Genomic DNA, 68,425 nt, shown 5'->3' on the forward strand with positions numbered 1-68,425 from the left:
TGATGTTGGGAGAATCAGCCTGTAGCAGGAGCTAAGTAGCTATAGCCTGGAAGGAAACAACCACCATGACACCAAAGGCCAGCACAGAGCAGTAGGAGCCCCAGTACGGCGTCATGCTCAAGGACTGGGACCTCTCCATGCTGGCCATCTTCCAGAGCTGCACCAATGAGGCAGAGAGACGTACGTATGCTCCTGGACTGCAATCCATCCTTCCAGAAAATGTCTAAGCTCCCTCAACCGCACTAGGGGCCCAGGGAACCCAGACATTCTGGCTCCTGGAATCCCCTTCCCCCAATACACACACACACACTCCCCACATAATTCTACTGAGCAGTGAGGCTGGCCAATTGGCAGGGAGAGTGAAGAACAGTTTAGTCAGCTTTCCTTGGAGCACCTGATGGGGTAGGTCACTGAACAATGCAAACAGACTGGGTGGCTGAAAGACAGGCCCAGGAAGCTGGACGGATGCGTGCTCTGTTCCACCGTTACCGTCCAGCCTGCCAGCAGCATTTCTTGAGGGAAATAAGCACCAATAGTCGCCTATTGCTGACTGCTGAAGGCTAGAGAACTAACTCAATAGAAGACTTGTCTTCCTTGTGGGGTCACAGGTCAGAAGAGCCTCTGGATTCAGGCATTTCCAGTTTTCCCCTCTCCTGCTGCACCCTAGCCACGCACACCTGCCAAGACCACCACTCCATTCAGACCCAGTCCCACCACCCCACTCCTGCCCTCCCCATCGTCCCAGACTGTCCTGCCAACTCATGCAGCATTTCCCACCAGGAAGATCTCCAGCAGAGGGTGCCCAGCAGAAGCCATCTCAGGCCCAAGAGTCGTTCAGGGCTGAGCACGGGGCTACTCCCCGCCCCCCTCAGGCCCCGCCCCTCCTCAGGCCCCGCCCCCTTGCCCAGCGGAACGTGGAGAAGGGGCGGGAGAGTGGGGCGCAGCTGGGTCAGCTGAGTGACAGTCACGGGACTGCTACCAGCTCCGTCTGGCTTCCTGGAGGAGAGAGTGATGAGCGGGGGTCTCCGAGTGCAACAGGCTAGTGGTGGGACTGATGGGGAGGTGCTGTCCTAGAGGGCCCCAGCGGAGGTGGGGTCAGAAGTTCAGCACAGAGGTAGTGGTGGGGAAGCCCTGAGGCTGTGTCCTGAGCTTCGCCTTCTATGGGGGGATGGGTCAGGGAGCTCTGGGGTCCACTGATGTCCTCGGAGGAAACTGAGACCCAGGGGGATTGGGAAATCCTCCTGGGTCGCTGTGCCTTCAACCCCTGAGTCCCCCTTCAGGACATGGAAAAGGAGTGGGAGACTCTGCGAGCCTGGAAGGAGCGTATGGGGCAGGAGCTGGACCGAGTAGTAGCTTTCTGGATGGAGCATTCCCATGACCAGGAGCATGGGTGCGTGGCCCTCCCGGTGTCCTCAGCAGGGTGTTTGCCCCTCCCAAGCCTCTACCTCACTCAAATGCGACTCACAGATCCAATGGCCCCAGCCTGGCCTGCATCTGTGTGTAGAGGTGTGGGATTCCTCCCCACTCTCTAACCCTTTGTGTCCCACAGGGGCTTCTTCACATGCCTGGGCCGAGATGGGCAGGTGTATGACAACCTGAAATATGTCTGGCTGCAGGGGAGACAGGTAGGGGTGTTCCCAGCCTTATGGCTCACACTGTGCCCCTGGGCCCCTCCTGATAGTCCACACAGGCCTGTCATTTCAACAGTCTTCTTCCCACAATAGGAAAATCTAGGCCTCCCCCTCACCCAAGCCACTCCCTACTTGCCCTGTTCCCCCACAGGTATGGATGTATTGTCGTTTGTACCGCAAGTTCCAGCGCTTCCGCCGTTCTGAACTTCTGGACTCAGCCAAAGCAGGTGCCTCCTCTTATCCCCATCTTCCCAGGGGCCTCATCCATGTTTACTCAATAAGGCTCATGGGGGCATTACTAGAGCCATCTACAAGCAGTGAAGGTTCTAGGGAAGGTCCTCATCTGAGTCCTCCCCTGCCAACTCCCTAACTACCAGGTGGCGAGTTTTTGCTGCGTTATGCGCGGGTGGCACCTCCTGACAAGAAGTGTGCCTTTGTGCTGACTCAGAGCGGCCTCCCTGTCAAGGTGCAGAGGACCATCTTCAGCGAGTGTTTCTACACCATGGCCATGAATGAGCTGTGGAGGGTGACAGGGGAAGAGCGTTACCAGGTCTGTGGGAGGATGGATCTAAGGGTGCACCTTGAAGAGGTGCCCTAGAACTCTGCTATATGTGTCCCATGCAATCCTATCCTGCCCTGGGCCTGCCCCAGCCCTGTATTATTGCATGTATTTTCATCATATCTAAGGGTTTTTCTCTCCACCCAAGTCTTCTTCACCTCTGAGCCCCACCTCCGAGCCCCACCTCCTGTATCACCACAGGGCCCTGGGGCAGAGAGGGCTTGATCCACACCCTGGGTGCAGCTGGGAGGGGTCCTTCACCTCCTCCCCAGGCCCCTAGGCTAGTACTAAAGCAGAGCTGTAGAAGGTGTCCTTGGAGTGCAGAAGAGAACACAACCTTCCCACCAGGGGGCTGAATCCTCAGGACCCTGCAGGTTCCTATGGGACAGGACAGCTGAGTCAAAGGCAATACAGCCTTCACCTGGGCCTTCCTTTTCTCACCTCCATTTCCTGCAGAATGAAGCAGTGGAAATGATGGATCAGATCGTCCACTGGGTACGAGAGGACTCATCGGGGCTTGGTCGGCCCCAGTTGCCAGGGGCTCCGGCTGCAGAGTCCATGGCAGTGCCCATGATGCTACTCAACCTGGTAGAGCAGCTTGGGGAGGCAGATGAGGAGCTGGCAGGCAAATATGCAGAGCTGGGAGACTGGTGTGCCCAGAGGATTCTGCAGCATGTCCAGGTGTGTGTGTGAAGGGCAGTATGACACACTTTCTCCCACTACCTGGGGTGATTCTTCTGCCTTAAAGACAGCTAGACAAGAGGGACAGGGTTGGGCTGGGGATGTGGCTCAAGTGGTAGCGCGCTCGCCTGGCATGCGTGCGGCCCGGGTTCGATCCTCAGCACCACATACAAAGATGTTGTGTCCGCCAAAAACTAAAAAATAAACATTAAAAATTCTCTCTCCCGGGGCTGGGGATGTGGCTCAGCGGTAGCGCGCTCGCCTGGCATGCGTGCGGCCCGGGTTCGATCCTCAGCACCACATACCAACAAAGATGTTGTGTCCGCCGAGAACTAAAAAATAAACATTAAAAAAAATTCTCTCTCTCTCTCTCTCTCTCTCTCTCTCCTCTTAAAAAAAAAAAAATTCTCTCTCCCTCTCTCTCTCTCACTCTCTCTTTAAAAAAAAAAAAAAGAGGGACAGGGTTTTGATTCAAGGGCTAAAAGGGAGCCTGTCCTTCCACTTGTCCTTTTAAGGGGTTTCTTGGGGTATATCCCAGTTAGAGGGGCCATTCTGAGCCTCCCAGAGATATCTCAATTAAACTCCAAATGTCAGACCTGGGGAGGCTTATTTGGGGAAGTGCAGCCCAGAACCCTTGGGAAGGTAGAGCCCAAGCATGTCACTTGGCAGAGAACTGGGTGTGGCCAAGGGCTGAAGGGAGGGAGCCAGAGCCCCTGAGCTGGAAACCCAGTCTTAACCCTTGTCCCACCCCATCCTCTGCTGGCATCCATGCTTGCCCTGTCAGTCCCCTTCAATGTTTTACACTTCCCCTTCAAGAGGCCCAGGCCTGTGGCCAGGATTAGAACCTGGAGGCCTATGGGGGTGAATCTAGGCTGGTGGGAGGGAGGGGTTACTTGGGAGCTAAATGATAGAGTTGGCTTCTCCTGCCCCTTCCCCTGCAGAGGGATGGACAAGCTGTGCTGGAGAACGTGTCAGAGGATGGCAAAGAACTCTCTGGTTGTTTGGGGAGACACCAGAACCCAGGTGAGGGGGCAGAATAGACTGAGCCTGAGGAAGGGACCACCTCAGGCTTGAGGCTTCAGGTAAGGGGAGTTGCCTTCTGCCACCCTCTACAGAGGAGCAGAGAGAGAACTGGTCTTCTGGTGCTGGGACATTGGCCACAGCAGCAGCATAAGTCAGGGGAGCTTGTTGCCAGGTTGCAGGGTTCAGGCAGGCCTGAAAGGCTGAAAAGCAGACTATCCCTTGGGGGCAGAACACAAGGCTCTAAGGGTTAGGGAGGGAGGAAGGGAAGTGCCAGGGGGGCTTGACCTCCCCCACGCCTGAGGAGGCTCTGGTGCTGCTTTCCTCCACCCCTCCCCAGGCCATGCATTGGAAGCTGGCTGGTTCCTGCTTCGTCATGCCTTCAGGACAGGCAATCCTGAACTTCGTGCTCATGTCATAGAGAAGTTCCTGTTGTTGTCTTTCCACTCTGGGTGGGACCCTGAGCATGGAGGCCTCTTCTACTTCCAGGATGCTGACAACCTCTGCCCTACCCAGGTTGGCGCTCCCAGGGACACGATTAGCCTCCTTTCTAAGGCTTTCTTGAATTGCTCCCTGTGCTGTGGCCTTCTGACTGCTGAGGGTGGCTGTGCTGACCATGGGTGGGAACAGTGTCCAAGGGGCTTAAAGACACCTAGACAGGAGGGACAGGGCTAAAAGGGAGCCTGTCCTTCCACTTGTCCTTTTAAGGGGTCTCTTGGGGTATGTCCCTGTCAGAGGGGCCATTCTGAGCCTCCCAGAGATATCTCACAACTAAACTCCAAGTGTCAGATGGAAACTGAGCTGGGACCAGAGGATGAGTGATGAGTCCCCTACTGAGAGGGATGCAGGTGACCAGGGCTCTCAGCCACCTGCCTCTGCTCTACTTTTAGCTGGAGTGGGATATGAAGCTCTGGTGGCCACACAGTGAGGCCATGATTGCCTTCCTCATGGGTTATAGTGACAGTGGGGACCCTGCCTTGCTACACCTCTTCTATCAGGTGGCTGAGTACACCTTCCGCCAGGTGAGTGCTGCCCCCTTGTCCCTTGAAAGCCCCTGGTAGGTGGCAAAGATGGCAGGTAGCAGAATGGGGAGTGCCTAAGTTTCCAGGGACAGGAATCTGAGACTAGAGCAGGGCAGGGTGTGTATGAGGAAAGAGGGTCTAGGCAGGGCTCAACCTGGATAAGAAGCCTGGCAGGACCATGAACGACCTGCTCAGCCTTGAGACAAGGAGGCTGGTGGAGCTGTGTTTGGATTTCTGAGTCTGTAATTCAGAGGGAGAGGTCTGGGCTGGCTACAGATATTTATTTATTTTTATTTTTTTTAAAGAGAGAGAGAGAGAGAATTTTTTAATATTTATTTTTTAGTTTTCGGCAGACACAACATCTTTGTTTGTATGTGGTGCTGAGGATCGAACCCGGGCCGCATGCATACCAGGCGAACCCGCTACTGCTTGAGCCACATCCCCAGCCCATGGCTACAGATATTTAATACTGAGAGCTATGAGGCAACAAAACAAAGAAACAAAAGTCACTCATGAAGTAGTAAGGAAACCAAGTCAGGGGTCCCCCAGAGGCCCAAGTGGTGGGGAAAGAATGAAGATTGGTTATGCATTTCCAAAGGCATGATCACTTTGATGATAAACCTGGAACCATAGCAGAGGCTCTTATCCTGGGGTCTATGGGCTGTGGAAGCTAGGAGAAAAATTATTTTATGTGCACTGATCTAGCACTGAGCTACACCCTCTAATTCCTAAAGGGACATTTTGATAGTAGAGTTTAATGTCATTGTTTTGCTCTATGATCCTCTGAGAAGGGCCTCCACTTATCAGGAAAAATAAATGGACCTAGGCTAGGGCCTTGTAGTATATCTATCCTGGAGAGTATGTAAGGAACTGACAAACCTCCTTGAGACAGATGCTGGATGAGGTGCAGGCAGGACAGGAGTGGGGGAATGGGTTAGCTTAGCTAGCTGAGCTGCTGTTCCCTGTATGGAAAGTAGTGGAGTACTGGACAGGGGCAGAGGAAGAAAAAGGATGAGTTGCATTTGGAACCCATCATACAAGGACAGGAGTCTGATCTCTGTGTAGGATTGCATAGTCATCTACTGGACCACAGACCTGTGAATCCGGGAACAGGAGAATTACTTGTTAACCAGTTTCCTGTCAGGTCAAGCGTCCATGAAGTTTCTTTCCCTTTTTGGTACTGGGGATTGAACTCAGGGTCACTCAACCACTGAGCCACATCCCCAGCCCTATTTTGTATTTCATTTAGACACAGGGTTTCCCTGAGTTGCTTAGGGCCTCGCCACTGCTGAGGCTGGGTTTGAACTCGGGATCCTCCTGTCTCAGCCTCCTGAGCCACTGGGATGACGGGTGTGCATCACCACAACGGGCTCAAGTTTCTTTAAGTGGGTTGACCGGAAGTACAATTCACATACATAAAATGTATCAACTTTAAGGATTCAGTTCAAGGAGTTATAACAATGTAATAAACCTGTGTAACCACCACTGCAATCAAGCTATGGAGTGTAGACTGTAGTTCCAGAGTAGGGTTCTTTTTATTCCATCTCATAGTTTCAGCGCCTCGCCTGCAGACCCTTCTCTAGCCAGTTACACGGGCAGACGGCCTGCTGCCTTTCACTCCCCGGCTTTCATCTTTGTCCAGGACGCCTTGTAGCGGTTAAAAACACTAATTCTGGAGGCATGATACCTGGGGTCTACCGGGGCTCCGACCCCCCCCCCCCCGCAGCGGTGCAGCCGGTACGATGAGCATTCCGAGCACTCAGACCGGGGCATCCAGGCAGGTTCGGCCGGCTCTAGCTGTCATTGTCTCATTGTTATTCCAGTTTCGAGATCCCGAGTATGGGGAGTGGTTTGGCTATCTAAATCGAGAGGGGCAGGTCGCCCTCACCATTAAGGGGGGTCCTTTCAAAGGTGAGTGTGGGACAGCGGGGCCGCTGGGGCTCGTGGACTCGGCTCCCCCTGCCCTCCCAACCCACCCGCCTTTCCCCACAGGCTGCTTCCACGTGCCGCGGTGCCTAGCCATGTGCGAAGAGATGCTGGGCGCTCTGCTGAGCCGCCTGGCCTCAGCCCCCGCCCCCGCCCCCACCTGCTCCCCGCCCGCTGACCCCGCCCTCTGACGCGCGGAATAAAGCTGAGCCTGTTCTACCTGCCGGTGTGCGCGAATCTATGGGTGCGCGGGAGGGGGCGGCCACTGCGTGTAGCCAGCGTCCAGCAGCCCACAGGTACCGCCTCGCCGGGTTGGCGCCTCGCCCCACCCACACTCCCGCCCTGCGCTTTGGTCTGTTCAGTTCATTGGCTTGTGCGCGCACTAGCCCGCCCCGAGGACTGGCCCACCCTGCGCGCTGGACCACCCCACACATTGGCCTAGCGGCCAGGAGGGCGGGTCCGGCAGCAGCGCACTTCCGGCCGGTGGCCGGTCGGAAGCGCACCGCCTCTTCCGCCGCCGCCCCCGCGAGCCCTTCCCCAGCTCCAGCCCCAGCCCCGGTCCCGGCCCCGGCCCCATCCTCATCCTCCTCTGCATCGCTTCAGAGCGCGGTGGCAGCTGACTGCGCGTTCACAACCCGCTGGGACCCGCGAGCCCCGCCGCCGTTATGAACATCCGCAATGCGAGGGTGAGGAGCCGGGGCGGGCGACTGTCCGCGCCGCGTGGGCGCCGGACCGGGTGGCCGCGTGCGCATGCTCCCGAGGGACCTGGCCCTGTGGCCCTGCGCGCCGGCAGCCGCGGGAACCGTGAAGCTGGACCAGCCTGCAGTGGTGGTCAGGGACGCAGGGCTTAGGGCTGTGAATCGCCTGTTTGCGTGATGTCAGGACCCGGTAGGGTGGGCTCCTGGAACCTCCAGGCTCTCACTCTTTCCTGAAACTGACGCATTTTGCACCAGCGGCTGTGGACCAGGCCCTGTGCAGTCAGATAGTCACAGCCTTTCCCAGCCCCGGTGGAGGGAGGCCGAGAACACCGACAGGGAGCTGGATTCTCACCTGACGGAGGCCTACTTAGTCACCCCAGCCCTAAACTGATCGCGTCCCGCTGTCCTCCCCTGCAGCCTGAGGACCTGATGAACATGCAGCACTGCAACCTCCTCTGCCTGCCTGAGAACTATCAGATGAAATACTACTTCTACCATGGCCTCTCCTGGCCCCAGGTGTGAAGAGTTTGAATTTGGGAGTAGGACACCTTAGGCCGAGGAAATTGCAGCCCCAGTGGGCAAGGCCATAAGAGCCCCGAGGGCTTTGTGGTCCGTAGGGGTGTTCTCAGCTGGAGGGGGCAGGGGCAGACAAAAAGGAGGTGCCTGAAGGGAGCGTAGAATAGGGGCAGGGGGGGGGGGGACAGGATTCCTACCTTCTGTCTCGTCTCTTGTGGGTCAAAGATAGGACACTCTGTGGTGTGGTGAAAACTGTCCGACTTGGCCCAAAGGTCAAAAGCTGTCACAGAACTCACCACTTGAGCAACTTCCAGCTGTCAGGCACATAGTAGGAGGTGGGCTGTGGGTTCTTTGGGCTTCTACATGAAGTTGTGTACTGACTTCCTTTTCCTCTCTGTCACCAGCTCTCTTACATTGCTGAGGATGAGAATGGGAAGATTGTGGGGTATGTCCTGGCCAAAATGTGAGTCACCAAGGAGGAAGAGAAGTCTAGTGCTGGGACTGTGGGAGACAAACTTTGGAGGGGAAGGCCAACAGTCCCTATGTCTCATGGATGCTCATGGGTGTAGGTTTTAAAAAAGAAAATAGGCTGCTTTTTAGGACCGTAAATTTACAGAAGAATTAAGCAGATCAGTACAGATTTCCCATACCATCCCTTACTCTCCATTTCCTCTATTATTAACATGTTGCATTAGGTACATTTGTTGTAAGTAAGGAACCAACAATGATACTTTGTTAACTAAGTGCCCAAAGTTTACATTCTTGAAGTTCTTTCTGTGCAGTGAGCTCCCAGCCTTATACATATGGCTAGGACTTGTTTTACTGTGCTCTGTAACTCCCCCCTTCCCCCCCCCCACTAACCCCTGACAGCCACTGATCTTTTTACCAGCTCCACAGTTTTGCCATTTCCAGAATGTCATGTAGTTGAAATCATACAGTCTGTAGACTCTTCAGACTGGGTTTTTATCACTTAGTGATATGCAGTTAAGGTTCCTTCCTGTCCTTTTTTGTGGCTTGTCAGCCCTTTATTTATATATTTTTATCATGGTACAATATTGTATTGACACTGCACATATCTGGTCAATGTGGGGTAGAGGGAGCACTACTGGCTGCTCTTCCCCAGCCTGGATCTTGGAGTGCTAGAAGACCAGCCTCAAGTAGTTTGAACATCCACTGTGCACAGGTGCTTGGGGGTGGCTGTGCCTGCACCAGGCTCCTTTCTAGCTCTTTCCTTTTTCCTGTAGGGAAGAGGACCCAGATGATGTGCCTCATGGACATATCACCTCACTGGTAAGTGGGGCCCACCAAGGAAGCAGGGGGTAGTTGGGGTAGCCCTTACATTAAGATCTTACTAAGATCCCACCCCCACCCACCCTCTTCTCACCAGGCTGTGAAACGTTCCCACAGGCGCCTTGGCCTGGCTCAGAAGCTGATGGATCAGGCCTCCCGAGCCATGATAGAGAACTTCAATGCCAAATACGTCTCCCTGCATGTCAGGAAGAGGTGGAAGCTAAGCTGAGGGATGGGGGGAGGGGGAAGAAGAGACAACATTTTGATGCAGGTTCTAGGGTGCTCTGCCTTTTGGAGGAAATCTGGGAAGTAGGATCAGTGGGAAGGAGGAGCCAGGGGGAGGGGTAGGACCTGGACATGGCCTACCTGGCCGAGTTCAGCAGTGCCTTATTCCCCTGCAGTAACCGGGCCGCCCTGCACCTCTATTCCAACACCCTCAACTTTCAGTAAGTAGATCTAGATTTTTCTAAGGGGATGGGGCTGGTCCCAGGTCTGGCCCATCCAGTTGGTTGAAGTGGGCTGAGCTGCCTTTCAGGCACAATGTGGGAGGGACCAAGAGGGGGAGGCAGGCAGCTATGGACTCCAGACATTGCTAGGAGTCCTTCTCCATACTCTGTGCTGCTGATATGGAGACAGCACCTGCCTGTTCATATCTGTTCACTGCATGTTGTGATGGGGGGGGGTGATCTGGCATGTCTTGCTGATGGAGGAGGGATAGCTTGCTACTGGCCAAGGTTGGTGAAGGTCACTGTGGCAAAGAACATGTGAGGCTTCTTTGTTCAAATTTGGAAGTAGATAGATATGGTCCCCAGGTGTGAACAGAGACAAAGAAGCAGGACTCCAAGTGACTAGGAACCATCTTTGAGAGGAGAAGGAAGGATGACGCAGGAAGGAAGGGCCACCAGCTAGAGCACCAAGAGACCTAGAGCTGTGAGCATCCTGGTGGATGAGGGCAGGTTGGCTCAGGATGTGGGAATCTTCATGTACCCAACATGGGCAAGAGAACCTGGACGTGTTCAGTAGACAGTGGCAGAAAGTACTTGAAAGTGAGGCTGGGGTCAGGCCAATGAGTGCAGCTTTCTTTCCAGTGGCAGGGCTACCAGAGTGTGCATACACACCTCCCAATGTAGGCACTCCCCTTAAGCTGCTTGGGCAGGGGCCACAATATGTGGGAAGAGTACTCACAGAGGCCACAGCACCCCTCGCCCCCAGTTCCCATTGTTCTTGCTAGGCAGAGGAATTGGCTATGTGCTCAGTAAGTGACAGGGAGCAGAGCAGGTAGGGAAGGAGAGGGCTAACCCAGGTTTAACCTCATGAGGAACCACAGACAGATCTTGGTAGCTGGACTGGGCTTGGCAGTGGCAGGACTGTGGTGAATGATGTCAAGGCAGTGGGTGCTGCCTGCTCTGGACTTTGCTGGAGACAGCACAGGGAAGGCCATGTTGGAAATTGGGCTACTGAAAAAGAGTTCCTTTCTGCTGGGATTTCTGCTTCCAAAAGGATTCTTCAGGGGGAAATGACACCTATCCATTAGCCTATGATACCAGGAGACCAAGATAATTTGCCCCCAGGTTTGGGTTTTCTTACTATCTCCAGGATCAGCGAAGTGGAGCCCAAATACTATGCAGATGGGGAAGATGCATATGCAATGAAGCGGGACCTCACCCAGATGGCTGATGAGGTAAGAGTCCACCTTGGCCACAGCAGCATTCCTGGAGGTGAAGGGTGGCGGGTCCTGCTGGGGGAAGGTGGCTTATCAGGACGCCTGAAACAGAGGAGGCTGGAAGCAAGACCAACTTTTGTTGCCAGTCCTTGCAGCTGTAGTGCTGGGGGTTGGAGCCCCTCTTTTACCTTCATTTCCTAAGTGGTCAAGTGGGGACCTTGGCCTTGGCTGGCTCTAGAAGAGGCCATCCATCCAAGATTCTGTTTTCTGGGAAACAAGCCTGTAGGAGGGATATGAAGTGCAGAGGGAGACTTTCCAGAGGGGGATTGGGATGACCAGGGAATACCTGTGACTTGCCTGCTCAGAGGTAAAACCAAACTGGGCTGTGGAGAAAGTTGGGGTCCTGGTCATGCCTCCTTAGAGGACAGGGCTCTTAAAGGGCACTGTTATCTTGGGGGTTTCCCAGTGGCTGGTTTGAGGGAGGCACAGTCACTCTCATTTTATGGGTGAGAAAACAGGCCTAGAGAAGGGCAGAGTCAGAACTCAAGCAAGGTCTTCCCCACCGGTTGGGCTTCCTGCTCTGGCCCTGCTCTGGCCTCTCATTATGCCCCTGCCATAGTGACTGAACCTGGCTTCCCTTGCCCTGTTGACTACAGACTTATGTCTTTTCTCTTTCTACATGCTTCTCCCTGGGCTCCTGGTGGCAGCTGAGGCGGCATCTGGAGCTGAAAGAAAAGGGCAGGCACGTGGTCCTGGGTGCCATTGAGAACAAGGTGGAGAGCAAAGGCAATTTGCTTCCCAGCTCAGGAGAGGTCTGTCGTGAGGAGAAAGGCCTGGCTGCTGAGGATAGTGGCGGGGACAGCAAAGACCTCAGTGAGGTCAGCGAGACCACAGAGAGCACGGATGTCAAGGACAGCTCAGAGGCCTCTGACTCAGCCTCCTAGAGCCTGCCCCAGCCCATCCTCACCTACAGGTTTTCACAATAAACCTCAGCCCGTGGTCCTTGGGGATTTGTTTCTTGAGTGTGGCATACTTCATGAGTTTGCATGTCATCCTTGCACAGGCCCATGCTAATACTCTATTGTTCCTGTTTGTGTATGTGCTGCTGAAGCCTTGGGAAGTGTGTGTGTGTGTCTGTGTGGTGTGTTTTGCAGAGTTTGGTGTGTGTGTGGGGGGTGCCTCTCCAGCTTCTGCCCAGGGGATAAAAACTTTACAACCTTTGAACCTAGAGCAACCTGCCAAGTCCAAGTAAAAGGGAAGGGTTTCTTCAGGGGTGTGGAGATGGGACTCCCAAGATCCATGGCTTTCAGCAGCTTTGGGTCAGGGGAGGAGGATCCCCACTGAGGAAGCAGACACTCTGCCTTTGGAGCCCTGCTCTGCTGCTGCCTTGCTAGGCCTCTGTGTCCTCATTAACATTCCAGGGCTGAGGTAGATGATCTGTCAGGGCCTTTCTAGTTTTCCCACATTCAATGTTTGGAGGGACAAGCCTAGACTAGCCAACCTTAAGCTTCAAAGGCATCTCCCCCTCATTCTTAGTATGCAGTACTACTTCTGCCACCCCTTTCTCTCCCGAGTCACATTTCCTTCCAGCTACTGCAGCTCAGCTCCAATTCATACCTGGTAGATGCCAGTTGCCTGTGTCCAACTGATCATTGGGCTTATCTACACCTATCCTATCTGAGTCGTGTCCCAACCTGCCATCCAGTTGTTTCAAGCCTTGTCAACTATTTCAATGACTTCTTCCCCTGCCATGTGAAAGTATAGCAAGCCCTGTGTACCCAACCACCATGATACCTCTTTTCTTTTCTTTTTTTTTTTTAAAGAGAGAGGAGAGAGACAGAGAGAGAGAGAGACAGAATTTTCAATATTTATTTTTTAGTTCTCGGCAGACACAACATCTTTGTTGGTATGTGGTGCTGAGGATCGAACCCGGGCCGCACGCATGCCAGGCAAGCGCACTACCGCTTGAGCCACATCCCCAGCCCCACCATGATACCTCTTGAATCTACTCCCTAACATGAGCTTACATTTGAAAACAATTAAGAGACCTCAGTATAGTTTTTTTTTTGGGGGGGGGGTATTGGAGATTGAATTTAGGGGCGCTTAACCACTGAACCACATCCTCAGCAACTTAAAAAAAAATATTTTATTAGAGGTGCTGGGGATATAGTTCAGTTGGTAGAGTGCTTGCCTCACATACACAAGGCCCTGGGTTCAATCCCCAGTACCTCCCCCCCCCAAAAAAAATTTAATTTTATTAGAGAGGGTCAAGTTCCTAAGGGTGGCTTTGAACCCTGGATCCTCCTGCCCCAGCCTCCTAAGCTGGAGCTGCTGGGATTACAGGCGTGCGCCACTGTAGTTTTTACAGAAAAACCGATCAGATAGTACCTATCCCCTTTTCCCCTGTTTCCCTATTAACATTTTCTAGTAGGTGGCATATTTGTTACAAGTCATGAGCCAATTCATGGCCTCACTCTAACCTTAATTTTAGCTCCCACATCTTTCCTCCCTGCCCCTCCTGGCTGCAACGCCAGCGTTTGATGCTCCTAGTCCCTGAGCCGGCTCTGCCTGGGCCACCAGCATCCCAGCGGAGCTCCGCACCCCTGAGCTGTCACTATGCTTAATGGTCCCGCTATTGCGGGTGGCACGCTGCTTCCCTGTCAGGCTGAATAATTCACCACCCAGACCAGAACTTCCTCTTTGGCTAGCGCCTGGCGCGTGACCAACTGCAGAAACCGTGAGTAAAGCGCAGCTGGGCAGGGCCTAGGCATTAAGGGCGCCTGCGCGCGGCGGCCTCTCCCTAGCTCGCTGGCTCGGGTGAGGCTGCGTTAATTGGCTGAAGTTTCAAGGCTTCTCTTTGTATGGGTCGAAGTGGCCCCTGGTCCCGCCCACCGTGCCTGAGTCAGTCTCTTCGTAAGCAGGCGGTGGGCTAAGTTCCCAGGCTCTGATTGGTCCGGCGGCGCCGGCCCAATTACGAACTAGAGGGCGAGCATGCGCATTGTCACGGCCGCGCCCCAGCGCTAGAGGGAGGGAGCTGCTAGTAGCTCCTACGGCGCCGTGGGGAACTTTCCTTTCACTACGCCTTAGCCCTGGGTCCTCTGCGTCTCTAGCGGCCCAGAGACGCGCGGCCGCCCCCTCCGCCCCCAGGCGGTTAGGTTTCCTGGGCGGAGGTGGGACCTATAAAGCGGGGCAGAAAAAGAGAGGACGGAAACCACAGGCCCGCTTGGCCCTAGAGGCCCGATACTTCTCCTGCCTCTGCAGTATCTGCCTCCTGGGAGCGGCCGCTTCTAAGCCAATGAGTAGAGGCTGGAAGACAGGGTGGGAAAGCAGGTCCCCCGCCTCCTCACTGTGTGGCTGGGGTTGGACTCCATGGAAGCTTCTCCAGGAGATGAACCCATACACATTCAAGATGCACAACCTTGACCTCTGAATCCCCATTATTAAACTTTTGGAAAACCGACACAGAGGAATGGGAAGCGGGGGCTCATTGCCTAATTCATGTTCTCATTTCCATGTGGATATATGGTGACAATTTCACCATTGGTTTAATCTCCCTCTGGTCCACCTTCACATCTTACCTAACTACATCAGTTCTGCGATCACCCCTCAGTACCAAATGTACATGCAACGGGTTTAGAAAGGTCCTGCAGTCCTGGCCCTCACCTTATGTGATATAATTTGGCTTTTGGATTCTTTGTAGAGGAACAGTACAGTTAAAGATAGAGCCATCATTAGGGTGCAGTTTCATTCAGGGCTTTAAATGCTAAACAAGTGTCTTGGACTCAAGGGGTTGGCTGGTTGGGTTTTGCTTTCAATTCAAGGATTCAAAGCAGGGGCTGAAGCCAGGAGTGGTAGTGCCCCTCTGTAATCCCAAGAACTCAGGAGGCTGAAACAGGAGGATTACAAGGTCGGGGCCAGTCTGAAATAATTTTCTTGTGTAAATATGTAAATATATCATAGTCCATCCCACCATCCATCATGTACATCCATAAGAATAGGGTCCTGGGCTGGGGATGTGGCTCAAGCGGTTGCGCGCTCGCCTAGCGTGCGTGCGGCCCGGGTTCGATCCTCAGCACCACATACAAACGAAGATGTTGTGCCTGCTGAGAACTAAGAAAAAATAATTCTCTCTCTCTCTGTCCCCCTCTCTCACTCTCTCTTTAAAAAAAAAAAGAATTAGCATTATAAAAAAAAAAGAATAGGGTCCTAACTAGAATAAGATATATTCATGTTTGTATAATTATATCAAAATGGATTCTACTGTCATGTATAACTAAAAAGAATTTTTAAAAAGTTGGAGACCAGCCTCAGCAACTTAGCAAGATCCTGTCTCAAAATTAAAAGAAATAATAATAAAAAGGGCTGGGGTTGTACCTCGGTGGTAAAGTGTCCCTGGGTTCAATCTCCAATGAAAGAGAGAGAAAGAAGGGGAGAGGAAGCAGGGACTGAAAGGGGCACCAATGTGATATTTCTGGAGTCCAAAAAGGACTAAGGAGAGCATTTGAAAGCAAGGGCTGAGGCCAGTTTAGCAGCCATGTGGTTGAGTTCTGTGCCTGGCTCTGCTGAATGGATGAGGGACCTTTAGGGACCAATCAGGGCCCAGAGGCATAGAAACCAGGCAAGATGTGTTGGGTAGCTAATGAGGGGAATGGGTGCCTGGTTCCTTCAGCATGAGGCAATGGTGGGGTGTGTGGGTCTCTCATAACACAGGAGCAGGTTCAGGTGTGCATGTGCGTGTGTGTGTGGTGGGAAGAGATTCAAGCTCACCAGCTTTGCTGGAAGACTCCAACATTCGCACTTAAGAGACCAGCTGGGGCTTGGAGTTGTAGGTCAGTGGTAGAGCACTTGCCCAGCATGTGTGAGGCACTGGGTTAGATCCTCAGCACCACATAAACATAAATAAATAAATAAAGGTCCTGTCAACAACTAAAAAAAAAAAAAAAAACACAAAACAAAACAACAACAACAACAAAAGAAACCAGCTACTAGAAGTTCAGGTCCTGGACCTACCGGAGTCTGGCTAGCTCCCATGTCTTTCTTCAAGGTCCTGTGGGCACATGGCAGCATCTTAGAGAAAGGCTTTGGTACTAGGGGTGTGTGTGTTGGGGGGGTCACAGCTGAGGGGATGTATTTTCCCCCTCTGGGCAAGAGAATTTATTGCTTAAAGCTGAAAGACAGTACCTGAATGGCCTCTCCTTCCCTCAGATCTGCAGGTCAAGGTTATATGTATCCACAAGTACATTTTTCCCCCTAGTACTGGGAGTGAAGCACTCTACCCCCAGTCATTTTTTTTAGAAAATGTGAGGCAGGGTCTTGCTTGTCTAGACTGGGCTTGAATTTGCAGTCCTTTTTGCCTCAGCTTCCTCAATAGCTGAGATTGCAGATGTATCACTGTACCAGACCCATACCTGCATTTTGACATCCATGCACACATGTCTGGACCCCTTGCTCTAATGCCTGCAGGCCTTCCTGTCTGGAGACAATCACTGCCTAACTGCTTTGCCTCTCTCCCACGGCCTATACCCCAGGGATTTATCTCCCACTAAAGAGAGACAGTAGTCTAGTCTGGCTTGTCACTACCTGCCACCTGCCTTCCCAATTTACTGGAGAAAAGCTGCTGCCCTATGGCACAGAGTTGTTACAGAGGAATGGAGGGAAACCCCATCATCCCTGGATGACGGAGGCCCCAGGACTTGTCTCCAGGCTGGCTAAAACCTAGCTCTGAGGGGGTTACCCGCCAGGCCTTGGTTAGGGCAGGTGCAAGCTGCTGGGGAAAGGAGGCAGGAGAGTGTCTTCCGGCAGCAGGAAGTGGTAACCACCTATGGGGAAATGAGGGTTGTTCCTCCCTACGGGGTTGAGCAGAAGGGGAACCACAGTTGAACCCTGCTCCCTCCCCCAGCAAGGGACCTGCCTGGAGGGAAGGAAGGCCTAAGGCTGGCTGCAGAACTTCCCACTCCAGTTTTCCAAGCTCCTTAAGCCTCTCTCTGGGTTGGGACTTAGAAGGGGAAGGACTTCACGGGATGTCCAGGGAGGCTGGGGGAACAGGCAACTCAGGGGGAGGCTCAGCCCAGAGCAGCTATGGTGTACTGTCCACTGCTGTTGAGGGCCAGTGGCGACCAAAGACTGCCTTTTGGGGGCGGAGACGGCAGGGGGTGCCAGTTTGCTTGGCATCTGGTAGCTGCTTGGCGGCGGCGGGGCGCGAGCTCAGAAGGAGGGAGCCCCCGGCGCAAAGTCCGGCCAGGAGCGCCCCGCCCCGCCCCGCCGGGGACCGCGCAGGGGGCGGGGCGGGGCGGGGCGGGGCTGGCGCAGGGTGCTGGCTGTGGCGCCCCAGGTCGCAGCGCCCGGCCGCTTGCCGCCGCGTGGGAGCAGCGGGCTCGACGGCGCGGCAGCCCAGCCGCCATGGCGGCGCACGGGAAGCTTCGGCGGGAACGGGGGCTGCAGGCCGAGTACGAGGCGCAAGTGAAAGGTGAGAGGGGCGGAGGCCCCCAGTTCGTGGTGGAGCCCGAAGCGTCCTCAGGAGAGAGGTGGAGGGAGCCCGAGCTCCTGCCCGTGTAGTGGGTCCCTTCGCCCTGAGCACCCGCCTGTGTCAGTCAGTCTGCCCGAAATGGGTCTCCCTGCGCCTCACCCAGGGAGCAGTGAAATCCCTGGTGCCTGAGGGAGGAGAGACTGGAAAGGTGGCATCCCCGCTAGAGTGTTTCTGGCCACCTTGACTGCTGGAGGGTGCTGCGGGTAAGAGCGTCGCGTGAGTAGCTTGATTGGGTTGGTGGTCACGTCTCCCTAACACCATCCCAGGTCCCAACACTTTTGCCTCCCTTTGGCATCGAGTGAGCTCAGGTGGGGGCGGCTGCCTCTGGGTCAGGCTGGTGCTGTGAATCTTGGCTTGGGAGAGTCAACAGGGCTGGTTTTACAAATGAAACCTCTTCTGATAAACACTCTGTGCAAATCACGTGCAAATCAGCTTTGCAAACTCTCAGCGACAGTTTCTATTAATTCAGGGCATGGTAGTTCTTGCAAAGGAAAGAAGACAGCATGTAAGGGCCAGCAGTTCCCTGCTGCTTTCCAGTGCCTGATCCTCATATCACTCTCTGTCACCCCAGTTTACCTATTGTGGTAACAGCCCTGAGAGGTACTGTGACTTTCCATGGGCACACAGCACAATAGCTCTCAAGAGGTAGATTGAATGACCCTTGAAGTGTCTTCCAACCTGATTGTGGTGGTTCCAGTATAATTATTCAATGCAAGCAATATATACCAATGTGTGCCCTAGTCCTTCCACTCTGGGAGAGGCCACCTGGTGTCTAGCATCAGCTAGAGGTGATTTCTGAGTGGGTGAGCCTTCACCACCTCTCAGTAATCCTCATCCTACTCCCTCAAAATGTCATGAAACTGAAGAACTTTGAAAACTCTTCAATATGGGTCAGTTATTCACACTGAAAAAGTGGAGTTTTGAGCCAGACTCTCCCCCCCCCCAAGTCCCTCCAACCATGGTAGACAAACAGGGTCCCTGTCTTGACACCCTAAATTCTGAAAGATCAGCATAACCGTGGTTTGGGAGGCCATCTTTTCTTCTACTTCTCTTGTCAGCAGAAGTGAGAGCGAAGGCCTTGCTTACAGGAAGTGCTGATGGGGCCCAGGCTCAGCTTTGTATTTCAAACATATGTGATTCTGGATTCAGTCCCTCCTTTTGCCAGATGTTTTGTATACATCTGTTTTGAGTCAGACACTAGGAATATGATGCTGTACAAGAAAGAACCAGTTCCTGCCTGCACATGTTTCATGGGTCCAGTAGAGGAGACAAATAGTAAACAAGCCAGTGCATAATTATTTTCAATATGATAATAACTATAGCAAAACGGGATGGGATGGGGCCAAACCTTGCTTGCAGGAAGGTCAGGACAAGGTCCTCTGAGTTGCAAGCTGCATGCTCTGATAGCACAGCCTAGAGCCTGGGGGCTAGGCACTAGTTCCTTGTACTCTTGTGGACTTCAGATGCAGTTGGCTTGCCATTTGTGGCTACTTGACACCAGCCAGTGTGCATGTCTGGATCCTGATGGGGTGTGATTTTCTGATCAGTTTTTGCTGGTGGCAGCAAAGAATAAATGCAGTGCTGTGGTCGGCTGGTCCATTCAGCACTGTTCAGTTGTGATAGGTCCCCAGGGAACATAGTCCTCCCAGAGGGCAGGACAGGTGCTGGAGGGAAGGCGAGGCCAGCTGGGTCATTGAAAACCTTGCTTGGAATGCAATTAAATTTACTTCTATTCAAAAATGTTATCCTGATTAAATGAAAACTCTCCTGGTTGAGCTCATGGCATTAGTGCCTACATAGTGCACATCAGCCATGGAGGTTGGCTGAGATGGTTAAGCAGGAGGTTTCTTAACCATTGCCACTAAATTACATGGCATCATGCTGTGAGCTCTGGCCTATTCTGTACTGGCTTCACTGTTGGGAAGTCCTCCCCACTCCAGGCTTCCACTTGCCCAGCTTGACCCCTTGGTAGAAAGAGAGTGCTCCTGCTCAGTAATTTCAGTGAAATAAATGGTCAGGGTTATGACCCCTGGGCCCTTCCCCAAGTCAGGCCAGTGGGAGTGGTGTGAAGGACTGAGGGATACTGACACATGCAGTTGATCTGGGGCTCCAGGGAGAGAGAGGTTGATCCTGCCCAAACCTGGGGGCTGAGGACTGGGATGAGACATTTTGCAAGAGGAAATTGGAGGAGATAAAGATGCCTGGGCAGGTGAAACCCACCAAGGCCGCTTGCTCCACAGTCCCTGGGAAGTCACTAGAAGCACAGAAACCCACCTGTACCAACCTGTTAATAATGGAGTCTTGTTGGACAGCCACTTGAGGCCTGCCATTTTTTGCCTGGGCTAGTGCAGTAGCTACCAGCTAGGCTCCACATGGCGGCCAGAGAGGGCACTAAAAATGAAACTCCCCTCTCCTTCAGGTCCAGCTGGAAATCCTCCCTGGACCATGGGCTCTGGGAATCTGCCCACCCCACCCCCACTCCTGCTTCTCAGACTTGCCCTCTGACCCTGCCTTGTGTGCTTTTCTTCTCATCACCTGTTGTTCCTGGACATTCTAGGATGAATGTGTCCTTTTGCTCTCTGTCCCCCTGCTCTAATCCCAGCTCCAGGAGGGCTGGCACTCAGTCAGTCCTCTTCACCATTGTATCTAAGATGTGTCTGCCACAGAATGGGTGGGAAATCACATTCTTCTGAGTGAAGAGATGAATTAGTGTCCTGCCCCTGGGAGCACGAACAGACACTGGTGCAATGGCAGCCAAGACAGTGACTTTTTTTGCTCAGGATCCCTAGTGTCCACCTGTACATTCCGTGGGGGCAGAAGTACAGCCAGTGAGTTGCTTAAGCTTTCTGTCTGTGTGGGGGAAGCAGCATTGCCCAATTGAGCCAGCGATAAGCTGTCCGGAGGCCAGCAAGGGGGCCCCCGGGGTGTGTTTCTCCTCTTTGCAGGGGTAGGGAGAAGCCCTGGGGTGGGTGATCCAGAGTAGGATCTGTCCCATCACTTATCAGCCTGGATCAGCTAACCATTTTCTATGAGACTGCCCTTTCCCCTGGGGCTCAAGGACAGGGCTCCCTGGCCACTGAGGCCATGAGTTCATTGGAGGCTTGACAGAGTGCCACAGCGGTCTCACCCCTGAGCAGCTCCATGTATCTGTGTGTATCTGTTCAAGAGAAGCTGTAGCGCTGGAATCCTGGGTGCCTGAGGGGAAGGAAGTGGCAGGGGAAACCATTGGGGGCTTTCCAGCAACCAAACAGGGATAAGAAGCCAAATTGAAAGGCGCCTGGCTGGCAATGGGGCAAGACAGAGCTGAAGTGGCCCTGTATTCTGCCAGTCATAGATGGCTTCAACCTTCCTGGAGCTGCCACGCTTGCCTTCACCCCTGGGCCTTTGCATGGCTCTCCCCGCTTGCTGGGACACACGTTAGCACAGAGCTCCCTGCCCACGGGAGGCTTCCTTGAGCCCAGCTTCTTCAGGGCTACCCCTTCCCTCCTCTCAGCTTTAGTCTTAGCCTAGCCCGGACATGCAGGAGGTTTCTGGGCAGATGAGGTGGCCACACTTGCTGGCCAGGCCTGAGCCATGGTCCCCTGCAGAGATGCGCTGGCAGCTGAGCGAGCAGCTGCGCTGCCTGGAGCTGCAGGGCGAGCTGCGGAGAGAGCTGCTGCAGGAACTGGCCGAGTTCATGCGACGGCGCGCCGAGGTGGAGCTGGAGTACTCCCGAGGCCTGGACAAGCTGGCCGAACGCTTTGCCAGCCGTGGAGGCCGCCTGGGGGGCAACAGCCGGGAGCAGCAAAGCTTCCGGTAGGTGCTGCACTGGACGAGATGCCATAACAGGACCCTGGAGCCAGGCACCCTGGTCTGAGTGCTTCTCTACCCCCAGGAAGGAGCCGTCCCTACTGTCCTCCTTGCATTGCTGGGCTGTGTTGCTGCAGCAAACACGGCAGCAGAGCCGGGACAGTGCGGCCCTCAGCGAAGTGCTGGCCGGGCCTCTGGCTCAGCGTCTGAGTCACATCGCAGAGGATGTGGGGCGCATTGTCAGGAAGGTAGGGTTCATGCCCTGGGCTATGTGAGGTTTGGGGGCCATCAGGATCTAGCAGGGGCAGCCTGTGGGGGCTTGATCTGGTGGCACTGTGGCTGGAAGCACAGGAGGCCTGGTGGGTATTGGGCAGGGGGACCTGTGTCTCAAGCCAGGCTTGTGCCCAGCTGAGCTGGGGCGGTTCATCCAGGACTGTGGTGGGTGCTATGGTTACTCCCCCCTCCACCTATAGAGCAAGGACTTGGTGCAACAGCTGCAGGATGAGTTGCTGGAAGTGGTCTCAGAGCTGCAGACGGTAAAGGATGGGGCAGGGGCGAGGCCCACCCCAGTGGCCCAGGGAGAGACACCAGTTGAAGGCGAGAACACCCCCAAGCTGTCGCATCTCCCAAAATCAGGCTAAAGGAGAATGTGGTGCCCAGGGGAGACTTGAATTTGGGGGACTGTGGGCAAGGCCCCTTCTCAGCTCTGGGGATAGGGTGGTTAGACTAAGTGCTCATGTGGAACTGCCCAGATCCCAGGTCCAAGTCCCAGATGGGCTGGGATGGGGAAGGAGCTGGCTGTGGCCAGGCCCTTCAGCAGGGCTGCCTTGCCTGGGGCCTCCCTGCAGGCCAAGAAGACGTACCAGGTGTATCATGTAGACAGCATGAATGCCGAGGCGAAGCTCCGGGAAGCTGAGCGGCAAGAGGAGAAGCGGGCAGGCCGGAGTGCCCCTGCTGCCACCACCACCAGCACCACCTCTGAGGCAGGGCCACTCCGCAAGAGCTCCCTCAAGAAGGGGGGAAAGCTGGTGGAGAAGGTGGGCCTGGAGGGTTCCTGGCCTTCATCCCTGCAAACCTTTGGCTCTTCCTGGGATCTGCTGGGGGGAGGGGGAGCTGCAGGCCTCCAGCAAGAGTCTTACCTCCTGTAAAGGATGGATTCTGGCCCAGTCACCTGTCCCTGGTTCTGAGGGGTTCCCCAAGCTAGGGGCAGAAGTGGCAGGACAAAGCCATAGGGATCACATACAGAAAGCTCCATGGGCCTGAGACACAGAGGGGGAAGGACAGTCACAGGACCCAGGATAGCCCAATGCAGTTCCCCCATGCTCCAAGCTGCCCCCGCCTCCACATCCCTGCCAGAGTACAGAGAGCTTTGGTGTTGCCAGGGCTGGGGATCTCTCCTCCCAGCCATCCCATGAGATGTCAGGGGGGTCAAAAGACTCAGGATGAGTGATTAAAGTGACGTGCAAGGAGAAAGGATATTCGAGGTGATCTCAAAGAGAGAATGGGGAGGGTGTGAAATGCCAGGAAGGAGGCCCCATGCTGGCTGGGACTGAGTGTACTGGTCTAGTCCCTTCTACACAGTGTGTGCCTTTTCCTCTTTTCAGTCCCCCTGTTGGGTCCAAGTGGAATTTCCTGTGTATCCTCCAGGTCCTCCCACCCTAGCTCCCACCTCCATTATGGAGGGTGGATGTTTGGGCCTTTTATTTATTAGATATCTGGTGTGTTGTCCTCCCCCTTGGCTGTGAGAAATGACAGTGAAGCAGGTCAGGGCCTAAATAGAGGTGACAGGCAGATTCACAGAGAGCTAGTGGGGTGGACTAGAAGTAGCTGGTAAAGAACTGGGAAGTCAAGTCAGGCTCAGCTGGGCAGCCCAAGGTTGGTGGGTCCAAGCACTGATCCCTGAGAGTTAAGGTGTTGCAAGGTAAGGAGGGAAAGACAACTTGCTAAGGGACTTGCCCGTGGGACACAATGGGAGGTGAGTCAAGGGGGCTATATGGAAGACTAGAGATGGGGGTGGGCTGGGGAATGTATCACCCCTGTGTACCCCATTGCCTTGAGCAGCGTCAGGCCAAATTCTTGGAACACAAACTCAAGTGCACCAAGGCACGCAATGAGTACCTGCTCAGCCTGGCCAGTGTCAATGCCGCCGTCAGCAACTACTACTTGCATGATGTCTTGGACCTCATGGATGTGAGTCCTGGGCAGGTGCATGGGTGGGAGGAGTCCCACACACTGGGGCTCAAGGGCCATGGCTCTAGGCCCACCTGAGTGTCCGCTTGCTTCTCCACAGTGCTGTGATACAGGCTTCCACTTGGCCCTGGGACAGGTGCTCCGGAGCTACACAGCTGCAGAGAGCCGCACCCAAGCCTCCCAGATGCAGGGCCTGGGCAGCCTGGAAGAAGCTCTGGAGGCCCTGGATCCTTCAGGGGACAAAGCCAAGGTGCTTGAGGTGCACTCAATGGCTTTCTGTCCCCCACTGCGTTTTGACTACCAGCCACATGAGGGTGATGAGGTGAGGCTCATGTGACCCTGCCATTAATGCCCCAAGTATGGTTGCTAAGGGCTTTGAGTTCTCTGGTCTTCATTTTAACAGGCCAGTTGCAGGATTTGCAGGATTTGCACTTTGCCAAAGAATGGAAGCTTGGGCTGGGGATATAGCTCAGTTGGTAGAGTGCTTGCCTTGCATGCACAAGGCCCTGGATTCAATCCCCAGCACCACCTGGTCCTGATGGCTCAATTCCTTGTTCCATGGCCTCAGGGTACATGCACCTTACTCAGGGGGCACCCACAAACCAATGCACACCACTTGGGCGAAGGCATGTTAACTTTGCCACTGGGTGCTAGGTAGCTTTCCATGTACTCTATGTAGAAAAATTTTCATAAAATTTTTTTTTGGGGGGGCTGGGGATGTGGCTCAAGCGGTAGCGCGCTCGCCTGGCATGTGTGTGGCCCGGGTTCGATCCTCAGCACCACCTACAAACAAAGATGTTGTGTCTGCCAAAAACTAAAAAATAAGTATTAAAAAAATTAAAAAAAAATTTTTTGGGGGGGTACTAGGGATGGAACCCAGCAGCATTCCCAGCCCTTTTTATTTTTATTTTTTTATTTTTTGAATTTTTTAATATTTATTTTTTAGTTTTTGGTGGACACAACATCTTGATTTTATTTTTATGTGGTGCTGAGGATCGAACCCAGCGCCCCACGCATGCCAAGTGAGCGCGTTACCGCTTGAGCCACATCCCCAGCCCTTTTTATTTTTATTTTGAGACAGAGTCTTGCTAAGTTATTGAGGCTGACCTTGAACGTTTGATCCTCCTACCTCAGCCTCCAGAGTCACTGGGATTACAGGCATGTGTCACTGCACTCAGCGTAAAATAATGCTTTATTCTTGTTTTGTAGATATGTTATCTTCTTGAATGTCTGTAAACTAGTTATTAATGGTTTCTCAACATTATTCTCTGTTCCCTGGATTTCCTCTGTTTTCTTGAAGTTTTTTAAAAAGCTTGCTTTGGTCATTGTCTTCCATTTTACAGCTTCCTACAGATACCCGGCCATTCTTAACTGTCAGTTCATAGTAAGAGGAGGCACTGAGGGCTAGAGCCCATATTTCGCATGTATGAGCAGAGCTTCTCAATAGTGATTGTTCCCCTCTGGTGACTGGATAAGGACTCATTTTGTTGTGGGAAATCCCTAAGTAGTGGGGATCTGTGGACTTTTCTTCCTGGACTGGCCAATTCCCCTGAGCAGGAGTTTTTCTGGCCACTGTGCTCTGGGGACCTCACTTGAAGGAACCCAGATGTAGCTGCATGCCCCCAGCCAAAGCCCACCAGGAATATCTCTGTAGTGGCCACTTTGGGCTTCTTGCTTCTTGCTGTGAGGAGACTTACTCCATGGAAAATCAGGGGGTAGGCATCTCAGGGAGAGGTGTGGAAAGGACCAGTGGCATTGGGGCATGCGTTAAGGGACTTGGGAAGCCTCTGAGGAAGCAGCACTTGGCTGTGCATTGAGTGCTGTCAGAGAGCAGGGCTAACTACGTGATCTAGTGACTTGATAAATTTTATCAGGAAGGAGGCAGTAAAAGGAGGATATGGCTGCTATTGTGAGGAAGCAGCAGTCACTTATGTCGGCAAGCACTGAGGGAGATTTTCTGGCATGGACAAAGTCCTTGCTTTTGTCTTGTCTGCCACATGGAATTCCAGGGTGGGCTTATTTGTGTCTTCACTAAGTTATCAGGATGCAGTTTCATCCTTCCTCATCAGCTGTGATTAGTGTCCCTGAGTCCAGAGAGGAAATGTCTAGTTTTCTGCTAATTGTGTGGGTTTGGGGAAGGAGCCAATGTCAATGTTTCCTAGGACCTAAGTAGACTTTTTTTTAAAATTGTGGCTGCTGAGGCAGGAGGATCACAAGTTGGAAGCCAGCCTGGGCAACTTAGTGAGATCCTGTCTCAAAAACAAGAGAGGTGGTGTTGGGGATGTAGTTCAGTGGTAAAGCACCTCTGGGTTCAATCCATAGTACTAGGAGAATAAAAGTAAAAGGTACAACTTAGTGGTAGGGCACCCCTGGTTTCAATACCTAGTACCACAAAAAAGTTGTGGTAAAATATCCACAAGATCAAATTTTACCATATCAACCATTTTTTTTTACCTTTTGTAAAAAAAAAATTTTAATTAATTAATTAATTTATTTATTTATTTATTTATGTGGGGCTGAGAATCAAACCCAGTGCCTCACATATGCAAGGCAAGTGCTCTACCACTGAGCCACAAGTCCAGCCCCTTTTATTTTACCTTTATCTTATCTTAGTTTTCATTCTAATCTGTTATATATGACAGCAGAATGCATTACAATTCATATTATACATATAGAGCACAACTTTTCATGTCTCTGGTTGTACACAAAGTAGAGTCACACCATTCATGTCTTCATAGGACATGTACTTAGGGTAATGATGTCCATCTCATTCCACCACCATGTCAACCATTCTTTAAGTACACAGGTCAGTGGCATCGAGCATGTCCACAGTGTAGTATAACCATCATCACCACCATCCATCTCCAGACCTGTTCATCTTCACACACTAAAACTTTGGTGCCATTAAACAAGTTCCAATTCTCCTCCCCGCCAGACTTTTCTGGATGCATACATGTTTATTTTATGTGTTTCTAAAGGGTTTTGGGGGGTTGGACCCAGGGCCTTGTGTGTGCAAAGCATGTGTTCCACTTCCCTTTCAAGGGAATTCCTCACTTCCTAAAGCTTTCTCCTCCTATCCCCCCACATGCCCAGGAAGCAGGCTGCTCTTATACTGTCCAATTACAGTGAGTGATTTTTCTGTCCTCTCTTTTCCCCAGGAGAGATCTGGCTGGGCCTTCTCCTTCTGTCTCAGGCTCCAGTCCTCCTCACTACTCTTAGTTTTAAATCAGCAGCTAATTGAGGTATAGCATTTAGTCATTCAAAGTGTATCTTCACAGACTGCACAGCTATCTTTACCATCTAATTCTACAACAATTTCATCACCCAAACAGAAATCTTACCTGTACAGTCACTTCCCACCTGGGCCCCACCCCCAGCACCCCCTATGTGCTTCTTGTCTCTCTGGATTTGCCTGCCCAGACGTTTTAGGTAAATATATTTATATGATATATGCCCCCCCCCCTTTTTTTTTTTAGTTTTCGACGGACACAACATCTTTGTATGTGGTGCATGCCAGGCGAGTGCGCTACCGCTTGAGCCACATCCCCAGCCCTATGTGGCCCTTTTTGTCTGGCTTCTTTCACTCAGATAATGGTTGTAGCACAGATCAATACTTTATTCTTTCTTTTTTTTTTCTTTTTTTTTCTTTTTTTTGATACTGGGGATTGAACCCAGGGGTGTTTTACCACTGAGCCACATCCCCAGCACTTTAGAAAAAAATTATTTAGAGACAGGGTCTCACTGAGTTGCTTAGCATCTCGCTTTTGCTGAATCTGGCTTTGAACTCACGATCCTCCTGCCTCAGCCTCCCAAGCCACTGAGATTACAGGCATGCACCACTGCACCCAGCTTCATTCTTTATTGTGGCTGAATGATATCCCTTTTCTTCATTTGCCAGTTGATAGAAGCTTGCATTGTTTCCAGCTTTGGACTATTATGAACAATGTTGCCACAAACCTTTGTAGACAAGTCTTGGTGTGGATGGATGCATTCCTTTATCTTGGGGGAGATACCTCAACATTCTTTAGTTTAAGTGTCAAGGGCTGCTGGTCCCATAGTCAGCCACCAGGCAGCAGAAGTGTGCCTGGTTCTCCTAGGCCCTAGAGATCCTGGCACCTGCTGCCTGTTCCTACTGCTACTCCCGAGCTTCGTCCCCAGGCTCAGCCCTCAGCCTCTGGCACTGCCCTCTGCAGGTGGCTGAGATCCGGGTTGAGATGGAGCTGCGGGACGAGATTCTGCCCAGAGCCCAGAATATCCAGAGTCGTCTGGACCGACAGACCATTGAGACAGAGGAGGTATGAGTGGCTCATCCTGGGTGGGTACAGGGGTCTGGAGACTCTAGAGTCCTCTTGTGGGGTCAGCTGCTCTGCCACCAACCTCCCGACTGGCAGTGTTCTTCATCTGTCCTTCCTGCTAACTTGGACTTCCTGTCCTTCAGCTTATTCTCCCTGACTTCTTACTGTCCTGGTACTGTCTCTGCCTCAGGTGAACAAGACATTGAAGGCAACGCTGCAGGCTCTGCTAGAGGTGGTAGCATCAGATGATGGGGACATGCTCGATTCTTTCCAGGCTAGTCCTTCCACCGAGTCCCTCAAGTCCACCAGCTCAGACCCAGGCACTCGGCAGGCAGGCCGGAGACGGGGACAGCAACAGGAGACAGAGACCTTCTATATGACGGTGGGGCTGGGTGGGCAGGGGAGAGGCATGCAGGGCTGGGTACAGTTATGGAGACAGTTCTTAAACTTTGAGCTCTTCTTGGGGCTTCCAGAAGCTCCAGGAATATCTAAGTGGACGGAGTGTCCTTGCCAAGCTTCAGGCCAAGCATGAGAAGCTGCAGGAGGCCTTACAACGAGGTGGGCTCTGGTGCAGGCCCCTGCCCATTCTTCCCCACCCCTGGGCTAGGAGCCACCCCTGCTCTCCTCTGCCCTGTCTGGACCCCCATCTAGCCCATATTACTCCCTGCCCAGAGGAGCTAACCCAATAAGGGTCCTGGCCTCTCTCCTACCCCTGGCCCTTTGAGCACCTGAGCTTCAGGCCATGCCTCCTTTCTCTGGGGCTCATTCAAGACTTCCTGGTCTGAGAGGCAGACCAGCATTTTCTTTTCCTCAGGTGACAAGGAAGAGCGGGAGATGTCTTGGTGAGTCCTTCATGAGATGCTGGCTTCTTCTAAGGTTTCCCATCACCTCTCTCCTTGGGGTCTAGCTCTGTTGCCCAGTCCCCTGTGGCCTAAATGTCTCAGTGGTTTCTGGAATAACTTGGGAGTTTCAGGGTCTGGTTGGGCTGGGCTGCAGCATCCTATTCCCCATGCCTATGCCCCTTACTTGACTCCCATTCACCACAGGAGTCAATACACACAGAGAAAATTCCAGAAGAACCGCCACCCCCGTCCTACCTCCCAGTATAACCAGAGACTCTTTGGAGGAGACATGGAGAAGTTTATCCAGGTACTTGCTTTGCCCCATACGCTATCTGATTGAAGGAAGCCTGTCTGTGTTGGTCTTTCTTCAACTCTGGATCATCTTTGTGGCCAAGCAGCTGCTTGATCCCTGCATACCTATTCCTGACCTTCCCTGGGGGAAGTCAATTGTCCCTTTCTGGGTCAGCCTTTTCTAGGCCTCTCTGCTGGGCTCACCCATGGCCTTTACTGCTTGATGTGAATGTCCTCAACAGTCATAGGAATACAGAAACCTGGGACTATGGCACTTTTAAGGAGGAGATGTTGACAGATCCCCCACCCATGACTGGTATCAGTGTAGGATGCCCACAGGTCCCACTGTTGGCCCCTTGGCTATGGGGGGGGGGGTTCCTCGATAGTGAAATAGAGGAAGCAAGAGAGATCCCAAAAGAAGAAAGAGCTTGTGGGTACAGAGCATGCTGAGTTTTGTGGGCATGACTAGAATCCTAGTGACTTGGGAGGATCAGGCAGGAGGATGGCAAGTTTGAGGCCAGCTGGGAAATTTAGTGAGACCCAGTGTCAAAAAATAAAAAAAGTTGGGGTTAGAGCTCAGTGGTAGAGCATCTTTGGGTTCAATCCCTAGTACAGAAGAAAAAGAAAAAACAAAAAACAAAAGAAGAAAGAGAAGGAACACTATCATTCGCAATGATGTGATTATGTACATAGAGAATTCAAAAGAATCAGACTGTTTAAATGAGCCAGTTTGAGTTGTGCAGTGTTACTTGATTCAAGGTCAACGTCCAGATTTTGATTGCATTTTGACATTCCAGCAACAAATAATTTGCAAATAAAATGCAAAGTACTGCCTAAAATAGCATCAGAAATATCAGACACTTAGTAGTGACTGTAACAAACTTAATAGAGAGAGACAGAAAGGTGGAATGCCAAGGTGGGTCTTGAGTATAATACCCTCTGTCCCCAGAGCTCAGGCCAGCCTGTTCCCCTGGTGGTAGAGAGCTGTATCCGCTTCATTAACCTCAATGGTAAGCACACCCCAGCCCCTCCTGCGGCCTGGCGCCCGGCACCTGGAACCTCACATACAGGGCGACAGTCCTGAAGCTGGGAGGGACTCTGCCCACCAGGTCCTTGTCCTCCACAGGTCTACAGCATGAGGGCATCTTCCGAGTATCAGGTGCCCAGCCCCGGATCTCAGAGATCCGGGATGCCTTCGAGAGAGGTGGGGAAGGCAGGCCAGGGGGGCAGAGGGGGCTCAGCAGGTGCAGGTGGCCTCCTCACTGTGCCCTGTTTCCTGTCCCTCCTCAGGAGAGGACCCTCTGGTAGAAGGCTGCACTGCCCATGACCTGGACTCAGTGGCCGGGGTGCTGAAGCTCTACTTCCGGAGCCTGGAGCCCCCACTCTTCCCCCCAGACCTGTTCAATGAGCTGTTGGCTTCTGCAGGTGAGGCCGGGGCCTGAGGGTGGCCAGATGGGAGGGCCACCTGCTAGTGGCTGCGGCCCCACTCACTCAGCTCTCTCTTGGGGGTGGCCTTGGCCACAGAGCTGGAGGCTGTGGCTGAGCGGGTGGAGCCTGTGAGCCGCCTGCTGGCCCGGCTGCCTGGCCCCGTGCTGGTGGTTCTGCGCTACCTTTTCACCTTCCTCAACCAGTGAGTGCCTCTGGGGAGCAAGCTGGGGGTGGGGGTGGAGGGGACATCAACATGGAGCTCCTGCCTGTGACCTGCATGTCCCCTCCAGCCTGGCCCAGTACAGCGATGAGAACATGATGGACCCCTACAACCTGGCTGTGTGCTTTGGGCCGACGCTGCTGCCCGTGCCTGCTGGACAGGACCCAGTGGCCTTGCAGGGCCGGGTGAACCAGCTGGTGCAGACACTCATCCTGCAGCCTGCACAGGTTTTCCCAGCCCTGGCCACACTGCCAGGCCCTGTCTATGAGAAGTGCATGGCGCCACCTTCGGCCAGCTGCCTGGGGTATGCTCTTGGTGCTGCCTGGGGGGTTCAGTGGAGGACAGCCCCCTCATCTGCCTTGCTCTGCTCTGAACCTCAGGGATGCCTTGCTGGAGATCCCTGTGGGGGAGAACGAGCCAGAGCTGGAAGCTGGGACCTCAGCTCAAGAGGATGGTGAGTGGAGAAGCTCACTTCTCTACTCTGTGAGGAAGTGAGGCCCCACCCTGTCCCCACTCTGGGCGCCCACTTCATTCCCACTCATACTGTCTGTCTCTTGTCCCCAGACCTGGAGGGGGTTGTGGAGGCCGTGGCCTGCTTCACCTACACAGGCCGCACGGCCCAGGAGCTGACCTTTCAGCGAGGGGATATTCTGCGGCTGCATGCACGGGCCTCAAGTGATTGGTGGCGGGGGGAGCATGCTGGCGTGCGGGGACTCATTCCCCACAAGTACATCACGCTGCCTGAGGGGTGAGTGAACTGCGGCCTCAGGAAGGGTCCCATGATTTCAGCCTTGGCCCTCCTGGGCCTGGTGCTCAAGGTTGCCCTCTCAGCCTGGCCTGAACTGGGGGTATCCACACCTTCTCCACCCAGCTTTCTCAGGAAGTAGACACTTGTTCTTAAGGAGACAGTGCAGGAATATGCAGGCATCTCAGGCGTGACCCAGATCCTAGGCCTCAGGAACTTAGGACAGGCTGGATTGCTGTCTTCTCTCTTCTCTGAGCCAAATTTTGTAAATCCGGGTTGGGCCTAACCATGAACATTTGTGCCCACTTTTGGCTGGGACCCCAGCTAGGAAGGAGCACTCATATAGGCCCATCTCTTTCCTGCCCAGGGCTGAGAAGCAGGTGGTAGGTCCAGGGCCTCCTGGTCTTGGAGTTTACCCATTGGTGAGAAAGTAGAAGACAGCCCTTAGCAAGACCCTTCTGAGGGTCCTGCTTGCCCAAGGCAGCAGACATGGTGGCCAGAGGCTGCCCTCACCATGCCAGGCCAGGGGGGCTGGGCTCAAGTTTTGGCTACCTGGGAGCAGGGGAGTTGTCAGATGAGGGTCACTAAGAAGCACAGAATAAAGTCTGGCTGGCTTTGACAGGGAGAGACTATAGAGGAGCTTGGGGAGCACTGGGACCCACCCCTTTCCTTGGCCACAGCCCAGGGTGGGAAGAGCAACTGCCACCTTGGCTTGGGGACTTCCCAGGCCCTCCACTAGGCTTGCTCTCTTTGCCCTGCAGGTCAGAGATGGGCACCCCACCTGAGGCTGTGGACCCCTCTGGACACAAACGACACTGCTTGGTCCCAACCTCCCCAGAGCGACATGTGGAGGTGGATAAGGTGAGAGTTAGGTGGCAGGTGGGGCAGCCCCTCTCCTGCAAGGTCACTGCCTCCCCTTAGGAACCCAATTCCTCCCTCTTGAGGTGAGGCTCCATTTCTGCTTTCTTTGGCCAGACAAGAGCCTAAGACAAAACCCAGAAAGGGGCAGGAGGGCAAAGGGGATGGAGATGGGAATGGGAAGGACAAAGGCCCAGAGGCAGAGATGAGAGGGGCAGAAGACCCTGGACCTGACTGGGTCATGGGGCTCATTCTTGAACAGGGATGCAGCAGGGATAAGCTATCTAAGCTGGCATATGCGAGAGGCTCTTGGACAGGCTTCAAGGCTGGCATCTAGAGCCAGGCTAGGTGACAAACAGTGACATGGAAGGTGTTTGGCACACCACGGAAGATGAAAGGGATAGAGAGGCAGAAAGGGTCCTGGCTAGCAGCACAACCTTGGGAACACCTACCCCTGTTCACTTGTTCTGAAAGATGGGCCCTGTGAACATCTGTGGGCAGGGAAGCCCTGGGGACAGTCACTGAGCCCAAGGAGGAGACAGTAAAGGAATATGCAGGCATCTCAGGTGTGACCCAGCTCCTGGGCCTTAGGAACCCAGGACAGGCTAGGTGGATCTGCAGAATAAGGAGCCTGGTGGCAGGGACAGGGGCTGGCTCGAGCAGAGCAGCTAGGAAGTCCCAGGGAAGGACACTGAGCTGGGAGTTTCCATTATGTTAGTGGCCCCAGAGGCCATGGACAGGGCCTGTGATCTCATCTGGGAAGAGTGGGGGTGAGAAGATGAGGGAGCACAGGGCCAGATCAAGGAATTACTGTCCCCAGAGGAGGCTGTGACAGAGACACTCAAAATGGTAGAAGGGAAACCAGTGTGGAGTGGTGGAGGCCAGGGAAGGAGGGGTGGCAGGGAGCCCCACTGGGAGGGGAGGGGCCCAGTGGCAGGGTAGGAGGAGCTCAGGCACAGGCTGGGAATCGGGGAGCCTTTTCTGGGGGAGCCCTCACTGGATGCTTTCCCTTCCTTTCCTCTCTGCCAGGCTGTGGCACAGAACATGGACTCCGTGTTTAAGGAGCTCTTGGGGAAGGCTGCTGTCCGCCAGGGCCTTGGGCCAGCAGCTCCTGCCTCCACCAGCCCTGGGCCCCGAAGCCCAAAGCCTCTGGCCTGTAGCCGCCTCGGCAGGAACAAGGGTTTCTCCCGTGGGTCTGGGGCCCCAGCTTCACCCTCTGCCTCCCATCCCCAGGGCCTAGATTCAGCCCTCAAGCCACACTGACATGCTCTGGTGGAACCAGTGCAGGTCCTGCCTTACTCCAAGTGGCTTCCAGCAAGTCCACCATTCTCCCTAGGTCCTTTGCTTCTTCTCATCCCTGGCTAAGGGCCCTTAGGGAGGCAGCCAGGGAAGGAGGCTGGGGGCAAGCCCCTCCGCGGCTTTGCTGGGAGCACTCGTCAGTGGCTTTGGGTGGCAGGTGTTGGCAGTGATTCATAAAGACCTGTGCATTGATACCTTGATGGAGCCAGCTCTCTGTCTCTGGGGGCTGGGCAGGTTGGTACAAGGCCAGCCCCAGCACCTCCACTGGCAGGGAATAGCTTCTGCTGTGGGTGCCCTGGCACGGAGCTGTCCATTCAGGGGGCTGTATCTCTTGAGGACCTGTACCTATGAAGGCTTGGTTGCTTACATTGTGGGTTCCAGACCCATGCATGTGTTGAGGGTCTTTGTATGTCTGTTTCTGCCTCCACATCCACTGTTACCCTAATGCAAGAAGACTCCCTCACCATGTGGAAAATAGCCAACTTTTATTAGGGAAGGACTAGAGAGATACAGACAGGAAGGTACACTGGCCCCACCCTGCTCCTTCCTCTTTGGCTCCTTGGGACCTCTGTGTTACCTGGAGGGCACTTTCCAGGGCACAGGTCACCTGCCACCCCCAGGCATGGGATCCTCTGCCCTATCTAGTCTCTCCCCATGCCTGGAACAAGGAGCTAACGTAAGGGACTCTCACAGTCTTGGAGCCTGAAAGCCTCTTTGTATACACTGAGTCCTAGAGGAGCCAGCCCCAGAGGCAGCTGAGCTTCGTGGAGCTTTTGGAAGGAAAGTGCCCACTGGCTCCTCAGGAGAAAGTATCCTTGGCCAGGGAGGAGCTGGCAGTGGCACAGGACTCGTCTTGGGGCCCCAGGCTGGGTGGGGCCTGCACCCGAGCACAGCAGAGCAAGCTGCGCAGCTCTGAGGAGACGCTGCTGCTGAAGGAAGCATAGATCCAGGGGTTGGTACAGCTGTTGAGGCTGGCCAGCAACATGAGCAGCACGAAGGGGGGCCCTGTGGAGGCAGAGTCCAGGTTGGGGCTCAGGGGTCTGGGAGGGGTGGGATCCTGTGTACCTGCTAAAGGCTACCAGTGCGCACAAGCACATGCTTGTGGCCCACTGTCAGGTGTGGGTATGAGTAGAGGACCAAGTTCAAGCAGCCCCCAGAGCCCTAGCCACAGCTACACCTACCTTCCAGAGGTGCCTCTGGGTCCCATGCTGCCCACAGCTGCACAAGGAAGAAGGGTGCCCAGCATAGCACGTAGACGATCACAATCACCAGTGTCATCCTCACAGTCTTGGCCATGGCTGCTGACACCCGGGCTCCCTCTCTGGGACTGCCTGTCCGGTGCCTTCTGTGGCGCCCCCCAGCCCTTTCTGATGGCCCTGGCACCAGACTGGCATGAATCTCCCGGAAGATGAGAACCTGGCAGGCAGCAATACCCAGGGCAGGTGCCACAAACACCATCAGGGCAATCCAGGTGACATAGGCACGAAGGCCCCAGGGCTCTGCAAAGCGGGCCCAGCAGTCGAAGACCCCGCTGCCATCTCCCACATCACGCTGGGCAAAGATGAATAGCTGAGGCAGGCTGAGAAGAAGCGAGAAGGCCCAGGCCACCAGCACTGGCCGGTTCCAGCGAGCCCCACCTCCATGGCGGTATGCCAGCATGGGGCGGCAGATGGCGCGGTGGCGGTCTAGCGTCATGGCCAGGATCATGTAGGAGGAAGCATACATGCCCACCATCTGCAGGTACTTGACGGCCCGACACAGGGCATCAGGCCCACGGAAGCGGTCGGTGGCATCCCAAGCCAGCTGGGGCAGCACTTGAAATAGAGCCACAGCCAGGTCTGCTAGGCACAAGTGGCCAATGAAGACGTGCATGGGTGCCCAGCGGCCGCGCCGGCCACGTCGTACTAGGGCCCCCAGTACCAAGCCATTGCTCAAGGCCACAGCCACAAAGACTGTGGAAAGTAGGGCCAGTTCTGCCCGGGCTAGCAATGGGTCCCTGGTGTCCAATGACTCCTCCCGGCTGCCGTTGCTTGGCGGGCTAAGTGGAGAGAGGGGCCCAGGCACAGCTGGGCAAGGGTGGGAGGAGAGGCCAAGTTAGAAAGGGTGCCATGTAGGGAACTCAGGCCAAGGAAATTTCCACCAGATGCTAGAGCTGGTGGCCTGGGCAGCTGGCACCCTGGACCTCCCCTACTGCCCACTTTTTGGCTCCCAGCAGAGGGAACTCCTCCAAGGAAGCCTCTTCTGTGGGGAGTTGTACACATGTGGTCCCGAGGGAAGGGCAGCCTCAGCCCAGGGATATGTATGACCTGCCCTCCTCTCCCTCTCCTCCTCCCCTGAGGCATTTCTTCCCACCTGCCCCAAAGAGACAGCAAAGGAGCTCTTTAGAAAGAGGGGCTTCTTGGTTTTATCAAACCCACCCAACTCATCCCTGTGGGGGTGTGCAGGGGCCCAGCCTTACCGGAGGTGGTGGAGGCCAGCAGCATGGTGGGGCCACCGCAGGTGTCCTAAGTCTTTGGAGACAGGGCAAACTCTGCCTCCACTTGAGGGGCCAGCCCTGATGCCCAGGTTAACTGTACAGAAGTCCTTAGAGAGGTGTCAGGGTAGCCGATGCCTGTCAGTGTGTTGGTGCCTGGGATAGGGGTCTGGCCTGTGCGCACTCCTGGGCAGGAAGATAAGAGAGAGGCAGTCAGCTAGGTGTTGAAACACATGTCTGTTATCCCAGTGACTCTGAAGGCCGAAGCAGGAAGATTGCAAATTCCAGGCCAGCCTCAGAAACTTAGTGAGACCCCGAGTCAAAAATTAAAAAAAAAAAAAAAAAGTTAAAAAGGCTGGGGACTGGGGATGTAGCTCAGTAGTAGAGCACCACTGAGTTCAGAACCCAGCACTCCCCCCAGAGAAAGAGGGAGGGAGAGAGAGAGCGTGCATGTGAGGCAGTCACACAGAACAAACAGCCCAGGATACACCCAGGCAGCCCCTGAGACCTGGATTGGGGAGTGGGCATCCAAGCAGATTCATAAATCCTCCTGCCCTGGCAGAGGCCTAGAGAGTTTACCATTCGAGGGCTAGAGACTAGGCAGGAGGGACTAGGTATGCTGCCCCTTCACAACCCCTTACCTGGCTGGGCTCCCGGGCTCCTGGGCAGCTGGGCAGCAGCGTGAAGGTGGCCCAGGCGCTCAGATCTGTTCTCCATCGCCTGCCCCGCCCAGACCCAGCCTCTGGGAGTGACCTGCCCAGGAGAGGACTTCCTCCCCCTTTTCCTCCCCCACATGCCTCCCCTGGCCTCCCGCTTCCCTCCTCCCATTCACCAGGAAGTAGGTTCCTGGCCTCCAGTTTCCCTTCCTGCCCTCAGGCTTCCCAGATCCATCCCCAGGGCTCCTTCCCCCACTCCTCAAGGCCCCCGAGGCTGCCTCATCCAGTCCCCCACTTGGCCTAGTGGCAACCTCCATTCATCCCACCTGCTCCCACCCCACAGGGCCCCCCTTCCTGGAACTTCTGATCTGGTAGTGCTGTGAGGGATCACCCATGTAGCACCTCACCTCCTGAATGGGTAAACTGAGATTGGAGATGGCAGGTCCTCACTCCTTTTCCCCAAGCCAGCTCCTGTTCCTATTTGGCCCCAGTGAGGAAGGGGTAAAAGCCAAGGGAATTCCCACTACACTGAGGGTGCCCCCCCATGCATACACAGTCCCCTCCTTGTCAATTAGGGCTGGCTCAAGAGGAGGGACAGGAAGGGAGGGGGTGGGGTAGGGGCCAAGTCCAGGCTTAATGTGCCCCTACAATATCCAGCTTCCTCCCCAGGGGCCTGTGGGAGCCAGGGACACCCCACCCACTTCCTGTAGCTACCTGCTGTAGAAGGAGGGGTCTTCCAATGGGGCCTCCATGCTGTTACCTGTGTTCCTCTTGCTTCTTCTCTCTTCCACACGTACACTCACACACACACAATCATGTATATGACATCCACACACCCACCAGACAGTGTGTAACAGATACACACATGAATTCATATGCACATTTATGCATACACCACAGCCACTGGGGTGCAGGTTTCGATGTGGAGAGGTCTGAGAGGGGACTTTCCATGCCAAGGTCTTTGGATCCTCCCTCCTTCCCTCCTCCTCTGTAGCCAGGCCCCTGCAGCTCATCAGCTTCCCCTCTGCTCATGGCTCCCACTCTTTCCAGATGTCAGCCTACCCAGCCCAGCCCTGGCCACAGCCTGTCCACCCGCCCAGGGCAGGCTCCTTTTTTCCTGTTTGTCCTCTCCAATGACCTGAAAAGCTGGAGACCAAAACTGGCCTCTCATGGACATGGACCAGGCCCTGGTCCAGGGACCTTGCCAACAGCCAAGGCCTCCTCTTCCTGCCTGGTGACTGTTGTGGTGTTCCAGCTCCCCCGCCCCCAGCCCCAACGGATAGAGGACATGTGGGGGGTGTGCACTTTGCAAATAGGCAAAGATGCACATGCACTCACCCCCACCCGTAGATCACCACACATTCACAAAACGTGTACACATGCCATGCAACTCACATGTGCACACACCCACATACACACATACCACACAAGGCACACAGTACACACTGAACACACACACATGACAGTCACACTCACATATCCCACATGCATATTTATGTATTTTTTGGAACCCTTGGCAAATCAGTTACAGAATGCTGACACCCCACCTCCAAGGACTTCCTTCCTTTCCTCAGGTGCACCTCTCCATCAGCACCCCCACCCTCGCGTACTGGCCTTGGGTGGCCTCTGGAGATTAAGTATCAAGAAGACAAATCTCCTCATCATATAGACACCTCTTAACTGGCAAAGAGATTCAGGACCTTGGTCCCCTAATAACAGAAAGCAAGGCTCAAGTCCTTGTAGGCCACTGCCCAGCTGTGTCAACGTGACCACTCAGCTTCCTGCTCCCCAGTTCCCCTTCTCCAAAGTATGAATTCAATGACTTAAGTGTGGCCTGTCCTTCACTATCCACTGGTTTCCCAAGATCAGAGCCCTTCCTTCACTCACCAAACTGCAAGTGGCCCCACTGTGGACATGGAGGTGGAAAGACCCAGACCTGCTCAGGGAACAGGGGCCCGTGTAGACAGGAGTGGATGCAGGGAAGCCAGGAGAGCCTGGGGCCAAGACCCAGGTGCCCAAAGGAAGGAGGAACACAAAGCTGCTGAGAGGCTACATCCTGAAGTAGGAAGAAGCACCCCAATTGGGCCCAGGGGCTATGCAATTGCAGGTAGCCAATCCCATGTGGCAGTGGAAGGGATGAACGAGTTGTGCGTATAGCCATGATGAATGGATGTCACAGGGACTGGTGAGGAGCAGAATGAGAACTCCTGTCATTCAAACACTTGGGAGAGGTGCCTATGGGGGAAGGAGCAATGGATCAGAGGATGGGATTAAGTGGGCACAAACAAATAAAAACAAGTGGGGCTGGGGTTGTGGCTTAGTGGTACAACACTTGCCTAGCATGCGTGAGGCATTGGGTTTGATCCTCAGCACCACATAGAAATAAATAAATAAATAAAGGTATTGTGTCCAACTACAACTAAAAAATATATTAAAAAAATAAGTGGGTGTGCGCATATGCTGAATGGCTGCAGTCAATGATGAAAGTCTGAGGATGATTGTCCTGTTCTATCTAACCTGCATGGGAGAAGGCAGGGTCCCCAGCAGGGCACCCTCTCACTGGGCTGGCATGAATATAGTCCTGGGGCAAAGGAAAGCAGATAGAGGCCTGCACCTTCAGCTAGTCTTGAGGTCACCTAAGGCTCAGGCAGCCTGGCAAGAGTCTCCTTTTTGGTTGGTCATACATACATGTAGTTTAAACAGGCAGATTGTTCAGTGAGGCTCCTTTCAAAAAGTGCCACCAGGGCTGTGGTTGTGGCTCAGTTGTAGAGCACTTGCCTAGTATGTGGGAGGTACTGGGTTCGATTCTCAGCGCCACATAAAAAAAAACAAATAAATGCACTGTACCCATTTACAAGTAAAAAATAAAAAGTGCCATCTGTCCCTCACTATTTCCCTACCCAGAGGCAACCAATTTCAGTTCCTGTCAATGAGCTCTTTTAGTACTTCCCTCTGGGTTTCTCAGTCAGGACACTTGGCCTTCTCCCAACACATGTTCCTTTTCCTTCATTATAAGTACATCAGCAATAGCTTCTTCTCTGAAATGACTTTTGAAATCAGCTTTACTTGCCTAGCATGCACAAGGCCCTGGGTTTAATCCCCAGCACTGCTATCAATCAATCAATCAATTTAAATTTAAATTTAAAAATGGTAAATTAAAAAAATAAAGATAGCCTGGTGGGTGGGGTATATATCTGTAATTCCAGCTACTCGGGAGGTTGTGGAAGGAAGATCGCAAGTTCAATGCCAACCTGGGCAAGTTAGTGAGACCCTAAGCAATTTAGTGAGACCCTGTCTCAAAAATAAACAAAGGGCTGGGGATGTAGCTCAGTGGTAGAGAACTGCTGGATTCAATCACCAAAAAAAAAAAAAAAAAAAAAAAAAGAAAAGAAAGAAAAGAAAAAGAAAAAATTAGAAACAGTTAAAAAAAATAGAATAGAGTACAAAAAAATCTATGGAGAACTCTTACTTTTTCACTTTTTTCTTTTATATATATATATATATATATATATATGTAATATATATATTTAGTTGTAGGTGGACACAATATCTTTATTTTGTGTATTTATTTCTATGTGATGCTGAGGATCAAATCCAGTGCCTCACATGTGCTGGCCAAGGGCTCTACCACTGAGCCACAACCCCAGCCCCTCTTCTTTGTTATTGTTAACTATTTTCTGTGGAGTGAAACCAGAGTCTCATACATGCTAGGCAGGTGCTCTACCACTGAGTTGCACCCGGAGCCTTATTTTTAAAAAATTTTCATTGAAGCATTATAATTATACATTATGATGGGATTTGTTATGCCATATTCATATATGCACATAACAATTTGATCCATCTAATTTCCCAGTACCTTCTCTCTCCCTCCTCTCCTCCCTCTTCCGTCCACTTGCTATACTCTATTGATCTCCTTTCTATTAGTATTATTATTTTAATTAATGCATTATCATTTATATATGAATATATTCATGTGCTATTTTTATATGAACATAGCATAATTTGATAGTTTTCATTCCCCTGTACTTCCTCATGTCCTTTCTTCCTCCCTCCCTCTCCATCCCCTTCCTCTAATCTATTGGTCTCCTTTCTATTTTTGTGAGATCCTTTTTTAAAATTCCTGTTTCTCTGTCTTTCTCTAACTTCTGTATATGAGAGAAAACATTCAACTCTTCATTTTCTGAGTCTGGCTTATTTTACTTAGCATGATATCCTCCAGTTCCATCCATTTACCAGCAAATGCCATAATTTTGTTCTTCTTGCTACTGGGTCCATTGTATATATATAGACCACATTTTCTGTTCATTTGTTGATGGGCATCTGAGCTGGTTCCATAACTTGCCTGTTGTGAATTGTGCTGCTATAAACATTGATGTGGGCTGTATTGCTATGTATGCTGATTTTAGTTCTTTTGGATAAATATCGAGGAGTGGGATAGCTGGGTCATATGGCGGTTCCATTCCCGTCTTTTGGGGAATATTCATACTGCTTTCCAGAATGGTTGTACTAATTTACAACCCTACCAACAATATATAAGTGAATATTTTCCCCTACATACTCGGCAGCAATTTTATTTTATTTTGTGGGGTGGGTACTAAGGATGGAATGCCAGGGTGGTTAACTACTGAGTCACATTCCCAGCCCTTTTTATTGTTTGAGACAGGTTCTCTCTAAGTTGCTTAGGCCTCATTAAGTTGCTGAGGTTAACCTCAAACTTGCAATACTCCTGTCTCACCCTCGTTAGTTGATGGTATTACAGGCGTGCACCACTGCATGGGACTGTTATTTGTATTCTTCTTCTTCTTCTTCTTCTTCTTCTTTTTTTTTTTTTTTTGGTGGTTCTGGGGATTGAACCCATGGCCTTGTGCATTCCAGGCAAGCACTCTACCAACTGAGCTACATCCCCAGCCTAGTTATTTGTATTTTTTTTTAAAGAGAGAGTGAGAGAGGGGAGAGAGAGAGAGAGAGAGAGATAATTTTTTTTTAATATTTATTTTTTAGTTCTGGGCGGACACAACATCTTTGTTGGTATGTGGTGCTGAGGATCGAACCCGGGCCGCACGCATGCCAGGCGAGCGCGCTACCGCTTGAGCCACATCCCCAGTCCCGTTATTTGTATTCTTGATTATTGCCATTCTAACTGGAGTGAGATGAAATCTCAGAGTAGTTTTTGTCTGATTAGTTCTCATATTTCTATTTTTTCCCACATTTTATTGGTGCATTATAGTTGTACATGATGGGATTTGTTGTACATATTTGTACATGCACACAATATGACAATATAATTTGGCCAATATCACTCCACAGCACTTCCCCCCTCCCTCCCTACTACCTATCCCTTGGTCCCTTTCCTCTACTGATCTCCCTTTGATTTTCACGAGATCCACCTCCACCTTTCTTTTCGTTTTTCCTCTCTAGTTTCTGCATATGAGAGAAAACATAATAAGATTCTTGACCTTCTGAGTTGGAATTATTTCACTTAACATAATGGTGTCTAATTCCATCCATTTTACTGCAAATGACATAATTTCATTTTTCTTTATGGCTGAATAAAACTCCATTGTGTATATATACCCCATATTTTGTTTATTCATCTAACTGTTGATGGGCACCTAAGCTGGAACCATAGTTTGACTATTGTGAATTGTGCCTATAAAAACATGGGTATGCATGTATCACTATAGTATTATGACAAATTCTTCAGGATAAATACTGAGAAGTAGTATAGCTGGGTCATATGGGGGTTCCATGCCATGATTTCCATAGTGGTTGTACTAATTTTCAGTCCCACCAATAGTGTGGAAAGTGTTCCTTTTCCTCCACATCCTCTCCAGCATTTAAAAAATATCTTTATTTTGTTTTTGTGTGGTGCTGAGGATAGAACCCACTGCCTCACATGTGCTAGGCAAGCGCTCTACCACTTGAGCCACAACCCCAGCACCCCCTCTCCAGCATTGATTATTGTTTGTATCCTCGACGGCTGCCATTCTGACTGGTGTGAGATGAAATCTCAGTGTAGTTTCAATTTGCATTTCTGTAATTTCTAATGATGTTGAACATTTTTTCAAATATTTATTGACCATTTGTATGTTGTCTTTTGAGAAGTGTCTGTTTAATTCATTCTTCCATTTATTAATTAGGTTATTTGATTTTTGGTATAAAGTTTTTTGAGTTCTTTATATATTCTGGATATTAATTTGCTGTCAGATGAGTAGCTAGCAAAGACTTACTCCCATTCTGTAGGTTCTCTCTTTTCCCTAATTGTTTCCTTTGCTGTGCGGAAGCTTTTTAATTTGATGTCGCCCATTTATTAACTGTTGGCATAATTTCCTGAGTTATAGGGGGTTCTGTTGAGAAAGCCATTGCCTGTGCTGGACTGTGGACGCTACATTTTCTTCAAGGAGTTGCATAGTTTGAGGTCTAATTCCTAGGTCTGTGATCCATTTTGAGTTGATTTTTTTATGCAGGGTGAGAGGTAAGTGTCTAGTCTCATTCTTCAACATATGGCTAACCAGTTTTCCCAGCACCATTTGTTAAAAGGCTGTCTTTTCTCCAGTGTATGTTTTTGGCACCTTTGTCAAGGATCAGATGACGGTTTCTGTGTGGGTTTGTCTCTGTGTCTTCTGTTCTGTACCACTGGTCTGTGTCTCTGTTTGTATGGCAGTACCATGCAGTGTTCTTACTATAGCTCTGTAGTATCACTTAAAGTCAGTTATTGTGATGCCTCCAGCATGGCTGTCTTAGCTCAGAATTGCTTTGGCTATTCTGGGTCTTTGATTCTTCCAAATGAATTTTAGGAGACTTTTTCCCTAGTTATCTGAAGAATGTCATTGTTCCTTGGATAGGCTTTGTGTTGAATCTGTATATTGCTTTGGGTAGTACGGCCATTCTAACAATATTAATTCTGCCTGTCCATGAACATGGGAGGTCTTTTCATCTTCTGAGGTCTTCTTCAATTTCTTTCTTCAGTGTTCTGTTTTCGTTGTAGAGGTCTTTCACCTCCTTGGTTAGATTTAGTCCTAGGGTTTGTTTTTGAGGCTATTGTGAATGGAATTGTTTTCCTGATTTTTTTTCCTCAGCAGATTCATTGTTGGTATATAGGAAAATATTGATTTTTGTATGTTGATTTTGTTAGATGCTCCTTTGCCAAATTTGTTTACTAGCTCTAGCAGTGTTTTGGTGGAATTTTTTTGATCTTCTAAGTATAGGATCATATCATTTGTAAACAGTGATCACTTGACTTCTTCCTTTCCTATTTATCTCTTTTATTTCCTTCTCTTGCCTAATTGCTCTGAATAGAATTTCTAGCACTATATTAGATAGGAGTGGTGAGAGTGGACATCCTTGTCTTGTCCCAGATTTTACAGGATATGCTTTCAGTTTTTCCCCATTTATTATGAGGTTGGCTTTGGGTTTTTTCATATATGAACTTTATGATGTTGAGGTAGGTTCCTTCTATCTTTAGTTTCCTTAGTGTTTTTTTTTTTATCATGAATGGGTACTGAATTTTGTCAAAGGCTTTCTCTGCATCTATTGAGATTACTGATTTTTGTCCTTAATTCTATTTATGTGATGAATTAAATTTATTGATTTGCATATGTTAAAGCATCCTTGTATCTCAGGAATAAAACCAACTTGGTCTTATTGTACTATCTTCTTAGTATGTTGTTCAATACTAATTTGCTAATATTTTATTAAGTATTTCTGCATCTAAGTTCATCAGGGATATTAGTCTGTAGTTTCTTTCCTTGATGTGTCCTTATCTGGTTTTGGTATAAACTCATGAGGTAAACTGGTCTGTAATTTTCTCTTTAATGTCTTTGATGTTGCAGTGAGTGGAATGCTACCCTTGTAAAATGAGTTACTACTTTTCTCTCCTTTTCTATTTTCTGGAAGAGTTTGTGTAGAATTGATATTATTCATCAGTAAAGCCACATGAGTCTAGAGTTTTCTTCATGAAAATGTTTAGCTACAAATTAAACTCTTTTCACAGATATAGGGCTGTTCTGTTCAGGTTATCTATGGACAACTGAACAAACCTTCCTGAATGGCCTTCGATAGTTTTCCCCCCTTTTTTTGATACAAAGGATTAAACTTAGGGGCACTTAACCACTGGACCACATCCCCAACCCTTTTTTTATTTTGAGACAGGGCCTCACTAAGTTGCTTAGGGCCTTTCTAGGTTGCTGAGGCTGGCCTCAAACTTGCAATCTTCCTGAGACTCTGGGATTAGAGGCCCTGTGCCACCACACCTGGCAGCCTCACCTTATCTTTCTAATGATTGTTGGCTCTGTAGTTATGGCCCCTTTCATTCTCAGTATTTGTAATTTGTATCTTCACTTCTCATCAGTCTGCCTGGAGGTTTATTGATAATATTGATCTTTCAAAAGAACCAGCTTTTGTTTTCATATATTTATTTTACTCTTGTTGTTTTGCTTTATATTTTATTGATTTCTGCTCTTTAACTTTATTATTTTGTTTAGTTGGATTTCCAAAACTTGATATTTTGTTTTAGTTTCTATTCAGTTAAAGATATTTTCTAATTTCACTTATTATTTTTTGGGGGGGAAGAAATTATTTGAATTATTTTGAAGCATATTTTTTTCATTTCCAAATATTTGGAAATTTCCTGGATATCTTTTTATTGTTGATTTTTAATCCAGCCTCATTGTAATTTATTGAGGTTTGTTCAGTTGTCCAGAATGTTGTCTATATTGGAGAATGTTCCATCTGTACTTGAGAAGAATGTGTACTCTGCTGTTTTGGAGTGGAGTCAATTTGTCTGGTAGTGTTATTCAAATTTATATCCTGGCTGAGCTCAGTAGTGCATGCCTTGATCCCAGTGACTTAGGAGGCTGAGGCAAAAGAGGATTTCAAGTTCAAGGCCAGCCTCAGCAACTCAGTGAGGCCCTCTCTCAAAGCAAAACAAAACAAAAAAAGGGCTGGGGATGGGGCTAGGATTGTGGCTCAGTGGTAGAGCACTCACCTAGCATGTGCGAGGCCCTGGGTTCGATCCTCAGCACCACATAAAAATAAATAAATGAAATAAAGATATTGTGTTCGTCTACAACTAAAAATATAAATATTAAAAAAAAGGGCTGGGGATGTGGTTCAATGGGTGAGCATCCCTGGGTTCAATCTGGAGTGCTGAAAAACAAACAAACTTATATTCCTAATGATTGTATTTTTTTTCCTAGTGCTGGGAAACTAGGGCTTTACATGATTGATTTTTTTTCCTATTTGTTTTATCACTTACTGGGAAAAGGATTTTTTTCCTGATGCATTATAATCATACTTAATACTGGAATTAGAATAAATTTAACAAAATCATGTTATATGCATATATAAATACACTAGAGGGAATTTCATCTTTATGTATATGTAGAAAATACCAATCAAAAACAAATAAATAGCTGGTGACACATGCCTATTATCCCAGTGGCTCAGGAGGCTGAGGCAGAAGGATTGCAAGTTCAAAGCCAGCCTCAGCAAAAGTAAGGCCTTAAGCAACTGAGACCCTTTCTCTAAATAAAATACAAAATAGGGCTGGAATGTGGTTCAGTGGTCAAGTGCCCCTGAGTTCAATCTCCAGTACCAAAATAAATAAATAAATAAATAGGGGCTGAGGTTGTGGCTCAGTGGTAGAGCACTTGCCTAGCATGTGTGAGGCACTGGGTTTGATTCTCAGCACCACATAAAAAAATAAATAAAATAAACGTCCATTGACAACTAAAAATATTTTAAAATAAATAAATAAGGAGACAAAGGAAGATCAGTAGAGTAGGGGAAGAAAAAAAGAAGGATGAAGGAGGGGAGGGGCAAAGAGGGAATGGGCATTGAAATAAAATTCCAGGGGGCTGGGGATGTGGCTCAAGTGGTAGCGCATTTACCTAGCATGCTTGAGGCCCTGGGTTCAATTCTCAGCACCACATAAAAATAAAATAAAGAGGGGCTGAAATTGTGGCTCAGTGGTAGAGCGCTCGCCTAGCAAGTGCGAGGCCCTGGGTTCAATCCTCTGTACCACATAAAGATAAAAAAATAAAATTAAGATATTATGTCCATCTACAACTAAAAAATAAATATTTTAAAAATAAATAAAATAAAATAAAGATATTGTGTCCACCTAAAACTAAAAAATAAAATTAAAAAAATAAATAAAATTCCAGGCATGTATGATTTTGTCAAAATCTATCCAGCTACTGTGAATAACTATAATGCTCTAACTAAATATATATATATATATATATATATATTCAGTCCTGCAATGACCATTATATATGTCACTATTTAAATTCCATTATTTAAGTGAAAAAGTCAGATTGTTTGTTACACATGCATACATGCACATGAGAAAGTGATATTAAAATCTTTGAATCTATTTCTAGAACCCTTCAGTGTTATCAATTTTTGTTTCATTGGGAGATTTGTTATGAGGTGCTTATATGCTTGAAATGATTGTTTTCTTGATTTTTTTGTCTCTTTCATTATGAAAAGCTGCTCATCTCTGGTAATACTCTGTCTTGAATTCTACTGTGTCTTATGCTAGTGTTTGCTTGGTATGTCTTTTTCATACTTTTACTTTCAACATGTCTGTATCTTTATGCTTAAAATGTGCTTCTTGTAAATAACATATAGCTATTTTGTCTAGCCTGACAGTCTCTGCCTTTTAACTGGTGTGTGGCAGATTGTGTTTTTCAAAGGTAGCCCCAACACTATCTCCCATCCCACATGCTCTTCTGGAACCTTGCCACCTCCCCATCAAGAGGTGGAATTTAACCCTCCCCTGTATAATCTGGGCAGGCTTGTGACTTGGCTTATAATTAAGAGAATATGGTAAAAGTGCTGCTTGATTTCTGAGGCTGGGTCAGAAGAAGGAATGCAGCTTCTGCTTTGTTAGCAGAGATACTGGCCTGTCAAGGCCACAGAGAAGTCCAGCTTCCCCATCATCTACGAGAAAGCCCAAACCAGCCACCATGGAGAGAAAACACAGAAGGGCTCAGAGGCAACATGAAGGAGAGAGGCCCAAACAGCAATAAATTGCTCTAGTGTTACACTGTTTCAGCCTCAGCCCCTGTCTAACAGTGACCATGTGAAGGACCCTGAACCAGAACTGTCTAACTGAGCCCTTCCCAAATGCCTTTGAGACAACTGTGATCTATCAATCTATGACTCAGTCATTTAATCTATCACTTTAAATGTCTGATGTAGATATAGGTAGAGAAATACACACACACACACACACACATATACACAGTTTGACATTTTATCCATTTAAAATGTGCAATTGCGGGCTGGAGATGTGGCTCAGCGGTAGCGCGCTCGCCTGGCATGCGTGCGGCCCGGGTTCGATCCTCAGCACCACATACCAACAAAGATGTTGTGTCCGCCGAGAACTAAAAAATAAATATTAAAAAAAATAAATAAAATAAAATGTGCAATTGAGTATCATTCATTATATTCCCAGTATTGAACAACTATCATCACTGTCTGTTTCCAAAACATTTTTACGACCCAATCAGAAGTTCCATACCCATTAAGCAGAAGCTCTACATTTGCCCCTCCCTGGCATGGCAGCCTCTAATAGTTCTGTCTCCATGAATTTGCCTGTTCTAGGTCTTTCATATAAGTGGGGTCATACAATATCTGTCCTCTGGCTTTTACTTAGCACAGTACTTTCAAGATTCATCCGTGTTGTTGGCACATGTATCCATTTTCCCTCCTTTTGAGGTGGGTGATATTCTACTGTATGGATAGACATGTTTTGTTTAAGCCACTCATCTGCTGGTGGACATTCTGACTGCTTCCACTTTTTTTTATGGACACCAATACATTTATTTATTTTATTATTTATATGTGGTGCTGAGAATCGAACCCAGTGCCTCATATGTGCTAGGTAAGTGCTCTACCACTGAGCTACAGCCCCAGCCCCTGAATCCACATTTTGATGATTATGAATAATGCTGCAATAAACATGGGCAAATCATCAGTTTGAGTTCTTGTTCCTTGGTTTGTTTTCAGGATATACATAGGATTGGTACTTCTGGATCATATTAAAATTTCATATTTAAGTATTTGGGGAACTTGTTTCTCATATTCTTGGCTCACAGAAACTATGAGCAATATAAAGAATGGTATTGTTATTTTATTTTTATTTTTTTAAATATTTTTTGTTGTTGTTAATGGACCTTTATTTTATTTCTTTATATGCGGTGCTGAGAATAGAACCCAGTGCTTCACACATGCTAGGCGAGTGCTCTACCACTGAGCCACAACCCCAGCCCGGTAGTTGTTATTTTAAAACATTAAATTTGGGGCAATTTTTTATGCAATAATGGCTGGAACAGAGCTGGGGTTGTGGCTCTGTGGTAGAGCACCTGCCTAGCATGTGTGGGGCACTGGGTTCGATTCTCAGCACCACATATAAATAAATAAATAATAAAGGTCCATCAACAACTAAAAATATTTTTTTAAAATAATAATGGCTAGAACAGAGGTTTTTTTGTTTTGTTTTGTTTTGTTTTGGTGTTTTGTTTGTTTTTTTGGTACTGGGTACTGAACAATTGAGGGTTCTTGCCTACTGAGCCGTACCCCCAGCCCTATTTTATATTTTATTTAGAGACAGGGTCTCACTGAGTTGCTTAACTCAAGATCCTCATGTCTCAGCCTCCCAGCCACTGGGATTACAGGCGTGTGCCACCATGCCTGGCTGGAACTGAGTTTTACTCCATTTAGTTTATTTATATTTAATATACTTATTGTTATCTTTGTGTTTATGTATACTATCTGTTTTGTGTGTGTGGTGCTGGGGACTGAACCCAAGGTATCATGTGTGCTTTAAAGATACAACCCATCCCACATATACCATATTGATGTTGGATTTTTGTTACTCTTGTTTTTCTTTTTTATTTGTTTTGATTGGGAGGAAATGAATTTTAAAGTATTTTGTCTTGTTTATTGACCTTGTTTTGGTATCTGGGATTGAACTCAGTGGTGCTCTACCTCTGAGCCACATCCCCAGACCATTCTATGTTTTATTTTTAGACAGGTCCTCTCTAAGTTTCTGAGGCTGGCCTGAAACTTGAGATCTTCCAGTCTCAACCTCCTGAATTGCTGGGGTTACAGGCATGTGCCACCATGCCCAGAAACTTTTAAATTCTAAATGTTCATTCATATAGTCATATATATGTATGTGTGTGTATACACACACACACACACACACACACACATATACCAGGGATTCAGCCTAGGGGCACTTAAACACTGAGCCACATTCCCAGCTCTTTTTTTTTTTTTAAAGAGAGAGAGAGAGAGAGAGAGAGAGAGAATTTTTTTAATATCTATTTTTTAGGTTTTTTGGCGGACACAACATCTTTGTATGTGGTGCTGAGGATCGAACTCGGGCCACATGCATGCCAGGCGAGCGTGCTACCGCTTGAGCCACATCCCCAGCCCCAATATTTTATTTATTTATTTATTTATATGTGGTGCTGAGGATTGAACCCAGTACCTCACATGTGCTAGGCAAGTGCTCTACCACTGAGCCATAGCCCCAGCCCTCCCCAGCCCTTTTTATATTTTTAGAGACAGGGTCTCCCTGAGTTGCTAAGAGCCTCACTATTGCTGAGGCTGATAAACTAGCAATCCTCCTGCCTCAGTCTCCCAAGCCACTGGGATTACAGTTGTGCATCACTATGCTAGGCTACAAAAGGACAATTCCAAATTATATTGTTATTATTTTAACTTCAAGCAGTAAAGAATCAGTGTATTGCCAGGTGCAGTGGCTCATGTCTGTAATCCCACAGGTTCGGGAGGCTGAGGCAGGAGTTCAAAAGCCAGCCTCAGCAACTTAGTGAGGCCCTAAGCAGCGAGACCCTGTCTCTGAATAAAATACAAAACAGGGCTGGGGATGCGGCCTAGTAGTCAAGTGCCCCTGAGTTCAATCCCTGGTACCCCCCCAAAATAAAAGAATAAATGTATTTTTCATTCCTGCCTTCATCTGGAGATTATTTCTCTTCCACTTTATTTCATTGCATGTCCTTTATTCTCATATGGGGATAAAACTATTTTGCCTTAATTTTTGTAAGACTTTTTACCTGGTCTAGAAATCCAGGCTGACATTTTTTTTTCTTTTAGTATTTAAGAATGTTTCACTATCTTCTGCCCCTGTTGTTTCAGGTGAGGGTTAGATGACTGTCATTCTTATCTTTTTTTTTTTTTTGTCAAAGTAGCATGTTCTTTCTTTCTCTGATTGCTTTTAAGATTTTTGTTTTCATTTTTCAGCAGGTTGAATATAAAGTATTTAGAAGAGAATTTATTTACATTTATCTGGCATAGCGTTCACTAAAACTTTTGGATCTGTGGATTGAGGATGTTTTTCATCTATGTTGGAAAGTTTTTGGTCATATCTCTTCAAATGTATTTCCCTTGCCCTGTTCTCTGCCTACATTAAATATTCTGATTTTGTTCCACTCATCTCAAATGCTCTGATATATTGGGTTTCCCACTGTTGTTTCTCTTTGTGCTTTAGTTTGGATAATTTCTATCTTCCTGTCTTCAAGTCCACTGATTCATTCCTCATGTCTAGTTCTTTACTAAGTTCATTAGATATTTCATCTGTGATATCAAAATTTTCATGTCTAGCATTCCCATTTGTACTTTTTTTTTTTTGAACCTGGAGATTGAGCCCAGGGTATACTATCACCGAACTACCACTCCCAGCCCTTTTTACTTTTTATTTTGAGACAGGGTCTCACTAAGTTGCCAAGTTGGCCTTGAACTTGTGGTCCTCTTGCCTCAGCCTCTTAAACCATTGGGATTACAGTTGTGTGCCACCATACTCAGCTAAGCCCTCTTAATTTTAAATGAGTGTCAGATATCATATGTAATAGAAGAGTAGAGAGAAAAATAATAACATTTTCATCCAAAGAAGGACATGATTTGGCTAGGCATGGTGGTATATATGTGTAATCCTAGCTACTCAAAAGAATGAGGCAGAAAGATGGCAAGTTTGAGGCCAGCCTCAGCAATTTAATGAAGCCCTGTCTCCAAATCTTATAAAAAGGACTGCCTAGTATTTGTGAGGCCCCTGGGTTTGATCTCAGCACTGCCGAAAAGAAGAGGGGAGAATGACTCTTCTTCCAGATGACTAGGGTGTGTGTGTGTGTGTGTGTGTATGTGTGTGTGTGTGTGTGCGTGTGTCTTATAGAATTGTACTGAGTCAGTCTTGTCTATAGTTAAGCTGTGTCTGGATTTCTTGTTGCTTCAGATGGATTCAGTTTCCTACAGATGTCAAATCACTTCAGAGCAGGATCAGAACCTCTGTGTAGCAGAACTTGTGATGAAAGTGCCTGGAGGATTTTTGTTCATTGTCCTGCCCCATGTTTAGACTTTAGTAGACCCACAATCATTTGCTCCAGGCATGTTTTGTCTCAATTTCACTGGCTTCTGCTTTGTACTTAGAGTGAGATTTAGAGGGTTAAGCTTTCTCTTAGTTCTCCATCCTGCCTTAAGCCTTTGGCAAACCCTTCAGCCAGGGAATGGTCTTTCTCAGCTCTTCTACCCTTCTGCAGTTCTAGTTGCTGCTGCTTCATGTAACTGCAAGGCCTGATGTACCAGGGGGGCTTCTCTCCATTCCCCTGACCTGCATTCACACTTTGGCAGTCTCAGCACATCTGTACCTCAGAGAGATCTCTCTGCTCACCTGCCTCCAGAATTTCTTGATGAAGACCCATGGAAAGGAGTAAGTGGGAGAATAAAAACTGTCGAGTTGTAGGGAACTGGAGATTTGTCTACCCATCATGTCATCCCACACCCAACCTTTTAACATTTATTAAAAGATTCTTACACATTCTATGGCAGTCTCTTTCTGCTGCTGCTGTCCTGCCAAGGATAAAAGCAGCCATCTTTTCTCCTAGAAAGGGATTTTTCTGACTTGTATTCTTTTTTCTTCCTAACTTCAGCTTCCTGGTGGGCTTAAAATAAGATGTTTCCAGGCATCTGTAGTTCCAGCTAATTGGAAGGCTGAGGGAGGAGGATGGCTACAGCCCAGTAATTCAAGGTCAGCCTGAGCCATACAATAGATGGGTACCCTATAGGATTTTCTAGGTTATCCATCTCCTTCTTGTAGCTATGGTGGGAGTGATGTTGTCTTAACTTTCTAGTTCCTTTCAGAAGCAAAATGTCCATCTACTGAAATTTTAATTTGTGTTCCCACAGAAAACACTTGTTTGTTCTCTACATGTTACTTTTTGTAGCATCCTTTTCTTGTTTCATAGATATATTTACATTCTATTACTTCCTGAAGGGATTTTTAGAAAAAAATATCTCTGTACATATGCATGTGTATTTGTAATGCTGGGGATGGAACCCAGGGCCCTATATGTGATAAGCAAGTGTTCTAGCTCTGAACAACACCCCCAGCCCTGAAAATGTATTCATTTTATTTCTTTTTTATTATTTATTTTTTTGGTATGAGGGACTTGAACCTAGAGGTGCCCTACTACTGAGCTGCACCCTCAGCCCTTTTATTTTTATTTTATTTTTTTGGTACTGGGGATTGAACTCAGGGATGCTTTCCCACTCTATTTTATTTAGAGATAGGGTCTTGCTGAGTTGCTTAGGGCCTTGCTAAATTGCTGAGGCCGGTTTGCTTTGAACTCATGGTCCCCCTGCCTTAGCCTCCTGAGCCTCTGGGATTACAAGCATGTGCACCATGCCCATATTTTATTTTATTTTGAGATAGGGCCTACCTAAGTTGCTGAGTCTGGTCTCAAACTTGAGAACTTCTATCTCAGCCTCCTAAGTCACTGGGATTACAAGCGTATGTCACTGTGCCCATCCAGGAAAAATTTTTTTTCTTATCTCCATAGTTGTTTTTCATAGATTGCTTTTCTCTTTCTTGCTGTCACATTAGAGGCTTTTCTCAGATGTCTGGTGATCCTGCTTGTCTTCTCATATTACAAACTGGGCACTAAAGAGCTCCTTGGAAAGGATGAGCTTATTGATGTGAGCTTAGCTGTATGGGGATCTAGTGGGGATGTTTTATTGGGGAAGTCTGTTAGTCACCTTTCTGTCATTGTAACAAATATCTGAGATGAACAATTTGCAGAGAGAAAAGGTTATTTTGGTTCATGGCTTCCGAAATTTCAGCCCATGATCACCTGGCCCATTCTCACCTCATAGCTGTGATGAAAAAAGGAGGAAGTTGAAGGGGCTGAGCCTCACTATTTATTTTGAAGACATGCCTTGAATGACTAGAAGATCTCCCACTAGGCTCTTGTCTTAAAGGTTCTGCCACTTCCCAAAAGCTCTGATTTTAGGACTAAGAATATATGGTTCTTTGGGGAGATATTCCAGATCCAAACCATAACTAACTTCAGAGAAAGCTCTTCAGGCTGATAGTTGGGGCTGACTGTCAGCATTTGAGGAAAAGAGTGGGCTAAGAAAACCCAGAGTATCCCACATTTAGTAGATAAATCTCCATTTAAGTTTCCCCTTGTTGCTTTGCATATTCCTGGCAATTCTTGCGTGTTTATTTTTCCATGAGTACTTTAGAACTGTTTTGTCTAGTTCCAGAAAAAGAGAAACCTAAAAGAAATAAAAATGAGATTAAATGTAAAAAAAAAATATCTCCATTTAATCTCCCTGTTTTCTGTATGGCACCTCCTAAGCTGTCCATGGCATTCCCTCATCAAGACACCACTTTATAAAAAAGCATTTAATTGTGTCTTTGAAGGTAAACAACACATGAAGCTGGACCCCAGGTCGTGAGACTGCCAGAACTGCAGGTCCAAAATGTAGTGTGGTTCTCAAGAGTTCAGAAGTGTCAAACTCAAGATTTACAAGCCAGAGAACATACAGGACCCACACATTCCATTTAGCAATTTTGCCAATTATCAGAAAAAGACCCCCCAAGAATCTCTCAAGAAGGGGAAAATTCAACTCTTCTTTATAAAGAATAAAGAGTACCAAAAATATTATGTTGTTGTCTTTTCACTTTTCTCACACGATCTGAAGCCTGAGCTATCATAATTCCCAATGCACAGCAGCTGAGGCTGCAGTCTGAGTTGGAGATCAGTCCCTCTGTCATTTACATCAGTTAATGCCACAGCAAGAATGATCGGAGGCAGAGAGCTCTCATCAGGACAGCCTTTTAATAAGCACTGAAAGTGAAAAAGAACCCTCTAGTGGCACATTGATTTAGTTTATAAGATTTTAATTTACAAATTAAAAAAAGCTACACGTTTTACTTTTTCTCCCTTTTCTCTTCTTTCTTCACATCACTCTTTTCCTTATCTTTCTCTTCTCTTTGTCATCTTTCCTATCCTTTTGCTCTCTTCTTTTTCCTGCCCTTCTTTCTTCTCTACATCCTGGTTGGCAATCTTGTTGTTAATGAGGTTGTGCAGGGCAACTACGGAGCGGGTCAGCGAGGCCAAGTACACCATCATCATCTGGTCATTAGTCTTCAGGTAAAAGGCCTTGACAAACTCCTGCAGGCTGACATCAGGCAGCAGGTTGAAGATGTCCTGCAGCTGGTAGATGATCTGGTGGTTGATGGGCAGCTTGCCTGTGGCTACTTTTTCCAGGTAGCTCTTGATATCTAGAAACTTGGAGTTCAGTCCCTTCAAACCATGGCCCTGATTTGTGATCCACTTGGAAAGACTGCCCACTGTACCGTCTTTGATGTTTCACAATAAGTGCTCAACCCCAACTTCCTTAGCTTCTTCTGCTCCAATTTTCCCAGTCACATGCTCAAATGTTTTCAAGGTTGGAGTTCCATCATCATGAACTTCTTCGCCTGAAATACATGTTTCTGTGGGCAGCCCCAGGTTTTTTGGCTTTGCATGATAATGACCAATACTGAGTTAGGGCAGTATGTTTTCATGAGTTAATTGATGGCAATGTCATTCTTACATAGTTGTTTAGGGCCTGGGTGGTACCAGACAATGATTCTTTTTTTTTTTTTAATTTATTTTTTAGTTCTCGGCGGACACAACATCTTTGTTTTGTATGTGGTGCTGGGGATCGAACCCGGGCCACACGCATGCCAGGCGAGCGCGCTACCGCTTGAGCCACATCCCCAGCCCCCAGACAATGATTCTTTTAAAAAAAAAATTTTTTTGTTAGTTGTAGTCAGATAGAATACCTTTATTTTATTTGTTTATTTTTATGTGGTGCTGAGGATTGAACCCAATGCCTTAGCATGATAGGCAAGCACACTGCCACTGAGCTACAGCCCCAGCCCCTAGCCAGCCAATTATTCTTTCTCTGACATTAACCTTCTTAAACACTGCATACATGTTTTCCAAATAATCATGATCTAACAACCAGACAGAGTCATGGGCAATCCTGTTCAAACCCTGGGGCTTTATCACCTGAGTATAAAGGAAAACCAAAAGAATGGATGATGTTGACATGCCCAGACAGGCTAGCCAAGACATAGATAGTTCCCTGCAGCAGCTGTCCATGACTTAGACAGATTAGGTGGCTCAAACAATGGACATTTATTTTCTCATTGTTCTGGAGGTCAGAAATCCCAGATCAGGGGCTGGGGATATAGCTCAATTGGTAAAGTGCTTGCTTCGAATCACAAAGCCCTGGGTTCAATCCCCAGCACAACAAAAAAGAAAACAAAAAGAAAGATCAAGGTGCAGCAGGGCAGCAGGGTCAGTTCCTGGTGAGGGGTCTCTTCTTGATTTGCAGATGGCCACCTGCTCATTGTGTCCTCCTATGGTGGGTCAGGGGGTTGAACACTTTCAACCCTATGGGAATCCGAGCCTTTCACGTATGAGCTCATTTCTTAGTTCTTTTGAGGCTCCATCTTCAAATACTGCCACACTTGAGGTTAGAGCCTCAAGATGTGAATTAGGTGGGGGGCACAATGTTCAGTCCATAGCAGTATACATAGAATATATAGTGTGTATCCCATTGGCCTGGACTGACCTTGGATTTACCTGTTTGGATCAGGAGCCAGTGCCTGGCCAAGAACTTGCCACCTCTATAGACTGGCCAGTTGCCAATGCAGTTACTTGGCATAAAGGGTTTGCCAAAACAAGGATACCAAGTATTTGAGCCAATTAACTTTCTTCTCTTGGAACTCGAACTGCAGTGAGATTAAAAGCTAATGGGCACATGGAGAAAAGCCATGTGTGCTTGTCATAAAGCAGTAGAAGCCAGGAGAAGCAAAGCTAGGATTAAGCAGAAGCAAAGAGATGAGGAAAAGATGGCCTCAGAAGAGACAGAATAGGAACTGGTTTGTGGTAACAGGAGTCCCCCATAACAGTAGCTCAGAGGTGGAGGTCGCATTGTGGATTAGACAACTTAGGCCCTTGACCTGCTTAAAATCCTCTAATTCTAGGTTCCCTGGAGCTCAGGCAGATTAGCTGAGATTACTGCCTTCTTCTTTCCTACCAGAGCCCTCCTTTAAATAGATAGACTGAAGCAAATTGAAGAGATACATGGTGGGGCCAAGGTAGGATGTACAAGAGAAAAACCAAGTGGGAACTCATATATTTGGTACCTAGTCCAAACACAGGAGTGATAACAGGGAGGAAGTTGGAGAACTGGAAGGAACAGAGTGAAGGCTGTGCCCAGAAGATTAGCATTTGGGATTTAACATGAAGGAGGATGTTGAGGTGAGATCAACAAGGTCTTGAGAGATAAAAACGTCAAGAAATCGAAAGGTTGGGATGTTGTCCAGGAATAGAAGACAGTGAGCCATTGGCCATTGGCAAATGAGTTGGTGATGAACACAAAATGGCTGACTGACACATAGAAGATGCTGATTCCACCTCCTGACCCAGAGGGTAGGAGCCCTGGTCCTGGGGGGTCTGTGAAGACAGTGGGTGAGACTTCACTTGACAGAGAGGCAGTTGAATTTGTTAGCTGTGGAACAAAGGTGCACAGAGAACTTTGTGGAGAGCTTCCAGTGGAAGGCGTCAGCAGGAAGACAGGCCTAAAGAAAGGAAGCCCAGAAGACTATGGAGAGGACAAGACCAAGGATAACCCCAAGGAGTGATTGGTCAGAAGTCTGTCACCTCTGAGGTACAAATGGGAATTCTAGGGTACATGAGGTGGTAACCAGGGCTTCATGTTCTCCTAGTTGTGTACCCAAATAACAAATTAGAAACTTGGACTTCCTTATTAGTTGGTCATTGTGGTGCATATCTGTGATCCTAGTGACTGGGGAGGCTGAGGCAGGAGGATGCAAATTCAAACCCAACCTAGGCAACTTAGACCCTATCTCAAAATAAAGAACAAAAAGGGCCAGGTGCAGTGTCCCACGCCTATAATCCCAGCAGCTCAGGAGGCAGAGGCAGAAGGATTGCAAGTTCAAAGCCAGCCTCAGCAAAAGCGAGATGCTAAGCAACTCAGTGAGACTCTGTGTCTAATTTAACACAAAATAGGACTGGGGATGTGGCTCAGGGGTCAAGTGCCCCTGAGTTCAATCCTGGTACCCCCCGCCCCCCCCCCCCAAAAAGGGCTGGAGATGTGGATCAGTGGTATAGACCCCTGGGTTCAATCCCAGTACCAAAAAATAAGAAATAAAATGAAAAAAGAAAAAAATTTAAAAAAAGAAACTTGTACTGCCTTCCTTACATACATAAACAAAGCAAATCCCTGGGAGAAAAGCTATATATATATATATATATATATATATTTTGAGAGTCTCACTATGTTGCCCAGGCTGGCCTTGAGCTCCTAGGTTCCAATATGTAATGGTTTAAAAAAAAACAATAACTATTTATCATCACACAATTTCTGTGGGTGAGGATTCAGGAGTGGCTTAGCTGGATTGTTCCAACTGAAAGTGTCTCATGCAGTTGCACTCAGGATGTTGGTCAGCACTGAAGTCACAGGTACTGGGGATGGAACCCAGGGCCTCACATGTGCTAAGCACATGTTCTAACACTGAGCCACATCCCAGTCCCAGAAAACCATTTCCAAAATGGTAACATGGTTATAGGTGGGACACTTTCTTTCCATCCTATGTGAGTGCCTCTGCAGGGCTGGTGAGTGTCCTCACAGTGTGGTAGCAGGGTTTTCCCAAAAAGCAATCCAAGAGAGGAAGTGAAGCAGTGGTGCCTTTATGACCTGCTCCCCAAAGTTGTCACTCCTGCTTTCTCTGATTCATTAGAAGCCAGGCACCAAGTCCAGTCAGTACTCACAGGGAGGGGCATTGGGCACCACCTCTTGAGGAGAGGGATATCAAAGAATTTGTGGATCTACATTATAACCACTGGAGTGGATATATTGATTAACTTTAGACTTTGTTAAGAATGCATGTTAAAATAGCTAAAGTAACTATTAAAAAATTCAAACAGTGCTTTTAAATAAACAGACGGGAAATGAAATGAGAAAGCAAACTCAATCCATCTGAGAGATGGCCTACAACAGAGGGTGTGCCTGGGCCTGTCACCTGCTCTCAGTCTTCATTCTCACCTCCGACTTCCATATAGCTGGGCTTTGGGAGACAAATTTGGTGCCCTCAGGAAGATTTGAGACGTTATGGGAAGGCAGTTGTGTTCCTGCTGGGCATCAAGGAGGTTCCTGTGTCCAGCCTCCATGGCTTGGGTGTTAGGAGGCACTTGTGGCAGAGATGGATTCTGCATCTGGGAGAGGAACTGGGAAAACAGGGCAAATAGAAAGCACAGAATAAGGGCTGGGGATGTGGCTCAAGAGGTAGCGCGCTCGCCTGGCGTGCGTGTGGCCCGGGTTCGATCCTCAGCACCACATACCAACAAAGATGTTGTGTCCGCCGAGAACTAAAAAATAAATATTAAAAATTCAAAAAAAAAAAAAAAGAAAGCACAGAATAAGCACCAATAAATCCAAATAGAACAGCAATCATCATAAATGTAATCAAACTCTACTGCTAAAAAGACAAAGATGGGACTGGGCATTGTGGCACATGCGTATAATCCCAGCTACTCAGGAGGCTGAGGCAGGAGGATTCCAAGTTCAAGGACAGCCTCAGCAACTTAGGGCTGGGGATGTAGCTCAATGACACACTTGCCTAGCATGTACTAGGCCCTGGGTTTAATTCCCAGTGCTGGAAAAAAAAGACAAACATGGATAAACATAAATTGGCCATATGACCCAGAAACCCAGTTCTTGGCTACTAACCTAGTTAACCTTAGACAAGTGAAAAAGCATGTTCACACAAAAGCCTGCACATGAATATTTACAGGAGTTCTATTCATATACTCCAAAACTGGAAACAACCCAGATGTCCTTCAATGAGTGAATGCCTAACCACAATCTGATACATCCAAAGAGAGGAATACTACTTATCAATGAAAATGAACATATTGGGCTGGGGATATAGCTCAGTTGGTGGAGTGCCTGCCTCACATGCACAAGGCCCTGGATTTAATCCCCAAAACCACAAAAAGAAATAAAAATAAAAGGAACAGACTACTGGTACACACATGCACAAAACAGGATGAATCTCAAAAATCAGACTGCCTAAGTGAAGCAGATCAGTGGGGGACAGAGGCCAGGGCATGGAGACAGTTGTTGACTGCAAAGTAGTAGGAGAGAATTTGGGGAAGTGGCAGAAATGATTTATGGCTTGATTTTGGTGGTGAATGTATGACATTTATCAAAATTCACCAAACTGTATTTCAAATGGGTAAATTTTACTGTGTGTATATTATACTTTGATACAGATGATTTTTTTTTTTTGTGGTGCTGGGGATTGAACCCAGGGTCTTGTTCATGTGAGACAGGCACTCTACCAACTGAGCTATATCCCCAGGCCTAATACAGCTATGGCAAGCTCACAAGCCCACTCTGCCTGCCTGCTGCCACTCTTCCTGCCCCACTGTTGGCTGCTGTCTGTGATGTTCATCCCTTATTACTTGACCCATCATCTGGGGGATCTGGCCAGACTCTGGGGGGCTGCCTAGGTCCAGTCCCTGTGACTAAGAGGAGTGGGTCATGGAGGGCAGATCATGACCACCAAACTGCAGAGGCTGTGAAGTGCACTTGACTTTGAAAGGTGCATGGGTGGGCAAGACACAGCCATCTGCCCAGTGATCCCATGAACCTCCACAGTGAGTATGAGGCAGTGGAGGGAATGCTCACCTTATATTCAAGGCCAATCCTTCTGGCTGCTTCTGTGACTTGCTCTGCCTGTGATCTCTCTCTCCTGCTCTCACTCCCATTGGCCCCTCCACTTTGGCATAGGAAGCAAGAAAATGGACCTTACAGTAAAACAGACATGAGTTCAAATGCCAGTTATGCCTTTTATGTTCTGGATAATCTTGATTAAGTCACTTGAATCCTCTAAACCTGTTTCCTCATCTGTGAAATGGGGGCACTGATTGCATCTACTTCACAGTGCAGTGCTGAGGAGGTGGGGTGTGCAGAATGCAGGTGGAATGAACACTCTACGGAGCCCCTCTTGGCTGCATAACTGCTTCTTTCTGGATCTGGGTTCCTTATTTGGAGAATGAGGATAATAATAGGACCTTCATCACCAGGCTATGTGTGAATGCAATGAACTAAGGGAGAGAAAGAGACTCTTCTAAGCAGCACTCCCTGGGGGCATCCCTTGAGTTTTTTGGGTTCCAGTCTCTTCACCTGTGATGTGGGACTAATGCTTGGTCAGACCTCACTAGGTTGGTGTGGAAAATAAATGTGCTAATACATGGAATGTGCTTAGAACAAGGCAGGTCTGTGGTACTGCTTACCAATGCAATACAGTGTAATCAGCATAATTCATATTTATAAAATAAATGAATGCTGCACCCATCATTATGAATTAGCAGGTACATGCTAAACAGGTCCTATTCCTTTCCCTTCTTACTTTACCCTTGTCAATGTCATCATAGTGATCATCATAAAACCCCAGATTAGGTCAAGGATTTGCAGAAGTTGGGGCTTGGGGAAAGGCTGGCGAGTTGGGATGAGTGGAGTGACCAGCTGGAGAGCAGAGGCCCACAGTCAGCTTCTGCCTGGCCTATCAGAGGTCACATCAGTGCAGGCAGGAAGCTGACCATAGCTCAGTGCCTGTGGAAAATACCCCCTCTCTGCACAGCTCTTGGCCCCCTGGCCTTGTGACCTAGGCCAGCTCAGTCTCCCTTCCCTCTTCCTAAAGATGTTGGGCCAGTGGCACTTCAAGAGCTTTGCCCACAGCTCCACTCTGGGGCCACTAGAACCAAGTGGTGGGCCACTGGCAGCTCTGGGAGGGGCAGGCAGCCCTCTTGGCTCTCCCTCTCCCTGGAAGCTCAGAACCTTCACTATTTTCTGTCCATTCTCCTCCTAAAGACCCCTAGAAACATGGCATCCGGGCCATCTCAGAGGGCCGGTGGGACCACCCCAAGCCTTCACTTTCAGGGTAAAAGCGATTGGTGCGAGGAGGTCCAATGGGGGTGGGGAATCCAGTCCAGGATACCAGAGCCATTTTCCTGTGGGCCCTTGGGAAGACCCTGCATCACTTGGGGTGTGTCGGGAGGCTAAGCTGAGCCCCCCCCCCCAATGCTTCACTGGGCAACAGGTATGCCCATAAAAATACCTTGGCCACCAGGGCTGCAATCTGCCATCTGGGCCCTAGGCCTTCCTTGCCCTGCGGCTTCGGCCAGCTCAGCTTGCTCCGGAATTCCAGCCCCCTCCACCTCTCCTCGCTTGGGAGGTCACGGCAACTAGCCTAGAAGGGGGCGCTGGGGAGGAGCTCCTTCCTCCCCCCTCCCCCCCTACCCCGCACTGGGCTACAGTGCAGGGCTGCAGGGAGTATGGGGCCATGTGAAAAGGTCGGGATGAGGGCAATTCCGAAGACAAAGAAATAAGACACCGGGCCTGGTGGGGAGTAGAGGAAAATCTGGGAGTGGGAGTGTCAGGCCTAGGGGCGCCCTCTGCGCGACCTTTCGCCCCTGGGCTCGGGTCTCGCAGGGGCTTAGGGGCGCGCTTGAGCAGATGCCTCCTCCGAAGGCTGGGGACTGAGGCCCACGCACCCCTCCCGGAAGGACCCGGACTGGGTGCTCAGGATCGGACTCAGAGGAGAGCGGGTAGAGGGACACTGGAATCCTGCCCTGGGTGTTGGGGGACGTCCAAATGCCTGACTATCAGGGCCGGCTGAGACCGCCTTGCGTAAGGGTGCAGGTCTCTGGCCAGCGCCCTCGAGGACAGGATGGGGGTGGGGGCAATGTGTTCCTCGTCGGGGTCCTCTCTCCACCGCCCAAGCCCGGGCCCCTGGGCGCATCCCTGCCTGGAGACTCCCTCTTCGAGACGCCACGGCGGCGGGGGCTCCCTGGTGGTGGGGCTGGAAACACTCTTGAATCGGGGACCTCAGAGCTGCGGGCGCAGGTGCCACGGATCTCCCGGAAGGGGCCACCAAGGGGGTCCCCAGTCCACGCCTGGCTCTGCGGCCAGACTCTGCTGGGAAGACGCGCGAGGGCGCGGCGGGGCGGGGCCGTCGGCCAGGGAGGTGATCTCACTCCCCCTCCCCCTCCGCCCGCGCTCCCCCTCCCCCTCCTCTCCGCGCACGCCCGCCCCGCCCCACCCCCGCCCGCCGCCGCCGCCGCTGCAGCATCGGCATCGACTTCGCAGACCGCTCGGGCGGCGGGTCCGAAGCCGGCGTGTTCGGAGGCTGGACCGGCACCCGGAGGGGTGGCAGCAGCGCAGGTAAGACGGACGGGCCTGTCCTAGCGCTTCGGCAGCTATTGCGACCCCCTGCGCTCCCCTGCGTCTAGCCCCGGCCCTGCCCGGGAGAGGGAGGAGGGAGTGCCACCCTGGCCGCTGTAACCGGCTGTGCAGCCGGAGCCCCACCCATGCTGGGCACCTGGCTCCCGGCACTGAGGACTGGAGCGGGGCGGGGTAGGACACCGGGTGCTTGAGCCCGACAGGTGAGGGGTACCTGGGCGGCGCCCAAAATGTGCACCTGAGGAGGGGCGCGGGGAAGCGGTGGTCAGGCAAGGTCTGTATGGGATGGTGGGGCTGAAGTTGGCATGTCCGTTTGGGTGTGTGCGTGTGTGGGAAGGGAAGCGAGAAAAGGGTCGACTGCCCCGCCATCGATCGCCTTGGGGTGTGGTTCTGGGCGTGGCTATCCCTCATCCCCTTTCTAGCGACCTGTTTGACCAAAAATCCAGCCTCCAGTACGATAGGGTCGGGGAGATTGGATTAAGCTGCTCTTGCAATGGAGGAGAGGGAACAGGGCTAGGCAGTGCCAGCGTTCCCTTCCCCCGCCCCAAAGTGGGGAGGGGGCTTTGTTCTCTCTAAATTCTAGCTGGGATTCCCCTCAAAATTTGCGCAGAACCAGGGTCTCCTCCCTGGAGGCGCCTCCTCCCTGGAGGCGCAGCGTGCGTAGGGAGCCTTTTCCACAGTCTCCGTGGCCAATAATGGGTGCACTGGGTGAGGTGTGTTTGGGCGCTCCCTGATGTACCTCCCATGTGCAGGGTGTAGAATGATGGTCCATCAGGTAGGGGTGAGGGAGGGAGGGCCTCACTGTTCAGGGCCAGGGACTTCTGGAAAGCAAAATGCTTGGGCCCTGTCCCTGCCTATTGCAGGTCTTTTGCTCCTTTCCAAGTCTTCCCTCTCTTCCATTATGGGAGGGGTCTGCAATTCCTATTTCCTCCTTCCTAGATCAGAATTTTAGGGTGTCTTGGTTGACAGAGATTGCAAAGAACACCAAGTGCAATCTGCTGCCCTTTGCAGGGTATCTGGAGCCCCCACCCATCACTGCCTGTCTCGGGAGGCAAGCCCACCATCTGTCAGCCCCAAAGAGTGGGGGCCTGGCACTCCCTCCAGGTAGATGCCCTGCTCCTGGTTAACACTGCCCTAAGGGTAGGGGCTTCTGGCATCCTAGTGCAATCTCTGCTGACTCACATGGCCCTCATGGTGAATAAGCCCTACCAACCCTTCTTCCCATAGGAACTGCTGCCAAGCCCCATATTTCTGGTCCCCTGTGGGGTGGCTAAGGCAGGGGGCCTAGCCAGGGCTTCTCACCTCTGATGGGCTCGGCGCTGCAGGTGGGGGAACTTGGCCCAGCCCAGCCTCTCTCCTGGCACAGCACCCATAGGGTGCCTATGTGTGCTCACTCACGGGGTCTGAGCCTTTGGGGACCCTTGCCTGTCTATGACCGCATGGCAAGTTGGTGCCAGGGCTTGAATTAGGACTGGAACCTCCCCACCTCCCTGGTTCCTGGCCATTTTTCTTTGCTGCATCCCAATGTTTCTTTCTCTCCATATTTATTTATGTTTGTGTATGTGTGTAGGGTGACCCCCAAAGTAATTCATCTTATTGTAGTACACTTGAAATATACAGAAAAGAACAAAAGAAATTAAGAATTGCTGGTGATCTGATCACCAAGAGGGAAACACGTTTGGCACTTCCCAGCCTCCCTGGTTTGCTCTCACCCACTCCCAAGGGGCTCCCTCCTCCGATGCCCAGCGCCCAACCCACTGCAGAGCATCATGAAGGCATACAACACCCAGAGGTGGTGGAATCTCATGCCCTGTTGCCACTGGTGAGGCTGCTCTCAGGGTGACAGACACCTCCTTTCTGAGAACTGAGTAATCATGGGTGGGCAGTCATTTGCTGGGAAGTGTCTCACTGCCAAGTAGCCTGCTTGGGCCAGGTTCCTGGCTGCCCACAGAAGAGCCAATAATGGGCTGGACCAACACTGTTCTGTCCACATGGGATGCTGATTCACTTTTTTTCTTTATGATTGTTTGAAGGGAAAAAGACACAGTGAGGGAGGGCCTTGTCTGAAGGCTATTCTGGGGAACAGGGGTGGCCAATGTGCTCCCCAGTTGGGCTCCACCAAGTCCACACTCTTTCCCTCAAGGACAGGCACTTTGCATGGCAGGCACCTGGCCACCACTGGCTGGGGAGTGTTAAAATGACAGCCCAGTATGTGCCATATTGGCCATTCCCCACCCCTTCCCCACCCCTTACCCATCCCTTACCCACTTTGAGCTTCAGCTTTTTGGCTATCAAATGAGAGGCAGACTCATTCATCTCCAAGGTCTCTTTCAAGGGAAATGGTCCCTGTTACCACTTTATTTTTATTTTATTTATTTATTTTTGGAACCGGGAATTGAACCCAGGGGAATTTTACCACTGAGCTATGTCCCCAGCCCTTTTCGTTTTTTAATTTTGAGATGGGGTCTCCCTAAGTTGCTTAGGGTCTCCCTAAGTTGCTGCAGCTGGCCTCAAACTTGTCTTCCTCCCGCAACCTCCCTAGTTACCCGGATTATGGGTGTACATCACCACACCCAGCTCTTGGACCATTTGAAATGGCTGCAACTGGGTGGCTCTTCTGAGAACTGAGGGTGATGTGGCCTTGTAGTGGCTAAGTCCAGCCAGTCATGGCCAGCAGCACTGGGCTAGCTCTAGGACAGCATCTTCCTGGGGAGAATGTAGAGTAGAGGTGAGGTCCCATGGAGAGGTCTGCCTCCCTCTGTGGATGGATATAAGTGGGGACCCCACCCTATGCTTTAGACATTAGGGAAGGCTGAGGGTCTAATTGCCTGCTGTATTGTCCCAAGCTGGCTGCAGTCTCTGCCCTGTCCTCTGTTTCTGTGATTGGGAAGTCTGGGTGGGGCCATGTGGACCAGGCCCTTAGCAACCCCCAGGCCCTGCAGACTTTCATCTCCACTTGTTCTAATGGCCATCTTGGAACCCTCCTCTGCTTTTCCTGAACCCTTGGTTCCACCTCACACTCTCATCTTTCCCCTTCTTGCTCTGTACCCCTCCCTCTGCCTCACCTGCCCCACCCCTTCCCCTCCCAGCTCATTGCTATCTCTCTGATTCCTTTTTTGTTTTTCTTCTACTCTCTGCTCTGCTACCTGCCTCCCCTAAAGCCCCTCCCTCTCTCAGGGGCCCTTGATAGCCCTGCGGTTGGCATTGAGCTGTGAGTCCCAGCACTGGGGTCGATTGCTCTGCTGCCCTGTCAAATGTCCTACAGCTCCATATCCCTGGATTGGGCCCAGACCCCCCATGGGGCCTCATCTGACCTGGAGGGTGGATGTGGGCACCTGGTGGCTACCAATCAGATAAGGATTGAGGGGAATAGCCAGCCCAGCCTGCCTGCTCCCCAAATATCAACAGGGTCTTTGTGGCTTCCTAAAGGCTGTGGTTGGAGGGAGAGGGAGGAGCCGGGCAGGGCGGGGAGCTCCTTTGCAAGGGGGAGGGTCTGGTCTGCTGGGCTTTCTGGAAGCTTTTCTTTGTCCACTGCCCCCCACCCAAGGCCTCAGGAGCTTGCCCTTCCAGGTCAGAGAGCTGCAGAGCCACTGTTTCTCTGCTCGGCAGCTTACACCAGCCAGTCTCTGGCCCCTAAACCTAGCAGGGGCATCATATAAGCCAGAGATTGGGTGGGGCAGGAGGGTGGCATCATCCTGGGCTTTATGCACTTGTCCAAGGGAGACTTCTGGGCCTGTCCATCTCAATATCAGTCTGAGGATGGAGCTTGAAGATGGGGACTGCATCCAGAAGCCCCCCTCCCTCTCCAGCACTCCAGTCTAAAGACCCCAGTGCCAGGCAGAGGTGGGGGAGGGCAGCCCCAGTCCAGAGGTTTGCATGGGAGGCTTTGGGCTTCCGTGTGTGTGTGTGTGTGTGTGCACGCATGCACGTGCGTGCATGCACATGTGTGTGGGTGTGTAAGGCCCTCCAGTATTCTTATCTGCATGTGTGGGGCTCCTGTATCTGGTCACCTGTGTATCTGAGTGTGACTGCATCATTCCTGTTTGCCTGTGTTGGGGTCACATGTTGGGTTGCATGTGCACATTTGTATTTGTGTCTGTTGTTGAGAGAGCACATACATCCTCATGTGCCCACATGGATTCCCCTCAGAGTCCCTCTTAGGCCTGTGCTGGGAAGGGGTGGGGCCAAGGGTGGTGGCCGCAATGGCTGACATGCAGCACTGTATCATATAGGGACAGAGCCTGTGGCCAGCCTGGGCTTATGGCTTCAGTGGAGAGAGATGTTCTCTTAGGCCCCCTCCTCAGCTATCTGCGTTCATGCCTTAGGAATGTCAAGGCCTTGGGGAGGACAGAGGCTCCATTGTCCACCCCCAGGCTTCCTGTGTTCCTTCTGCCCTTTAACCCTTTGGGAGTAGGGAGCCCCGAGGGGCCCAGTGGGGCCTGGCGGTGTCTAAGCCATTTCCATGCACCCTTCCCCCAACATACTTAAGCCAGGTGACACAGGCTTGGCTGCTGCTCTGCTTGCCACCTTTGCTTGATGTCTTCTCTGTACTACCTACCTGTTCTGTAGGCCTACAGCCCCAGGAGCTGGATACACATGGTCTCCTCTGGCGTGGCCCTGGAAGGCTCCTCTAATGTTAGGTTAGGAAGCCCAGAGTGAGTGGAACCCTGATACCAATTGTTGCCTTGTGGTTCTGCCTTCTAGTGCTCTGGAAGGCTGCAGCCTTGTTCCTTGGTTCATTGGGAGGCTGGGTAAGCCCTAGCCCCTGCTGGGTCTTAGTCTCCCCTTCAGCACAGTAATGGAGCCATTGCTGCCCCTAAGCTCTGACTGGAAAGAGGTCTTCCAGGTAGTGGAGACCTCTTTGTGAGGAGGCTCTGGAGCCTTTGGTTACAAGAAAGAGGTCACAACAGGCCAAGATGCTGGATAGCAGGAGAGGGGATCAAGAAATCCAGCCTGGCTGGGAATAGTAGTGCATTGCTTTTAATCCCAGCATTTTGGGAAGCTGACACAGGAGGATCACAAGTTCAAGGTTAGCCTCAGCAACTTAGTAAGGCCCTGTCTCATAATAAGAAATAAAAATGGCCAAAAGTGTGGTGCATGCCTGTAATTTCAGCAATGGGAGGCTGAGGCAGGATCATAAGCTTGAAGACAGCCCCAGCAACTT

General features: G+C 50.0%; 4 protein-coding genes and 1 pseudogene across 5 annotated transcripts; 3 read left to right on the plus strand and 2 right to left on the minus strand.

The window, feature by feature from the left end:
- Positions 1–919: 919 nt before the first annotated feature.
- Renbp (renin binding protein) lies at positions 920–7,030 on the plus strand. Its single transcript, XM_026412827.2, has 11 exons — positions 920–1,038; positions 1,281–1,390; positions 1,550–1,625; positions 1,783–1,858; positions 2,009–2,181; positions 2,647–2,871; positions 3,813–3,894; positions 4,232–4,407; positions 4,782–4,913; positions 6,737–6,824; positions 6,906–7,030. The coding sequence occupies exons 1-11, from the start codon at positions 1,012–1,014 to the stop codon at positions 7,028–7,030; spliced, it is 1,290 nt and encodes a 429-aa protein (XP_026268612.2). The 5' UTR covers positions 920–1,011.
- Positions 7,031–7,330: 300 nt separating this feature from the next.
- Positions 7,331–12,008, plus strand: Naa10 (N-alpha-acetyltransferase 10, NatA catalytic subunit). The gene is made up of 8 exons (XM_026412796.2): positions 7,331–7,525; positions 7,955–8,053; positions 8,458–8,516; positions 9,298–9,343; positions 9,441–9,556; positions 9,745–9,789; positions 10,940–11,024; positions 11,714–12,008. The coding sequence occupies exons 1-8, from the start codon at positions 7,505–7,507 to the stop codon at positions 11,948–11,950; spliced, it is 708 nt and encodes a 235-aa protein (XP_026268581.1). The 5' UTR covers positions 7,331–7,504; the 3' UTR covers positions 11,951–12,008.
- Positions 12,009–17,339: 5,331 nt separating this feature from the next.
- Arhgap4 (Rho GTPase activating protein 4) lies at positions 17,340–33,669 on the plus strand. 2 transcript variants are annotated; one of them, XM_026412800.2, is made up of 21 exons: positions 17,340–17,472; positions 21,120–21,327; positions 21,407–21,569; positions 21,795–21,857; positions 22,170–22,358; positions 23,383–23,511; positions 23,612–23,833; positions 27,705–27,806; positions 27,997–28,188; positions 28,280–28,364; positions 28,621–28,648; positions 28,853–28,955; positions 29,889–29,949; positions 30,066–30,143; positions 30,230–30,364; positions 30,464–30,569; positions 30,658–30,891; positions 30,968–31,041; positions 31,152–31,335; positions 32,094–32,193; positions 33,220–33,669. In XM_026412800.2, exons 1-21 carry the CDS (start codon positions 17,406–17,408, stop codon positions 33,451–33,453), a joined length of 2,757 nt encoding a protein of 918 aa, XP_026268585.2. In that variant the 5' UTR covers positions 17,340–17,405; the 3' UTR covers positions 33,454–33,669. The 2 variants fall into 2 exon arrangements, with proteins under 2 accessions (XP_026268585.2, XP_026268586.2); XM_026412801.2 differs by lacking the exon at positions 30,658–30,891.
- Positions 33,670–34,203: 534 nt separating this feature from the next.
- Avpr2 (arginine vasopressin receptor 2) lies at positions 34,204–36,656 on the minus strand. The gene is made up of 4 exons (XM_026412811.2): positions 36,604–36,656; positions 35,948–36,148; positions 34,671–35,555; positions 34,204–34,494 (listed from the first exon to the last, which is right to left on the minus strand). Exons 2-4 carry the CDS (start codon positions 35,970–35,972, stop codon positions 34,289–34,291), a joined length of 1,116 nt encoding a protein of 371 aa, XP_026268596.1. The 5' UTR covers positions 35,973–36,148; positions 36,604–36,656; the 3' UTR covers positions 34,204–34,288.
- Positions 36,657–54,862: 18,206 nt separating this feature from the next.
- LOC113199763 (26S proteasome non-ATPase regulatory subunit 7 pseudogene) lies at positions 54,863–63,157 on the minus strand (annotated as a pseudogene).
- Positions 63,158–68,425: the final 5,268 nt, after the last annotated feature.

The sequence above is a fragment of the Urocitellus parryii genome, chromosome X (genome assembly GCF_045843805.1).
Source record: "Urocitellus parryii isolate mUroPar1 chromosome X, mUroPar1.hap1, whole genome shotgun sequence".
Taxonomy (NCBI): domain Eukaryota; kingdom Metazoa; phylum Chordata; class Mammalia; order Rodentia; family Sciuridae; genus Urocitellus; species Urocitellus parryii.

Excerpts from the sequence above, each read along its gene's own strand:
- Renbp (XM_026412827.2), top strand. The coding sequence starts at position 1,012 with ATGAGCGGGGGTCTCCGAGTGCAACAG. Across the intron at positions 1,039-1,280 it reads GGGGTCTCCGAGTGCAACAG|GACATGGAAAAGGAGTGGGA; the intron begins GCTAGTGGTGGG and ends GTCCCCCTTCAG. Across the intron at positions 3,895-4,231 it reads GGGGAGACACCAGAACCCAG|GCCATGCATTGGAAGCTGGC; the intron begins GTGAGGGGGCAG and ends ACCCCTCCCCAG.
- Arhgap4 (XM_026412800.2), top strand. The coding sequence starts at position 17,406 with ATGGCGGCGCACGGGAAGCTTCGGCGGGAACGGGGGCTGCAGGCCGAG. Across the intron at positions 21,328-21,406 it reads CGGGAGCAGCAAAGCTTCCG|GAAGGAGCCGTCCCTACTGT; the intron begins GTAGGTGCTGCA and ends CTCTACCCCCAG. Across the intron at positions 23,512-23,611 it reads ATGTCTTGGACCTCATGGAT|TGCTGTGATACAGGCTTCCA; the intron begins GTGAGTCCTGGG and ends GCTTCTCCACAG.
- Naa10 (XM_026412796.2), top strand. The coding sequence starts at position 7,505 with ATGAACATCCGCAATGCGAGG. Across the intron at positions 9,557-9,744 it reads TCCCTGCATGTCAGGAAGAG|TAACCGGGCCGCCCTGCACC; the intron begins GTGGAAGCTAAG and ends ATTCCCCTGCAG. Across the intron at positions 9,790-10,939 it reads TCCAACACCCTCAACTTTCA|GATCAGCGAAGTGGAGCCCA; the intron begins GTAAGTAGATCT and ends TACTATCTCCAG.
- Avpr2 (XM_026412811.2), bottom strand. The coding sequence starts at position 35,972 with ATGCTGCTGGCCTCCACCACCTCCG. Across the intron at positions 35,556-35,947 it reads GCTGGCCTCCACCACCTCCG|CTGTGCCTGGGCCCCTCTCT; the intron begins GTAAGGCTGGGC and ends ACCCTTGCCCAG. Across the intron at positions 34,495-34,670 it reads CCCAGAGGCACCTCTGGAAG|GGCCCCCCTTCGTGCTGCTC; the intron begins GTAGGTGTAGCT and ends CTGCCTCCACAG.